The following is a 72,089-nucleotide window of genomic DNA, read 5'->3' as shown; positions in this document are numbered from 1 at the left end:
CTACAACATGTAACTTGTGTTTTTTTTTTTTTTTTTCTATTTTCTTCCTGTTCTTTCTTAAGAAACTCTAGTCATCAAAACAAAGCCTCACCATGAAGAGCTACCACATGCAACTTGTGTTATTTTGTTCTATTTTCTTCCTGTTCTTTCTTATTCCTTTAAGTATTTTTTTCATGCTTGATTTGTCTGTCTTTCTTTCAGTACCTTTGAATAGAAATTGAGTTCCTTTCTTTTTAGAGGACGGTATGCGACTTTTCTGATGTTGATTGATATCTGAATTTGCCCTTTCATGCTTCATTTCTTCTAGTTGCCATGTCAAAGTTCAACGAAATTTCCTATTGAAAATTCGTTGCACTTGCTCTGCTCGTGTGTTTAGTCAGGCTTCCTAGTAATTGCAGAGTGCAAATTTCTTGGTATGCTTTTTCTGAATAGCAATAGTTCTAATGTCTATAATGATGTTATAACGGCCATTCTACTTTGTGACATCTTTGTCAAAAAAAAAAAAAAAAAAAAAAAAAAAAACTTTGTGACACAGACATATAGCATGAGGAGTTTTGGAGCTATAGTGGTCAAACAATTACTATAAAGTTTACAGATTTTGAGATATATCAACAATGTATTATTTCAATAAAAATTGTGGTAGTTCAATATGAAACATCCTGAAAATAAAGTTTGAAGACATAATGTTATTATTATTATTTTTTTAATGAATACTTTGATCCGGGCAATTTTATCCGAGAATTTAAAAAAGAAAGAAAGAAAGAAGAACCTGAGGGAGTGAAACAGATAAATTAACATGATGACAGCAAATAGCATCCAGTGAAATGCAACAACTGAATACTAGTGTAATTCTTTTTTTTTTTTTTTTTTAAAGGTCAAACAACTGCCCATTATAATAGCTCAAAGCAGCAAACCGGTTTTAGGACATGACTACACTGGAGGTTGTAAAAGTCATGTTTTGATGTCAGAAAACATGCAACAAAGGAAGCACTTTTAGCTGTTTTCTTAATATCATTACAAATTTTGTGTCAATGTTTATTGTAGTCTCTAGCTCAAATTTTATTTGAACACTTACATTTTAACCTATTATTTTTTTTCCTGTCGTCGTCAATGACTTTGAATTCTCTCGCTCCAAAAAAAGAAGTCAATTTGACTTTACAAATGGAAATTGCTTATCATGCTTAAATTGTAAGGAAATAGTTTCTCAAGATGTTTGATGTTTTTGCTAATCTTCCACAGGATGCAAGGAAGAAATATGTTATGAATTAATCTTGTTCTGACTATGAACATGCTATAGTTTACCTCTCCTTGTGAGCTTATCATCTACAAGTACTAGAAAACAAACCCTTCTCAGGCATGCCACAATTTTTTTTATGATTGAAGATCGGCGCTCTTATTTTTATTACTTCTTTGTGCCTCCTTTTAGCCATCGCCACTATTCTCCTTAATATTTTATAAAAAGTTCCTAAAAAAGGGGAAAAAAATCTGAAATGACAAACATATTGTGTCCCAAAAGATATGGAGATTACAGGACATATGTAAAGTTGTAAAGTGGGAACAAAAGAGTGTGCAGTAATTTCTTCAAAGCAGGCTGCAAGAGTTATCAAATTCTTACTGGAAAAACTTGTTGATGGCCTCTTTGCTTCTCTTCATTGGAACCCCACGGTTGGCCCAAGTGAATCACATGCTCCTCTCCTTTTTGTGGTGCTCCTATGATGACCCTGTTTTGTTCCACCACTTTGCTTCCTGTTTGGTGCTCCATTTCCCCTGAGTTGGACCCCTTTGTTCCAGTTTGGCCTACAAGGGCTGGAACCTTCTGGCTTGATATGTACTCCCAAGGTCTGGAAGTCATTTATTGGATGGATAGCTAGCTTAGTTAATATATAAAGAGAGAGGAGAGAGAGCATGGTCTCTAGACTAGGAACTACTTCATGTATCTATATATATACATATATATATATATATATATATATATAGAGAGAGAGAGAGAGAGAGAGAGAGAGAGGAAGGGATGGCTGAAATACCTCGGAAAGAACTCATGGAGTCAATGCACTATACCAATGAAAGTGACTAAATGCTCCTCATAAGCTATCCGAGTCATTTTAGATGGGAGACAATATTGTAGACTTACAAAGTTTCAACATATTTTTGGGCACTTATCCATCGTTGGTTCAAAGATTCTGGCCACAGTCTGCAAGAATCCGCGTGGTGGTTACATGGGAAGTGGTTGTACAACTAGTCAATTACGTGAGACTGAACTTTTATAAATTTGTGATGGTGGAACATTGCGTGATTTGACCGAGTTTCCACACTATTAGAGTTGGCTCAGCCTGTGGTTGGTTCAATTTCTCTAAGCATGTTTGTTCCAATTGTGACATTACCTATCTCTCTAACACATAATGCGAAAGGATTGCAGTGGAGGCTTTATCTTGGATGTGTTCCATAATAGTATTTTATTTGTAGATGGCTCCAATTTTATGCCATTGTTTATGGATTGTAAAGTTTCTGTGTGAAAGAGAAGCTCCCATAAGTCAAGCGTTTCATGAAGGAGTCCATTTAGCCTGGTCATTGATTATGTAGGAAAATACTGGAGAAGCATCCGTGTAATGGACTACTGGTAGAAATAGTCCACCATCTCATCTCATTTCCTCGCTTTTATCCGATGCAACTCATTGCGTCCTTATTGGGTCACTACAATACCTCATTTATTGAGGAAATGATATTTATATCCAGCATTATGACCTACCTCTGGAACAACTTCTGTTGTCAAAATTTAAGGCATGATGGAGCTAGGCAGCCTGAATATAGATTCTCAAACATATTATTTTGAATGAAAGGATGAACCGTGTTAATATTTTCTATTTTGTTTTGATTTTATCATATGTCTCCAAAAAAATTTATATTATTTTGTTTATTGCGGTCAATCCTCTATTGCGCTTGATGTGGTTAAGAGCATCTGCAAAAAAAAGTCTACACTGATCGAAATTGTGTCCGACGGAGATCCTTCGATGTTTAAATCAGTGGGGAGTGGTGAATAACAGAGAAGAATATTTGAAATGACAGTCTCGGCTCAGGATTATCTTATCAAAGCTGTTCATTTATCTCTCTTTTATAGGTGATTCAAATGTAACCGTCGAGTACGCGATCTCGCTTTTTATGACACTAAATTATCGGACCATAATCATGAAGTTAATAGGCTGTTTATACCCACTAATGACTGTGACATATAGTTGATAACTATTTATAACAGTTAGATGTGTAGATTCCGACCTTATGTGATCATGGTAAGATAAACTGACTATATATCGATAGATCCGAATGAGCATCGATCGATAACTCTGATATGCCAATGAATATCAGTCGGATATTAACTAAGTCATCGTGGTTGTCTGTTGATGGTTGAGAATAGCCGACTGTCGGTCGGTCAACTGATTGTGGGTCAGCGTACTGTATTCATAAGACCGATGTAGAGTCAGAGTCGGGGTCGATTGAATTATCCCAACAGTTGCCCCCCACTCTCAAGTCCAAGGTGGTCTGACGTGTATATTGTCACGTAGTCTATCACGTTGGACGAAGGGAGTTGTCACATGCTGCCTCGAGCCCCGACTCGGTTGCTGGTATTAATGATTTTTTGGAATACGAGAGATCTTCAGTTATTTTATTGTTTCGATAGTTATGAAATCATTATTGGGCTGTCATTTTGGGAAGACAATTCGACGCTCAGAAAATTCGGACGATTTGATTCTGACTAATAGATCTTGACCACGTGTCCAAATACTATTGGCTCTGAGCTGTTCATGCAGATAACGGTGAGGTGGCATGATCTGAGAGTAGGTATGTCGAACCATCCGATCAATGATCGATCTTGATGTTGCCACATGTCGACATCTGAAGAGATCCTGATTTCATCCGGACCATCAGGGGGTCCTATATGTATAAAGTTGCTTTCATCTGAATTTCACTTTTGCATTTGTCGCTTCTCTGCAATAAAAGGTTATGCTGGAAGATTGTCTCAGTACTAGGAGTTCTCGGATCTTGTTTCTCGCACCATCCTTAGCTTCAGGTCGAGTCCTTCTTCCTTCTCTTAGGGTTTTCTCTCCTCTTTTTTAGTTTTTCATTTTTGATGGCCAGTAAAAAGGCTTCTTCTTCTCGAGATAGTTAGTCGGGAAATCCGACCGACGAAGCTCCCTCCGATCTGAAAATGGAAGCTTCTTCCTCATCCGAACCCAATATTGAACGGTTTCGGAAACAATATCGTATTCCGAAGCAGTATCAGTTTTTCGCTCCTGGTCTGGATGGTCGGATGAATTTTTCTTCTCCGAATCAGGTTGCATTTTATGTCAAATACCTTCGGGCCGATCTTCGATTTTCGATTTTGGAGTTTATCCAAAATCTTCTTGATTACTATGGCCTCTGTCTTGCTCAGCTGACTTCGAACTCTGTCCGACTGATCATCAATTTCACCTTATTGTGTCGGTTTATCTTGACTGAATCTCGTCCTTCTCTCTTTCGATCTTTCTTCGTCCTTCGTCCTCATCCGAAGGCCAAGGATTGATGGTTCTTCAACCCGAGAAAGGTCTTTCTTTTATCACCAGTCTTCCATCATCCATTTATGGATGGAACAACTAAATTTTTTTTGTCTCTTCTTCTTTTCTCTGGGGCTTTCCTTCGTGCTAAGATAATCTAAGAACTGACTCCAACGAGAATAGTCGGATGGAGGCCGATGATCAGGAAGATTTTCTCCAACTGAAAGACATGGCAGTTCCACTGCAACGAAAGCTGATGACCGAACCAGCTCTCTACGATGCTGGACTTAGTTCGATCACTTCTTTAGGTATAAATAGTCGGTCACTTTATTTTTTTATCTATTTCTGAACTTTATGCTGATATCTTTATTCTGATTGTAGCTATGCAGCCAAGGATACGAGTGTCGATTGGCGATATCCGCTCGCACGCTGACGACGGAATCCGACATTCCGTCGAAGATAGTTATTGAGCCAGTCTTGGTGTTGCCAGCCACGACAATGCTTCTTGAGGTACCGTCTGCTGAAGATGGGATGGCAGGAGACAACGGAGCTACAGTAATACCATCGATGGCTCCATTAGTAGAGGTTCGGATCGGGGTGGGAGTCGCGGCCGAACCAAAGCAGTCTGCGGCTACACCAGTCGTTCCTCCAGCAAAATATTTTTGAGCGCAGTCGAGCACCGACTTTCCGACGATCTCGATCGCTTGACCATTGACCGGGGATCGAGGGAAGGCACCGATGACGGGTCGTCTGCGGGCCTTCCAATACTTTTCGACATCAGGATCTCTAAGGGTGAGTTGGCCTTGGTTAATTTGGCATTGGCCAGATGGCTCATCGAAGCTATCCTTCTCTCGACTGATCAGGAGAACAGAAAGAATCAGACTGTTGTCGAAATATTTTCTTCTTTCTATCTGATGATACTCGAGGTAAGTTTTCTGACATCTCTTCTTTTTTTATTTTTTAATCTGATCTAACTTGATCTATCTTCTGCTTTCAGTGGGTGCACGATATGCACACTCTAGAGAGCGGCTATCGGAAGATCTCCGACTTTCGTAGGTCTTGGATGGATAAGGTAGCGGCCATCACCGTTGAAAAGAATACTGTCATCGAACAACTTCAGACGACAATCGAATAGGAGAAGGAACTTTAGGAGCAGATCTCCTGAATGACAGCCAACCTACAGTCCTCCAGAGCCGAACTTGATTAGGCTTGCCAAAATATCTCATCCCTTGAGTCGCGGATCAAGAGTAAGAAGCACTCCATCCATCGGCTATGGAGAGAGAGGGATGGCTGCATTAAAGAATTGAAAGTGGAGCGTGGAAGGCATCGGGCCACCTGAAAAGGCTGGCACTAGCTGATGCTGAGCCAGCCTCTGCGAGAACTGAAGCAGAGTCGGCGAAGGAAGCCCTGAGTCTGGCCGTCGAGAACTTCAAAAATTTTGAATAAATTAAGGAAGAAATTTTGGAAGGTGGATATACTTCCTACTGCATCGGGTATGAGGACGGTCCAGATGCGGTCGAAAAATTATACCCAGACTTGGACTTGAGCAGCATTATTCCTCCTGGTTCGAAAGATGAAGCTGCTGAAGAGGGCGCTGTGCTGATCGAAGATGATGCGTCGATTGCACTAGAACCTACTCCAACTGTCGATGCTGCGTTGGAGCAAGATGAAGACAATGACTGGTGATCGGTGTAGCATTTTTTTTTTGTAATCAGATAAATTTTGTAATCGGACCTTGGGTCCAATTTTGTAACTTTTCCTTCAACGAATGAAAAGAAAAATTTTCTAAGTATAAACTCTCTTTTTGTGTACTTTCAATGTTGTAGAATTATAGTCGGACAATCGAATACCGATCGGTGAGTCAAATGTTCAGTAATAATTGTAGCATTTATTCGTTAGTCAAATGTCAATCGACATACCTTATCTTTTAGGTATTTGGATGGACGGTGATAAGCTGAACATCCTTCAACTAATCATAGTCAAGTCGGTATGTCTAGTTATTTTGATAAATGATGGTAAGCCGAATATCCTTCGACTGATCGTACTCAAATCGATGTATTTTCAATTCAACCAGGATCGTATTGGCATAGTATTCCACTTAGTTAAAACTAAGTCGGCATAAGTAATTGTTTGACTAAAGTCAGTTTTTACAGTAAAAATCGAAATATAGTTGGTGTGTCAGTTTTTACAGTAAAAAATTGAGATATAGTCGATAAGAATTGACTGCTCATTTATCGGTCTACTGTCATTTTGTAGTTGGCTGAAGCTTTCATGATTCTAAAATTCAATGCTTTATTCTGAACATTGTACATATGAACAATTTTATTGATAATACATCTTCAAATTATTAGCATTTCAGATTTGAGAAATAGTTATTCCATCAAGAGTTTCTAGCCGATATACGTTCGATCGAAGTGTCTCGATTATTCTGTAGGGTCTTTTCCAATTTAGAGATAATTTTTTCTGGACCAAAGGCTTTGAAACTTTCAGGTTTGAAGGTCTTCCATCTCCTGGACGGAAGACCTTCGGCTTGACTTTCACATTATAATATTGGGCTCTTTGTCGATATACTGTTATTCGAACTTGAGCTTGCTATCGGACTTTCAGAAGTAGGTCTAGATCGACTCTCCGACATTCTGAATTGCTCGACTCATTGTATTGTTCCATCTTTACTGATGGTAATCCGATCTCAAGTGGGATCATCGCTTATGTTCCATAAGCTAGATTGAATGATGATTCTCCCATTGGTATGCGAGGAGTTATTTGATATGTCCATAGGATCGGATACAGTTCTTGCACCCAGAGACCTTTAGCTTCATTTAGTCTAATTTTGAGTCCATGCAAGATTGTTTGGTTTGTCATTTTCACTTCACCGTTGGATTGTGGATGGCCGACTGATGTGAATTTGTGTGTAATATAAAATTTTGTACAAAACTCTTTGAAGTTTTGATTATCAAATTGTCGACTATTGTCAGTGATGATTGTATGTGGTAGACCGAATTTGTATATGATTGACTTTTGAATGAAGTCTTTCATTTTACTTTCAATAATCTATGTCAGAGGTTCAGTTTCTATTCATTAGATGAAATAATCACTGGCAACCACTATGAATTTTCTCTGATCAGATGTTGGAGGAAAAAGATCAAGTATGTCAATTCTCCACTGTGTGAAGGGCCATGGTGCAATAATTGATGTTAATTTATTGATCGATTGGTATTGTATATTTACATATTTTTGATATAGTTCACACTTTCGGACAAGTTCAGCTGTATTTTTCTTCACGGTTGGTCAATAATATTCTTGTTGTAAGACTTTGTAAGTCAAAGATTGCCCTCCAAGTGATTTTCACAAATTCTTTCATGAACTTCTCTGAGTGTGATCGCTGTTGTAGGTAGTCAAAGATAAAAACTAATTCAAACTATATAGATAAGGTGAGTCCGGATCGTTTCTATAGAGATTTAGGATGATTATCTTTTTTTTTTTTAAGAAAAAATAAAAGAGAATTGATTGTAGAAGGATTAAAAAAATAGAATGATAAAAATTAAATTAAAAATATAAATTAATTTATGAAAAAAAATAAGTCAGAGAAATAACTCAAAAATTTTGAATCCACTATGCAAATTAGATTTATTTTTTTATTACAATATTAATTCTTATGATTAGAGTATTAGTATAGCTTATCTCTAAAGGGTACGGATTGCATCGATAGATTATGGCTCATCCTATCAGAGTATAAACTATTTAAATTTAATTACAAGATATAAGATTTAATTGAACATACTATGATTTATCTTTACTAGACACGTATCGTATCCAGGGATCACGACACGTTAGTGAAGGATATAGACCGTGTAGGTTAGATCAATACCTTAGAAGAATAAAAAGATATGAAATAAAAGCATAATTTTATTGTATAAAAATTAAACATATAAAAAAAATAAAAATTTATTTACAGGTTTTATCATATTCCTGGATTAAATGATTTAACCACGCATCAAGATCTCTAGCTCCAAATTCATCCTTTCTCTTAGATCCTTAAACCTTCCTTATTTTTTTTTCTAATTTTTTTTTACTTTTTCATTGATTTTTTCTCCTCTCTACTCTTATTCTCGGATTTCTTATTTATAAGTGAATTTTTTACCTTTTTCTGGTAGCAAAAAGAGTCCTAAAACCTTCAAAATCGTAATATATCCATAACATTTAATTCTGACCGTCGGATCTTCATTGGACCGTCGAGATCTGATAAAAAATCCATGTTATACTCCTTATCACAGTCAAAAATGTTCTCAGCCATTGGATCGAGCTTCGGCTAAAATTCTGGCTATTAGATTGTGCAGTTTTCTTCCTATTCTCAGTCAGATACAATAACAGCCATTGGATCGATTGATGGATCGAGTTTCAACCATCCGATAGCATCCAAAAATCCTTCTTTTTAACTGGCTATGAATGTAAACCATCCGATCTCCCTCAGAATCATTTTAAGCCATCAGATCATGCAAAAAACCTTCCATCCGCTTGTGAGCCACGTCATGCACCGCGAAACTGTTCCCATGGACCGCACCCTTGAATCTGTGGACTGAGCGATCAGTCCACCGTGCATCGAAAGTAATTTTCAATATTTTTTAGGATATTTTGCTTGATTTTTCACTTCAATTTTTATCTGAAAAATAAAAAAAATATACATTAAATTTTTTAATAATTTTTCATTATTTTGGTGCTTAAATTGCTCAATTAAATCAATATCTATTTTTCATAAATATGCTCTAATTTTATATTTTTTTAAAATTATTTATTTTTATAAAAATTTAATTTATTTAGAATATTAAATTTTTTTAGAAGATGTTAGCACCATAAATTATAAAAAATTTTAAAATAAATATAAAAATATATCCCTTATCACATCCTCCAATTTGAACTTTACTCGTCATTGAGTAAAAAAAAAATTTAGAATTAAGTACCGTTTAACTTAAAATTTTAAATTTTACCAATCAATTTTCAAAAGGACCACTGATATTCAGTAGAACATGAGTGAGGTATGTCATTGGGGGTTTTTAATACTAAATTTTTGGATTTTAATTTTGGATTTTAATACTAATCAATGTAGGAGCTAAGCTAAGAACACTAAATTTTTTCTGAACTTTTTTAAATTATTCTTATCTTTATCTCTAAATCATTAATCTTCATATGGACAAGTATATTGTTACTTTCATCCTTTATTTATTAATTTTTTTTAATATTATATCGCTATTGAGTGTCTTAACCCCTTAAGCTTTCTATTTGACCCATGTAGCGAGTTTTCAGCCAATGACTCCCAAACCAAATGGATTTAGGGCACTAGGTATAGAATACCTCTCAGACCTACTTATTCAAATCAAACAGACTACGAGTTAAAACTAACTTTACAACAAAGCTTCTTTGTCCTTCATATCTTTTGACGTAAAACTCAATACTTGCTTAGACAAAGAGGTCCGGTTACTCAGCATGAAGTACTTAAATTTTTCTTTTTTAAATATGAAAAAATATATAGTTATCCTACATAAGTCCATAGGAAGTAAACTCTTCTTTGATGTTGATAAAAAAATTTAAAAATATTCAAAGAGAACTGTTTAAGTTCTAAACTTAACTCTTTATTGAGTTTTCTTAATACTTGATCCCTCGATATCTTCACAAACTCTCTAGTCTGTACATCAATTTTTTTTTAAAAAAAATTTGATTTAACTTGATTCTAAAAGTATAATCAGATGCTTAAATGTTAAATACTAACTTACTTGAAGACTTAAAAAAAAATTTAATTTTTTTTTATTCTCTCTCTCCTAACTTAATCGATATTGTCTTCAATGGAGTAGAAAAAATGAAGGATACATAAAAAGAGAAAGAAAAAAGAGAGATGTCACCTGATCTAGAAGTCTTTTCAAAATTGGTTCTCCTCCTAACTTAGCCAATATTATGCTCAAATTTCTTCAAAAGATACGAAGCAAGACTCGATTAAAATATAAAAGAAAGCAAAAGCAAAAGCTAGAATTGAGTTATCTTTCAAAAAGTGTTAAGTTTCAAGTCTTCAACCAAATCATACTTATTGATAGGTGCTTCCATACAGAGCGATCCATTATTTCTAAAAAAAATAAAGATCAGTTAAAATAAAAGAAAAATTTGGGTTGCCTCCAAAAAAGTGCTAAGTTTACCGTCTTCAACTAGACCATGTTAATTCTATCTCATTTATCCTGTATCAAATATTGAATTGACAAATTCAAGTGGATAAGATGGGTGAGGTGAATCAAGTAGGGCATTAACCTCCTGGACTTAAATTTCTTCAATTGGTTCATTCAGAAAATTCATCCTTACAAGTGATTCGACAGGTGGTTGCCATTATAGATGAACTCTCTGATCACTAGATGAAAAAATTTTATAAGCTATTTCAAATTCTTGATCTGATCAGAGATTACAGTCAAAACCTTCTTCTCCTAGGTCAATGATCTCAAAGATTTCATCCTGGATCAGGTTTACATCAACGAATTGGTCTCTTTTGTTTTCAAGGTTGAAAATATTAAGATCAATGATCATGTTTCTAAATGAGAGCTTCATGAGTTCATTGCAGTAATTGATTAAGGTGTTGGTGGTTGCTAAGAATGGTCTTCCTAAGATTACTGGGATGTGATCTTTTGGATTAATCACTGGTTCAGTCTCGAGGATCATAAAATTCATAGGATAAATAAAATTACCGACTTTGATTAACACATCCTCTACAACTCCTTTGGGGATCCTCACTAATCGATTTGCCAATTATAATGTGATTTTTGTAGGCTTTAATTCTTCTATCCCCAGTTTTTCACAGACCGAATAAGATAAGATGTTCACACTAGTCCCTAAGTCTAATAAGGCCCTATCCATGATGATTTCTCCAATGACACAAGTGATTGTTGGAGATCCTGGATCTTTGTATTTAATAAGCATGTGGCTTGACAGATATGAGCTCACGCTGGCCGCCAAGAAGGTTTTTTTGAGAATATTGATGGTCTTCTTCTTTGTGCATAGGTCTTTGAGGAATTTGGCGTATGTGAGAACTTATTAGATCATATCTAGTAGAGGGATATTTACTTTCACTTGTTTAAACATCTCTAAGATTTGATCCATATGGGCTGAATGTCTGTTGGACCTAAGTCTATTTAGAAAGGAGCTACAGGATCGGTGGGTGATGTCTCGAATTGCTTAAACCCTGAGATGGATTCTATAAGTAGCTTGGATGGTTTGTTAATCTCTGTTGACTCCTTAGATTTATCTGGCTCCTTAGACTCGGTCTAATCGATCACTTACTCATGAGGTGGTTTAGACAATGGGTCATCTTGATCTTCAGGTGCACCGACATGGTTGTCTACTTATTTTTCAGATCTTAAGGTATGAATTATGTTTAATTGGTTGATCTAAGCTCCTTATTATGATCTTTAATTATTTTAAGTTCTAGGATTAGTCTCGAATTGACTCGGTAGTTTATCTTTTTCTCTTTCACTCATAGCCATGGCTAATTGACCTAATTGCATCTTTAAACGGATAATAGCCTGAGTGTTGGAAGTTAAAAGCTAGTTTGTGGTCTGCATGAAGTTGTTTAGTATCGTGTTGGTGTTAGCAGTCGATTTTGCTAGGATTTATAGACTCTTTTCTAGCAAGTTAAGCCTTTGATCATTACTGAAACCTGATGGGTTATTTGATGATTGAGTGGATCTGGGATTGGGCTGAGTGAAGACAGATCTATTTGAGTTTGACCTTTGTGACAAAAAAAAATTGAGGTGGTTTCTCCATCCTGAATTGTACGTTGGTGCGTAGGGGTCATTTGTGGATCTTTGATAGGCTGCGCTCATCTGTGCTACTTCGTTCTCGATTGGATCCATCAAGAAAGGACATCCTTCCATTGTGTGGTCTGTGGCATTATACCCATTGCAAGTAGATGTTGCAACTTGGTTCACTTGGGTGTATTCTTTGAGTTCTAGTGCCTATATCCTATAGATCAAAGATGCAAATCTAGTTTTTTCAGCTAGAGAAGGTTGAACTTGATATACACCCCTTTTGAAGGTGTGAGTATATCGGGTTCTCTAGTAATCTCTCATTGTAGATTTTTTTTTGCTAGATCCTCTAGAAATTATCAGGCTTCTATAGGCTCTTTGTTCATGAATTGACCCTGACACGTTGATTCTAACATGGTTCTAGAGTTTGGATCTAGTCTTTTATAAATGATTTGGCATAGCTTCCAAGTTTCTATTCCATGGTGTGGGCATTGACTCAAAAGATTCTTAAAATAATCAAAGTACTTCCAAAAAGACTCACCGGGTAATTGAAAAAATTGATTAATTTCATTCCTAAATTTGGCAGTCTTATGGTGTGGAAATTTTTTTTTCAGGAATACTTTAACAAAACCCTCCCATGATGCTATGGATTGGTTAGGAAGATTGTATAACCATTTTTTGATACTAACCTTGAGGGCAAAGTTGATCAACCTAAGTTTTACAGCATCCTCAGTGAACTGTTGGAGCCGCATCGTAGCGCATACCTTAAATTTTTTCATAAAAATATATGCATCCTCGATTTCAGTAAATTTGGGAAGCATATTTATGATCTGAGGTTTAATTTCAAAATTGGCATCAGTTTGTGACAGTTGGATACATGAGGGTTGGACTGACCCAACTGGATAGCAAAGGTCTTTCAGTACCTGAGGTTTATGTCCGGGTTCACCTATGGTAGGCTTAAGGTCCACTGGACTCGATGTAAAGTTTGGATCTGTTCTCACTAATCGATCAGATATCCTCGTTCAAAAAAAAATTTAAAAAATTTTAATTATTTTTATAATATTTTTTTTAAAGAGAAGAGGAAAGAGAGATAGATGAAAAGAGAATTCTAAAGATGAGAGCTTAAGGAGTCTTAAATCTAGAGATGATAGAGAAGAGTGTTTTAATTAGAGTTCATGTTTGTATGTTAGTAATCAAGTTATGCAGTCAATCATAGCTAAGGATAACTCTAGATCTAGACAGCTCCTAACTATCAAGGTTGTCTTAGAGCACTCCAAGTAAAAGACTAACTACTCAACTAGCCAGGTAAATGAAAGGTTGGTGAGGGTCCTCCTGTTGCTTTTCTTAGACACCAACTGAGTTGGTCAGATAAGCGAACGAAACTAATTAAATAACTATTTTTTTTTCAGAACGTAGTCTCTGAACCATTTTTCTAGACACCAGTCAAACTGACTAACTCTAACCTGATCCAACTCTTAGGATCTCTTGTCCTATTGAGTTCGAAAGTCCTTAGGGGCCAACGTCTAATTAATTTTAGGTTAAGATTTAGGTCAATGTAATATGTAGGATGGTGGTTTGTGGGCCAAAGAAGGGTGATGAAATTTCTATCTTATCTTATTTAGGGTTTGTGCCCTTAAGATATTTTATGAAATTGTGTAATGCAAGAAGAAAAAGTGGTCAAATTTGGTAGTTAGTCAAGAGTAAATTGATTTGTTTCACTTTTTAGGTTTTATGATTAAGTATCTAATTTTCTAAGTAGATTATGAGGTGTCAATATAGAGATTTTTTTTTTTTGAAAGAAAGTAAGTTTGACTAAGGAACTAACCAAGTTAGAAAACAAATAAAAAGAAACTAAGAATAAGACTAATTTTTTTTTCTTTTAAAAAAATAATCGTGCCTAGATCCTCGGCAACAGCATCAAAATTTGATCACTGTCATAGGCGATCAAAAATAAAAACCAACTCAAACTATATAAATAGGATGAGTCGGGATCATTTTCATAGGAATTTAGAGTGATTATCTTTTTTTTTTAAGAAAAAATAAAAAAAAATTGATTGTAGAAGGATTAAAAAAAAATAAAATAGTAAAAATTAAATTTAAAATATAAATTAATTTATGAAAAAAAATAAATCAGAAAAATAATCCAAAAATTTTGAATCCACCATGCAAATTAGATTTTTTTTTATTGCAATATTAATTCTTGTGATTAGAGTCTTAGTATAGTTTATCTCTAAGGGGTACGGACTGTATCAGTAGATTAAAACTCATCTTATCAGAGTATAAACTATCTAAATATAATTATAAGATATAAAATTTAATCTAACAACTATGATCTATCTCTCCTAGGTATGTACCGTATCCAAAGATCATGACACGTCGTGAAGGATATAAGCTGTGTAGGTTAAATCAATACCTCAGAAAAATAAAAAGATATGAAATAAAAGTATAATTTTATTGCATAAAAATTAAATATATAAAAAAAATAAAAATTTCTTTACAGGCTTCATCGTATTCCTAGATTGAAGGGATTTAGCCACGTATCAAGATCTCTAGCTCCATATTCATCATTTCTCTTGGATCCTTAAACCTCTTTTATTTTTTTCTCTAATTTTTCTTTACTTTTCCACTGATATTTTTTTCTCTCTACTCTTATTTCTAGATCCTCTATGGTAAATTTTTTATCTTTTTTTGATAGCAAAAGGAGTCCTAAAACCCTTAGAAATCGTAATATACCCGTAACATTTAATTCTGACCGTTGGATCTTTGTTGGACTGTCCAGATCTGATAAAAAATCCACGTTATACTCCTTATCACAGTCAAGAATGTTCTCAACCGTTGGATCAAGCTTCGGATGGAATTCTGGCTGTTGGATTGCATAATTTTCTTTCTATTCTCAGTCGATACGATAACAGCCATTGGATCGAGAAATGGATCGAGTTTTGGCCATCTGATTGTACTAAAAAATCTTTCTTTTCAATCGGCAATGAATGTGGACCGTTCGATCTCCCTCAGAATCATTTTAAGCCATCAGATCGTGCAAAAAACCTTCCACCCACCTGTGACCACGTCGTGCACCGTGAAACTATTCCCATGGACCGCGCCCTTGAATCTATGGATCGAGCGGTCGGTCTACCATGCACCGAAGGTAATTTTTGATATTTTTTAGGATATTTTACTTGATTTTTCACTCTAATTTTTATCTAAAAAATAAGAAAAAATATATATTAAATTTTTTAATAATTTTTTATTATTTTGATACTTAAATTGCTTAATTAAATCCACATCTATTTTTCATAAATATGCTCTAATTTTATATTTTTTTAAAATTATTTATTTTTATAAAAAAATTTAATTTATTTATGAAATTAGGTTTTTTTAGAAGATGTTAGCATCATAAATTATCAAAAAATTTAAAATAAATATAAAAATATATACTTATCAGAGTATATAGTCGACATCTGCTGGTCTCAAATACTTCAGTAATGGAAGAGAAAATGATCTTTTATAAAGTTGGCCATTTATCAAAATATATTGTGAGGCCGTCCATCTGAGTCATTTGGCTTCTGAAGGATCTGTTGGTAGAGTTCTATCAGTCAAGTACTGGATGATCGGATCCATCCAGCTTGGCTCATCATTGACTTGCAGTATTTTTTCGACTTTATCAATACTTGACTGTTTAAGACATTCAATGAATGTTCGATCCAGCGAGTTGAATGATGTAGTTGCAAGTCGAAAAAGTACATCGGCTCGAGCATTTTCTGCTCTTAGGATATGAGAAATCTCAAAATATTTTAGAGTTGACACTAGATCTTTCATCTTCTGAAGATACTTCATCATAACGGGGTCTTAGGCTTCAAACTCGCTCTTGACTTATCCGATAATCAACTGTGAGTCGGTGAAGATCTTCAAGTTGTCAATATCAAGCTCCTTAGCAATCTTTAATCCGACTGGGAGTGCTTCATACTCAGCTTAGTTATTTGAAGCTTTAAAATTAAATTGAAGGGCATATTCAATTACAATTCTTCAGAATTGGTGAGAATGAGACCAGCTCTAAGTCCTATGCATTGGATTCTCCATCAATATGCAACACCCATGCCGATGCTAAGTCAGGCTCAGGAGTTGCGACTTGCTTTATTTTATCGTTGGATTCATCCTCAGGATTGTCTGGTATAGTACATTCGATGATGAAGTCGGTCAATATTTGTACCTTCATCGATGGACGTGGGTGATATTGGATGTCAAACTCACTGAGTTTTCTTGTTCACTTTGTCGTTCGACTTGAAGTATTAGATCAGTATAAAATCATCTTCAATGGTCGGTCTGTTAAGACGACAATAGGATGTGCTTGAAAGTATAGGCGAAGTTGCTGCGATGATATGATTAGAGCATAGACCATCTTCTCCGTCTTTGAATATCTTATTTCGGCATTGTGAAGTACTTTGCTAGTGTAGTAGATCGATCGTTGAATTCAATTTTCATCCTCTTAGATGAGTACCGAACTAATTGCTTCAGTTGAAGTCACCAAATAGAGATACAAAATTTCTTTGACCTTTGATTTTGTAAGTAATGGTGGAGATGCCAAATATTTTTTTAGGTCTTCGAAGGACTGTTCGACACTCGTCTGACCATGTGAAATCTTTTGATTGTCTCAAAGTCTTGAAAAAGGACAAACATCATTCTGTCGATCTTGAGATGAATCGACTGAGTGTGACAATCTTTTCGTTAAGTTACTGTATCTCTTTTTTGGAACTTGGATGCTTCATATTGACAATAGCTTTTATCTTCTCGGGATTAGCTTCAATTTTTTGTTGTGACACAAAAAATCTGAAAAATTTTTCAGAAGTTACTCCGAATGCACACTTAATCGGATTTAACTTTATCTGATATCGTCGAAGTGTGCTGAAGGCTTCTTCCAGATCTCAAACATGATCAAAAGTTTGAGAGCTTTTTACTAGCATATCATCCACATAGACTTTCATATTTTATTCAATTTATGTCTTAAATATTTTGTTGACTAGCCGTTGATAAGTAGCTCTGATATTTTTTAAATCGAAAGGTATTACTTTATAACAGTAGATGTTTTTATCGGTTACAAAGGCTGTGTGCTCCTCGTCTTCAGGTGCTATCTAAATCTGATTATATCTAGCAAATACGTCCATGAAGCTTAAGAGTCGGTGTTCCGAAGTCATATCAACTAGTTGATCAATTTTTGACAAAAAAAAACTATCCTTCGGACATGCTTCATTTAGATTTGTATAGTCAATGTAGATTCTTCATTTTTTATTGGCTTTTCTCTCGATCACTACATTGACAAGCTAAGCGGGATAATTAGCTTTTCTGATGAAGCAAGCCACGAGGAGCTTGTCGACTTCTTTGTCGATGATCTTCTGCCTTTCAGAAGCAAAAGATCTTTTCTTTTATCTCATCGGTCTAATCTTTGGATCAATATTTAATCGATGGGTTATTATCTTTGGAGGAATGCCTGGCACGTCAGTAGTCGATCAAGCAAAAATATCGATGTTTACTCTGAGTAGATTTAATAGTTGTTGCCACTTTGGATTAGACAACTGCGATCCAATTTGGACCATCTTCTTATGATCTTCTTCTTTTAGTGGGATGGAAACTAGTTGCTCGACTAATTCATCCTTTTCTTCATTTCCTCTTTGGTCTAATTTATCAACAGACAAAGAGTCTTCAGGTTGATTATTCTATGTGGAGACTAGAAAGCAACATCGGACTAGTTGTTGATCTCTACGTATCTCTCCGACTTCATTTTTTGTTGAAAATCGGATCAATAGATGATATGTTGAGACTACTGCTCTCAGGATATTAAGTTCAAATCGTCCGAGTATGCATTATAAGTCAAAAAAACTCGAACAACTGTGAATGTTAATAGAACAATACTTTGTTGTGGATCCATTTTTGCGATTAATGAGAGAGTAATTTTTCCTTTCACAGTAACTGCATCTCCAGTGAAACGACTAATGGTATCGAGACTCTTCTAAGTCGATCAGTCGATAGTCGTATTTGGAAGAAAGTCGAGTAAAAAAAAATATCTGTTGAGCTTTCATTATTAACTAATTTTTTTTTACATCATAATTTGCTATCATCATCGAGACAATGACAGCATCATTATGGAGAGTTTGTATTCTCTAAACATTATCTTCCAAAAAAGTAATTACATTATCGAGTCGTTGTTTCTTCGCCGACTCTTCTCCGAAAGTTGCCCCTCAGTTCTTCGATCGTCCGAAGATCATGTTGATTATTCCTGCCATTGGTCGATTGTTGACTGTCTTCTCAGCTTGCGGCTGAGGTTGTTCTTCGGTGGGAGGTTGAGTCAGACGATCGCATCAGAATTTTTTGAAGTAGCCTCATCGAATCAGAGCCTCTATCTCATCTCTGAGCTGGATACACTATTCGGTATCGTAACCATGATCATGATGAAACTGACAGTACTTCTTTCTATCACGACTCCTCGATGGTACTTTCATTGACAGGGGGTGTCGTAAATACTCTTTTTCTTCGATTTCCATCAATATCTATATATGGAGAGCAAAAGAGGATTATAGAAGTTATACCTGCCATAACTGTTCGGCTTTGGACTCCATTATCGAGGTGAATCTCGCTTATTGGTAATTGGCCGACTTGATTCGCTTGGAGCTCTACTTTTCTTCTGTTTCTTCTGTTGATCTTTTCTTTCTGTTTGACGTCGGTCAGAAGCAGCTTCATCCGTACGAATATACATATACGCGTGCTCTAAGAGTTCAGCATAGGTTTGAGGAAGAGTTTTGTCTAAAGAATAGGTGAATCTGGATCTCCTCAGACCCCTCTTTATGGTCGATATAGCCATATCTTAATTGAGGTCCCTGACCTCAAGTGTGGCCATATTAAATCGAGCCACAAAATCTCTCAACATCTCTGTCTCACCTTGCTTAATAGAGAAGAGACTGTCCGATGTCCGTGGCGGCCTTCAGCTAGTACTGAAGTGGGCCACGAAAGATTGTTCGAGCTGCTTAAAGGAGTTAATGCTCTCCAATTGAAGTCCAGAATATCATGCTCGAGCAGTCTTCTGAATAGTTGCCAGGAAGCCGATGCATAAGAGGACGTCGGTTGCCTTTTGAATCATCATGAGAGCCTTATAGCTCTCCAAATGATCGATCAGGTTAGTGGAGCTGTCATATGGCTCTATCTACAGATTCTTGAATCGAGACGAAATCGATTCATCCAGAATGCACTGAGAGAGAGGCTGGACAATGTGGAAGTCATACTCGTTGCAGGACTTTCGACTTTCCATTTGAAATCGGGTAAGTCGGCAGTCGATCTTCTTGAACTTGCATTCATAGTCGTCAAGCCACCGTTGTTGGAAAACTCCAGGGGTAGAACCCCCTGAAAAGCTTGAAGATGGAGAATGCCACAAATAATGGATGGCATGATGGGATTGCCGAGAACATGACTGTCCATCTTGATGAGGATGTCGAGACGGTCGTCGCTCTGGAGAAGAGGAGGATGAACGTTGTGGTGGGCAGCGGCTGTGCCTAGATGGCACTGACTGAGTTATCGGATCCTCCACCAGCGTAGCTGCTGCTGTTGCTGCTTTGTTGCTGTTGGAGGCTTTGGACCGCCTCCGTTAATACTTTCATTTGCTGCATAAGTATAGCAATTTGCACGTCCTTAGTGACCACAGGATGCGAAGAACTGTATTCTGCTATTAGAGATGGGGGAGGAACATCTTTCCGATGGAAAGACTGCCTTGCTAATCCTGTCGAGTGTTGAGCTCTGATTTTTGACATAATTGTTTATATTTTTTTCCTTCTTGATGCATCAATCTGTTGTGGTCAATCTTCTGTTGCGTCTGACGTCGGTGAAGAGTACCTGCAAAAAGAAGTCCACACTGATCGAAATTGTATCCGACGGGAACCCTCCGACGCTTAAGCCAGTGAAAAGTGGTGAACAGCAAATGAAGAATATTTGAAATGACAGCATCTCAATCCAGGATTGTCTTATCAATGCTATTTATTTACCTCATTTTTATAGATGATTCAAATGTAACCATCAAGTACGTAATCTCACTTTTTATGGCACTAAATTATCAGGCCATAATCATGGAGTTAATAGGCTGTTTATGCCCACTAATGACCGTGACACGTAGTTGATAACCACTGATAACGGTTAGATATGTAGATTCCGCACATTCCGACCTTATGTGATTGTGGAAAGATAAGCTGACTATATGTCGGTAGATCCGAATCAGCATCGATCGGTAACTCTGAAATACCGATGGTCATCAGTCGGATATTAACTAAATCATCGTGATTGTCCATTGATGATTGAGAATAGCCGATTATCGGTTGATCAACTGATTGTGAGTCAGCATACTGTGTTCATAAGGCCGACGTAAAATCGGAGTCGGGGATTGGTTGAATTGTCCCAACATTGCTGATATCATAGATGCTACGTTATTGTATATTCAGCTACAACCTGATGGTTGTGGATTCAGAATCTTGTGATGTGTTCTCCGAGTATTTATCATAGTCCGACTAAGCCCTACCCTCCGAAAAAATAATAATAAAAGAAAAAAAAATAGAAAAAAAGGTATAGGGACATTAAGGATCCTAAGACAAATAACACAACCTTTTATTTTGTTAGCAGGTGACAATTAGTAAATCATAATGCAGAATTTTGGGATTCTCTTCCGTAGTTAGGACTTTGAGTTGGTTTTGTTTCAAAGCCATGAGTGATGTATGAAAACACGCAAATTCCTTCAGTGGTGGACACATGGAAACCAAGAGCAAGAGGAAAAGATTCCCAGTAGTTCCATTGTTGAAAGTGCTTAGTAGTTTAAATTAGCAAGATGTTTGTCCATCCTTGTGATCTTTCATCCTTTTTGTGTGGGTCCTTTGAAGGCTCTAAGAGGTCTTTTTATGAGCTTTTTGTACGTGTGTGTCCTCTTCTGGTTGTTAGTTTGCTTGTATATCAATCAAATACATCTCTTGGTCCTCAGGTTACATTGTTCAAAGTATCCTCCACAAAGAGCAGTTCTGACAAGGCTAAAGTTTGTTGCATCTGAATCTCATCAATGATCTTCACTGAAAATTTCGGCACCACAAGGATTAATCTTCATTGAAAATTTCTTATCCCAGTTTGCCTTCACTCCTATTCAAGTCCGCCAACATGTCAGCTTTCTGTAGGCGGCCAATTGATACAGGACCGAAGTTTCAGGCGTACAACCAAATCTGATTGGAGATAATCACCAAAATACAATGAAAAATATGACATGGTCACTCCAATACCTGAAAACTCATTTGGAAATCAATTAACCTTTGCATGAACTGCAAATTAATCTTTTTGCCCTTGTTCAGGCAAATTTATTCTTTACTTCTTCCAACTTGGTCCAAAGCAGGTTTAGTTGGTCCAAATCTTTGCCCTTATTCAGGTTTTATCTCGAGCCTGATAGAAACCTGGTTGAGAAACCCACAACAATAACACAGACATCATAAGATAAATCCACAGGGATCTATATCTTGCCAACATATAGCACCACCATTGACTTGGCCTGGCAGCCTAACATACAAAAATAACACACCACATCTTTTTGCCTAATTGGTCTTGTAACTTGAAACACACAGCAACCGTATTTTCTCCTGGTGTTCTGCTACGTTTGTGTGATAATTGTAACTGGTCTACAAAGGCTCTTGCTTCCCTGCTCCCGAACAATTGCACTTGATAAAACTGCTCCAGCTCTAATTTGATCATATGATCAAAATTTTTGCAAAAGAGTAAGATTTGGTATTACATCCACGATCTCCACTCTGGTTTAGCATTCACCTTGAGATGAAATGAGCTATGTTCCATACAAACATATCGCCAAGTACCAAAGATCTTCTAGAAGGAAATGTAACTAACCTGGAAGAAATTGCTCAACACCTCAAATTTGAATAGTCATTCTTTCACAGGTACATCTTATGGCGGGTAGCGAACAAAGTCCAACATATAAAACATGCACCTCCGAGTAAATAGATATGCTTCAAAATCTTGGCCAGCCAAGCTTGGACCATAATTTTGGCACAGCTCTCTGTGACCCAGTTGAAGACAAACATGAGGTTGTCATCTACTTGTTAGCATTGGAATCAAACATGGGAACTGCCAAAGGCACGAGCAAGAAAAATGAGCACATTGAAGTTTTTATTTCCAGTTATAATCTGATAAAAAGAATTTAAAAAAATAAAGCACCACTTCAAGAAAAATCTAAATCACTCCAATTGCCAAAGTCATGAAAGTTACACCTTGTAATTATAGGCAAGTCAGAGGAACTTATTTTCAGACATTCAAGCACACATGTCACATGCCTACCTTGTTGGATGAATCAGAGGTTCCATGAAGGTTAGGACTGCAATCTGTCACAATTAAACCAGACCATGGATTTTGATGGTGCCCAATATGGCTAAATTCTAGCCAAGATGCATGTTGTGAAATGCGCATGTAGATGGAAAGAATGGAAATAACCCCAGATAATGCATGTTATACCTTAAGTTTCGAAAGCGAGTGCATCAGAGCCCCTCGGGCGGTAGTACAGGCGGAACGGCCTATGCTTCCACGCAAACGACCGGAGTTCAATGCGTGGGTGTCGATTAAATGAGGGACCAGATGCCCAATGCGCTGGTCAGGTGCGTACGGAGCGATTTCTGGTCCGCCTGGATGCCTGATAGGACACTGGGGTGACGTACTCACCAGGAGCTAGGGGATTCCCCCTCCTAACCCTGTGGTGGGGAGCCGCGGTCACCTGACTTGTCAAGTGAGTCGCCCTAATTTAGCGCATTGGATATTCCCTGGTGGAAGAGGGCTCTCATGGTTCGCCCAAGAGGGTTGCTATGCTGGGTCCCCCCTCCCCTCCTTTTATATAACAAAAAAAAAAAAAGCGAGTGCATCAGACAATAGCTTTGAGAGATTTGAATGCAATATTTTGGCACCGAAAAAGTATTCATTCCATAAGTCTGATGTTGATATTTCAATTGCAACGAGACTCAGGGTGCACAAGGTAGTTTTAAGAAATCTGTACTTGCAGTCAAATATGATCAAAAGTTTTGCTCCATCTAACCATGCTCATGGTACCCAACAAATTTCAAAATTGAGTACACACACACACACACACACACACACCACACCCACACCTAGAAAGCTGGGATATGATAAGGAAATTATGAAGGCCACTATAACCAATTAAGTGAGAATTTTCTTCTAATTGTATTGTGGATGAGTTAAAAGGGAAAAGGTGCTCCCCACAGAGTTACCCCTAGGTCTGCTTATTTATAATCATTCACTAAAACCAAAACTCTTTTGCTACGAACTTCGCATCTAGTCATACACCATATAAAGTATTATCAATATGGAGTTTATCTTCATGTTTTAAAGATGTTTCCAGCACATATTTAGTTCATTCACTTTCAGCAAAGAATCATAAGAGCAAACACAACTGGCGGTTAAGCTGGTCAGTAGGACCGTAAGACCAAGTTGTACTATGACTTTCAAGAGGAACCAAGTCTATAAAAACTCTTTTAGCAGGCTGCATATTAGCAGTCTAATGGATGAATCAATATGGCATATAATGACTAAATCATGTGGTTTTCAGGAAAAAATAGCATATACTCTAACAATCTGAATGTGAAAAAGAAATAGCAACAAAGGTGTCAGTGCGGGCACTCAAAAGTCAATGATCAGAATTTATGAATCTAACACACAAATCAAGGTTATTAAACTTACAGTGGGGACTCAGATAGTTAGATCCTATGGTATTCATTATTCAAAGCACTGATTTCATCTTGAGCTACAACAAGGCGATTCAAACAGAACTTTCCTGAAACAGAATTCATTTAATAAGATCTTAGCATAAGGTTATGATAACAGAATGAAAAAGGATTAATCTTGCCAACAAGGTATTCACTCAGAACACAGACTGGAAATTAAAGGACAATATGACTACATGGAACTCAGATGGTTCCAGAACCAGGAAGCTTAATCCAAGTGTAGCTTGGTCCCTAGCTTTCTCAGACAGACAAAAGCAAAAATGTAAATCTTTCATATGCATATTTTATTTCTCACATGTAAAAGGGAAACAGGGAGCTTCGTAATTTACTATTCACTGGACAGATGTGATCTAGGCAAACAATATCTTTCTTGAAACATTGAGGAGAATGAAGAACAGAATTTGCTTGCAACTATGACTGATAGTGCATAAAAAACCTTTTCCCACAGTAACAATTCCAAAAATATTTTATAACATTCAAGAAAAATAGTTAGATAACCCATCCATCTACCTTACCTTATTTATTGATTAGATCTCCCTTACCATCACAAACAAACCAACAATGAGATATATTTCTGCTGATACATGTAAATATAGATTTTGACTGATATTGTTGAAAATGATTTTCCCCTTTCATTGTTCCAATTATCTTTCATTGAAAGAATGTCTGAGTGCACCAATAAATAAAGAATGAGCCCCTTCAACAAATTATACCCACGAAACCAACTCTAGTCATCTGTTTTTTTTTTTTTTTTTTTTCTGATGAAGTAGTCATCTGAAATTAAAAAATGGAAAATGTGCGCAGGAGCAACAGTCGTGCTGGGAGCAAGAGCACAACTAGCACTTGCACATGCTGAGATGCAAACAGCCTTCCAAATTGCTTCACTGTCTCCTTTCCCACATGGAGCACACCAGCAAAGCTGAAACGGTGTTCAGTCGAAGTGGATGATCCAGCATGTTGGCCTGTGATAATACTAGCATGGAGGTCATGTGCAGCTACAAGAGGCCACCACACTTGGCGACGTTGTTCCCTCTTCGCCTTCCTGATGAGTTGGAGCTCCTGATGGATGACTGCACGGAATGATCTCAAGTAGGAATTCATGTTATGGTCTCTATAAACAGTCCCTTGGGGACCATATGCAGAACGATGACTTAGGATTTCAAGCGGGTGTGGGATATTGATGAATGCAGACTGTGCAGCCTGCAACAATCTTGCTGAATCATCTGAATCCAGTAATGAGTCACCCAAGAGGTAGAGACCACTGCCTGGGGGAAGAAGATGGTGATGCGGTGAAAACTTTTCTTCAGGTTAAAGTATCAAAAGCTTCCCCATAGGGCATATAGCATTTTCTGTCGAGGGAACGCAGAAAAAACTTGTCATTTTATGTACATTTTTATAAGAAAAAGGAAGGCAAATAAGAAGTAAGAGTCACCCATAATGTTTTTTCAAGCAGATACAGGAATGCTTAACTTCATAAACAGACTGTCCAAAGCATGCAATATTTGGTAAAGAACACAGTAAATGATGATCTCTTGCTAACTAACATAATCAAAAGAGACAAACAGTGTAAACAAAGCTCTTATTTAATTAGCAGCAATTCTTTCCCCACCCCTACCCTCGAGAGACCAAAAAAATATTGGCAGCATCTCAAAACAGCACAAATGACAAACACAATAAAAGGTTTGACAGGGACAACCATAGCTTTTATGTTGATGGTTCCAGACCTCACAAACATGCAGTCAATGAAGTGGTGTAATGAAATTAAACAAATGCTGAATATTCAATGTTGCTTATTTTTTTTCTTTTTCCCCCTCTAAGTTTTGTAACAGACCATAACCCTCATCAAGGACCAAGCCCCAACCCATTTATACAATGTCTTTACATACCTTCTAGTGGTTATGCAATTTGAATATCAAATGTAAGTTCATCATTAAAATAAATAAATAAATAAATAATGCACTGGCAAAAAAAAAAAAAAAGACTACCTGGTTCTTCAGACATGGATGATTGCGGAAGTTTCCATTAACAGCCTTTAGAATTTTAGCAACATGATCTGGATAATTGCAAGAGAAGGCTCGAGGAACAATATCTCTATGCAATGTTATGGCTTGGACATGACTTTTAGGCAATCCCAATTTCTGAAGCAAGTAATCACCTCCACACATAATGGATGGTGCGCCAAATGTGATAACAGGCAGTAAGGATGAGGCAGGTGCTTCACCCCGTATCAATAACATAAGATTCACAAGCAGTGCAAGGCTTCCACCAAGAGAATGGCCAGTGAAGCGGAGATTTGCAGAGTTGCCACATGATCGAAAGTGAGCTTGAATTTCTGGTAGCATCTGTTGATAAATCCCCTGGCAGCCTCATAGATACCTCTGTGTACGAGGACATCCAGTCCCTAGATTACCAGAAAATAAAGCCCCACATGAATGAAGTGTGCCAGATGGAGAATGGTTTTGCTCATAACAAAGTGATTTAATAGTTACAAGATGTCACCCATGATCCCTGTCACCCTAAGGGCAGGACCATATGAAAAAACACAATTAACTTTAACATTATGACACATGTCTTCTGTCCAAGTAGAAGATAAAATGTTGAAAGAAAAAAAAAATTCAAGATTTTCTACATCCATATGCCGCCACCGCATCAAATTGGCAAGGACAACTGTGGCATACTGAAACAAATATATACTTCATGTTCTTTTCCCCTTTTCTCCCCTTTTCCTTCATTGTGCAAGGGAATAAGATAACGGCTTCTTAGCTTCCAACTGGGCCTATTCATCGTCAGAACTGAATCTCTATCCATTATGCTTCATAACTTTGTCAGATAACAGATCATGCCTGACCAAAACTTTCCCCCACAAAAACAAAGATGAGCACAGCCAAACAATGGGCCCAGACATTGGCGGACGTATGCATGTAAATGTGGGGTCAATTGACCCCACAAAAAATTTAAAGGATAAAAAATTGACCCGATATCTCATATATTAGTAGAAAATTTGAAATTGATCCCACTAAGTTTATGACTTGACTCCATATGTCATATAAAATTTTAAAAAAGTAAAGGATAAAAAAGACCACATAAAAAGAGAAATTATGACATGAATTCTCTTTTCTTAATGACTCATATGTCCAACCTCTCTCTCCTTCTATCTCTTTCTTTATTGATTACTTCTTTTTTATTTATCTTTTAATACCTCATCCCAACCCCATCCGTCCATATCTTATATTTAAACCCTACATAAATTTATTTTTCATATCCTAGAAGAACTGACCACATCAAAAGATGAAAAGAGTAATTATGACCTACATTCTCTCTCTTTGATGACTCACATATCACATCTCTCCCTCTCTCATGCCACTATGACCTCTCTCCCCCTCTCTCTCATTCTTTTTCATTATTTATTTATTACTTCTCTATTTATCTCTTAATATTCCATCCCAACCTATGGTCCCCATGTAATATTCAGTCCAAATAGACCAGCCCACCAGAGATTTGGTCCACTAAGCCCACATGAAAAAAAAAATCTAAAACGAAGATCCAACGGGAGTCTTCTTCTTCCTCGTGCCCGATTAGGATAGGATTTCCTAGGATAAATAAGAACCCTAGGAAGAGCCCTATAAAACCCCTCTTTCCTCCTCCATGGCCGGCCACGACGAACACCAACGAACACCGACAATTTTCCTCCCTCTTTTCTCCGTTGAAGCCGCGGCCTCTCGTTATTGTGTTCGCCAGAAAATAGAGGTCGGAGACACCACCGGAGCTCAGGTAAGGCTCCGACCCTTTTTCCTCTCCCTCTTCCCTTTCTCCTTTGGCCCCAGACCTCACTGTCGGCCGCCGACTTTGCCGAAAATCGAGAAGAAAAGGATGTCCTATTTTTCAAATGATTTTTTCCATAATTTCTCGCCGGTCAAACCTCGCCGCCGGCCATCTCTGGCTCCACCACCGTCGATTGCCACTGCCGGACCACCGGCCGTGCCGCCGCACCCCACCGGACCACGAGAAAACCTCCTTCAATTCCTCTCCTGTTCGGCCAAAGAAGAGAAAAGAAAGAAAAGAAGAAGAGAAGAAAAAGAAAAGAAAAAGAAAAAAGAAAAAAAGAGAGGATTTTCTCTCTCTCTTAATGTCCCTCTAATTCTCTCTCTTTCTCTCTCTAAAATTTCTCTCTCCTACTTTCTTTCTCTAAGAAAGACCTATAGATTTTATATCGGACCATCTTTTCCTCTTCTAGGGACCCATGTTGACCTCAGTGAGATGACCCCGAATCGATTTAGTGTCCAGATGATCTATCGGGCTGATCATCCAGTCAACTACTTTTTTGTATTATTTAATTTTATTGAATATATGGAATGAAAAATTGATCATGATTTAATACTTTAAATAGGGTTATCTGATTTATTTAAGGAAGACTAAAGATCAGGACGATCAAGATAAGTGGATCTTATACTCATTTATTTTTAAATCTTCATGATTATTATGCATATTATCTTTTATTAATGAAATCATATTTTTTCATAAAATAAGGATCAGCATATGTGATATGAAAAACATGTTTTATTATGAGCATTGATTTCGTGAATATATTTTATAAAAATAGCATAGTTATGAAGTATAAATTTTATGATTTTTTTCATCTATGTATATGTATGTTTTAAAAAAAAAGATATAAAGATTTTAAAGGCTCTCAGATATGTTTTAAAAAAAAAGATATAAAGATTTTAAAGACTCTTAGATAGCTATGAACGAATCTCTATGAGAAGGTCGACATTCGGAGCTAGCATCCATAAGAACACAGATCTTGCCAGCGGATATAAAGTTGGCATATGAAATATGAACTTGTCGATTAAGAACACTGGCCCTGTCACACGTATAAAATGATCATAGCACGAATATCTATGAGCAAGATTTAGAAACATGACATGAACACATGACAAGAATGATTTCCAAAACATGTTTATGAAATGTTCATAATTTATGCATGCATGATTGGTTTATGACTTGTTTTATTATATGCTCCATGAAATATTTTGAATTTTGTATTATCTGTTATTTTTTAAATATTGCATTATCATGAAAAACTTATGCTGGATCCGATAAAAAAGCATGGATTCTACTTACTGGGCTAGTGTAGCTCATATTCTTTTTATTTTTTTCTTTTACAGAGGAATAAAGTTAAGGCCGACGAAAGATTCCGATTTGCGGATCTACAATAGCAAGTTTGAAAATTTTATAGCTGAAGTTTAGTTATTTGATGATCACGAACTTATAGTAAATAATTATGAATTTTGAGATATGTGTTTGTATTTGATTTTGGATTTACATACTCTAGCTAGTTTTGGTTTAATTAAAAATTTGAATTGAATCTTTTTATTTTTTTATTTATGATACATTTATTACTGTAATTAAGAAAAAGAATGTGGCTTCGTGTTATCGAATGCTGCATCCTTGATAGCATGGCCGTGTTATATCCGAATTTGGGGCGTGATATTTTATGGTATTAGAGCAATAGGTTTGATCATTGATAGACTTAAAATCCAGTAATGGGTAGATAGATCTCGTTTAGCTAGATCATATTTAATTGAATAAGAATAGATAATTTTTTTTTAAAGTTCGATGCTCATTTAAGAAAGTTAATTAATGCTAGTATTTTTAGATGACAATGAGCAACAGAGCGAATGAAATCTCAATGAATCCTGCCAGTAGAAAGAGAGGAGCAAGAAAAACTACGAGGGAAGATGCCAACCAGTCGGCTGAGTATGCTCCTAATGCACCAGCCACTCAAGCAGATATTGCTGGAGTATATCAAGTGGTGGCTCAGCTATTCAATAACAACAGCAAACACGAACCGCTCCTCAACCTACACCATCATTAGAGTCATATATGGGAGGTTTAGAAGGCTTAGTCCACCACTGTTTAAGGGTGGACCTGATCCTCTAGTTGCAGAGATCTGGATTCGAAAGATAGAGAAGATGTTCGATGCCCTACAGTATCCCGAGAACGTGAAGGTCAAATTAGCCATACCTATGCTGAAAGAAAACGTCGAGTTTTGGTGGATTGAAATAAAAGCTGTCTATGAGAATATCGATGATCAGTTGACTTGAGAGAAGTTTAAAAAGATATTTTATGATCAATACTTTCTCAGACAATGAGATTAGTAAAAGAGAATGAGTTTTTGGCTTTGAGGTAAAAAGATAAAATTACAGTATTAGAGTATGCAAACAAATTCAATGAGTTAGACCGTTTCTGCCCCCAGCTTATGGAGTTTGAAAAGAGCAAAGCTAATAGATTTGAGCAAGGCTTAAGATATAAGATTCGGTCTCGATTGTCTTCTCACATTTTTAATGATTATAAAGATGTGTTAGAACGAGCTTTGAAAGTAGAATCCGAGATAAAAAGATTAGAACAGGAGAGGAGTAATACAAAGAGATCGAGACCAACAAAAAATTTAAATGATCAACAGAAAAATTCTACTAATATTGCAGAGAATAATATAGAAGCTATAATCTATGAATATTGTAGTCAAAATCATTATGGACTTTATCTCAAAAAGCTCGGAGCATGCTTTTCATGCGGCAGAATAGGACATATGGCACGAGATTATCTTATTAAAAAAAAAGATAGTTCAAAGACTTCCAAGCTAGCAAATCAGAAACAATAAAAAAATGCACGAGTGTTCGCTTGGACCCAACAAGGTACCATATAAGCAATCAAGTAGTTACAAGTACCATTCTAGTCACCCCATAAATGCTCATATGCTATTTGATTATAAATTTTCTCATTCTTTTATATTTTTCAAGTAATAACTATATATAATTGAATAAGCCACTATATGTTATATCTTCTTTTAGGAGAGTTATTTTCATCAATATCTTGTTAAAAACAAAATTTGCCTCATTTTAGATAAGGAAGTTAGGATTGATGGAACCTAATCTAAGAGTGTAGTGAAGATAGTATGAAGATTAAGATCCCTATTGGTAAAGAGTGAAGATATACCAAGTTTCGAGGATGAAATTTTTTTTCAGGAGGGTAGAATGTAATATTCAGTCTAAATAGACCAGCCCATCGGAGATTTGGCCCACTAAACCTATATGAAAAAAAAAATCTGGAACAAAGACTCCCGATGGGAGTCTTCTTCTTCTCTGTGCCCGATTAAGATAGGGTTTCCTAAGGCAAATAAGAATCCTAGGAAGAGCCCTATAAAACTCCTCTTTCCTAGTCCATGATCTTTTATTGATGAAATCATATTTTTTCATACAATAAGAATCAGCATATGTGATATGAAAAAGTATATTTTATTATGAGTATTGATTTTATAATATATCTTATGAAAATAGCATGGTTATAAAGTATAAATTTTATGATTTTTTTTCTACGCATTTTAAGAAAAAAATGTAAAGATTTCAAAGGCTCTCAAATAGCTATGAACGAATCCCTATGAAAAGATCGACATCCGGAGTTAGTATCTATAAGGACACAGGCCCTGCCAGCGGATATAAAGTTGGCATATGAAATATGAACTTGTCGATTAAGAATACTGATCTTGTTATGGGTATAAAGTGATTATAGTACGAATATCTGTGAGCAAAATTTAGAAATATGACATGGACACATAACAAAAATAATTTATGAAACATATTTATGAAATGTTCATAATTTATGTATGCATAATTGGTTTATGACTTGTTTTATTATATGTTTTATGAAATGCTTTAAATTTTATATTATTTGTTATTTTCTAAGAATTGCATTATCATAGAAAATTTATGCTGGATCCGATAAGGAGCGTAGGTTCTACTTACTAGATTAGTGTAGCTCATATTCTTTTTATTATTTTTTTTTATAGAAGAATAAAGTTAGGACCGATGAAAGATTCCGGCTTGGGGATCTACATAGCAAGTTTGAAAATTTTGTAGCTGAAGTTTAGTTATTTGATGATCACGAACTTGTAGTAAATAATTATGAATTTTAAGATATGGATTTGTATTTGATTTTGGATTTAGATACTCTAAACCAGTTTTGATATAATTAAGAATTTGAATTGAATCTTTTTATTTCTTTTATTTATGATACATTTGTTATTATAATTAAGAAAATGAATGTGGCTTTGTGTTATCGAGGGCTGCATCCCTTGATAGCATGGCATGTTATGTTCCGAATTTGGGACGTGACACCCCATCCGTCCACCCCTTACATTTAAATCCCACATCAATTTATTTTTTATACCCTAATCAATCCAAATGCAACGGAAAACCTTATATTCTTCTTGTCTCTTTTCTCAATATAAATTATGTATGTCCTTTTTAGCTTTTTTTTTTTAAACACTCTTTTAGTTTTTTTTTATCTTCTTTATTTTTTCACCCATATGAAATATATATATGATTAGAATAATTTTTGGCTAGTCATTATAATTTTAATATTTAATAATATCTAAGATTTTACTACGGTGCTCCTTTCTAATATTTTATTATAAAAAATATTTAAAATATTACATATTATTATTATTTATATTATTTATTATTTTTTAAAATAATATTTTATTATTTTTTCTTTCTTATTTCTCTCTTACGGCTCTTTCATTTTTTTTTATTATATTGATCGCACAAAGTAAAAGTTTTTGGATCCGTCGCTGGCCCAGATCTCTAACTTTCTCAAGATAAGAGACACAAAGAACTCAACATGCAATATAAAAATCTAGTAAAAAAGGGGAAATCAAATATTCTACAAAAAGATACTTAAAGTACTAACAAAAAGGATGATTCTGATTAGTATTACCTCAAACTGAATAGGTTCAAATAAAAGATTTGCTTGCCAAGAAGCCAGCGACTCAGAACCCTGCACATTGAAATATTTAAAATCAAATTACAAACGATCACCGGATGGCCTACCCGAACAGAAAGCATAATACTCCGCAGATCAGTATATCTAAAGGAAGGAATTTCACCTGAATGACAAAGTATCTTGTACTGCTGCTATCATCATCACATATAAACCACTCACAAGGCGAGGAATGCAATGAGTTCAAGTTTTTGGCAACAGCTTGTTTCATCTCCTCCTTCCCAGCAACCATGGCAGTGACTGAATTCGTAGTGGCCAAAAAGGAGGTCTCCTCAGAACTCACAAGACCACCTTCCACTTCATCTTCTCTGCCTTCTTCAGTTGAATCCTTTGCCCTCTCTGCCTTTGTAGACCCGAAGGGAAGAATGCCCTTAGTCCGCAATTGCAGATAAGACACAGCAGATGCTGCAATCTTATAGGCAGTAGATGCGCTTATCGGAGAACCATTTTCCTGCTGTTTCCCATTCTCCTCTCCTTCACCAGTCACCTCTTTTGGTCCTTGGTCTTGAGATGGCATGTGAATCTTATCAGAGCTTGAAGACTTGCCTTTTTTCTCCAATGATGAAGTCACGAATCGTAATCCATGGTATTTCAGGAGGTTTTTAGGCTGAAAGAGAAACACAACTCATGAAAACCAAACTTCTCAGAGATTTTCCCTTCAGAAATTAAAAAGATGATTAAGGTGCATAGAAGTTAAGATTTAGGTGGGAAATACTTATCCTGTCGAAACTAGATCTTCGGTCATGTGCCTTCTCATTCATGCAATTGAGATATCACAACAATTTTAACCACCCATTACAGAAATCAGGCAGACAAAAAAACTTCAAACCAAATTTAAAAAAAAAAAAAAAAGATCGACGAGCACCTACATGATGCCAAACCTGTCCTTCCGTCCACAAATTTTCCACCAGATCTTAAAACACACAAATGGATATATTGATCTCTATAAAAATACCCATAAACCCAATTTTCCACCAGATCTTAAAACACACAAATGGATATATTGATCTCTATAAAAATACCCATAAACCCTAAAATCCAAAAGGTCAAATGTTTTTTTCTCACAAAATTGCCACAATTTGATGAATTGATGAGAAATCCTCTAATCTAATTGGTACCTTAATCTTGGGAATGATATAGGCGAGGTTACCAAGGTACGACAACTTGGCATAGAGCTTCACCTCCGCCACCGAGAGCCTTCGGAGAAACCTCGAGAAGGACTCCCTATCGAACACAACCGGCTCCTCATCTCCTTCCCCGACGACGCACCCCTCCGAGCCATCGCCACCGTCGCACCCAACGCACAGATCTCCCTCCTCCATCGCCGCCACCGCCGGATCACCGCCGGCCCCATTTCCTCCTCGCCTCCAACCCTCCTCTCCGTCCCCCTCCTCCGCCGACAGCGACCGCACCCGCAATATATTCAGCACCCAATTCCACCTCCGCCGCTCCACCACAGCCGCCGCTGCCGCCGCCTCCTCGCCGCCACCCGTTTTCTCCTCTGCGACAACCTCCTCTACGCTTCCCGCCTCCAATGCTCCTCCTCCTCCTCCCGGCCACAGCCTCCGCAACTGCCGCGACGGCACCGCCGCCGTCTCCACCGCGATCCCGCCGCCGGGGTCTCGCGGCGCCACCGTGCTCACCTTCGCCGACGGCTGGCTATGGTGGCCGCGGACGTCAACCCCGACGGCGACTCCTGGCGGCGCGATTCCTCTGATCAACCTCAATCCGGCCATTCCGGACCGTCTGATCGCCAAGAATCCGAAAACTAAAGCAGCGCGCCAGAGTGCGGAAAAAGAAAGAGAATTAGTGTCCTACGCTCTAAAAGGTGCGCCCGAAATGGCAACAACGACTTGGCCTCCAGAAGTAAACAGAGACTATCTTTGGTCTCCTACGAATCTTCTGGATTATTTTAACAAGAGAGACGGAGGAAGCAAGTGAGGAAGAGAAGAAAAGGAAAGGAGGATCTTCCAGAAATGGAGAGTTTGGCCGCAGGCAGAAAAAACCAGTAGTTGGGATACCATAAAAGTTTTTATGCGATAATTTTGGAGTTGGGAGAGTTTTCTTCTTCAGAAGTTTGTATCCATACGGGATCGGCCGACTGGTCTTTGAGGTGACTCGTAAACGACCAGGATTCGGCTCATAAAGCTAGCGGAACACGGGAGGGTGAACTAAAGAACAACGTGTTGTAACAAAAAAAAAAAAAAAAACTACGAAATCATGAAAGACGTGACGTATTCTACTACGATTATACCTACGTATGGGATGCTACAAGAGAACATAAGCATGAAATATTTCTCTCGTAGTTGTTTTGATATGAAATACTTCTCTCGTAGTTTGGTATATATCTAGAACTCTTGACAGTTACAATGCAGTTACCATACGAAAAAGAGAGAGAGTCACGACTTGTTGGTCCAATATTAGACACTTAGATAAGATTGGTGGATTGGCTCAATTCATAAACTGTTGGAGTTTTAATTTTTAATTTAAAAATTTAAATTTATTTAAAAATAAAAGTCAATCTTCTCTTTCACTTTTTCAGTTTTACATCGGAGGTGTGAGAGTAAATCTTTTTGCGTGAATGAAAATTTCATCCTGTTAAGCCCAAGTGTGACAATGGTTTTCTAAAATAGAGATCCTGCTTCTACAATAAAGAAGGATAATTAATAGTTTAAAATATTATAATAGGGTAAATATCATAGAAAATTTGATCAATTTTTTTATTAACCAACGTATTCATGTTCTCACGATTTTTAAAATGAGTAAGTTATTTTTCCATGAATAGCGTTTGCCCATAAAATGAAGAAAAATCTTATCCACTTAAGGGATAGCTAAATCATTTTCTCATTAATTGAAAAAGTAATCTATTTAATTTATTCCTAACATACCCTTAACCATAATATAATATAATATAATATAATATTTATATAATAGTATAATATATTATACTATATCATTATATATAATAATATTATATAATATATTACATTATATGAATATAAGATATAAATATTATATTATATTAAATAATGTATAATAATAAAATAATATAATATTTTATATTATAATATAATAATATAACAATATAATATAATATGTTATAATAAAATAAAATAATATATAATAATAAAATATATTATATATTTATAAAATACTATAATAATATAATAATATAGTATAATATATTATAATATACTATATATTAATATTTATAATATATTATCCTATATTATTATATATAATAATATTATATAATATATAATTTATTATACTAATATAAGATATTAATATAATATATTATATATAATATATTAATATATTAATAATATAATATAATTTAATATATAATAAATTTATATAATAAAAAATATTATGAAAAATATAAATAGATCATAGTAATTTATCCAAAAAAATAGTAATACAAAAAAATATAAGCAACAATTTTTAAATTATTTTTAATATATAAAATAATATAGATAAATTTTTTTATTTAAATATTATTTAAAAATATTTATTTAAAAAAATATATTTTTTTATTTATTATCTATAAAAGAATGGATCCTAAAGCTTTTATGTGATACTTTTGGAGTTGAAGTTTTCCTCTTCAAAAGTAATTTGGTGTGGGATGCTGGAGAGACGGGCAAGAGTGTGAGATGGAGTTTTTATAACGGGGATCAGCTGATTGGGCTTTGAGGGGATCATAAATGACTAGATATGGCCTATATGGATGGCGGAACACATCATGTCACACCCCGATCTGAGATTGTGAGTTGAAGGTCATGGCAACCGCCGTATACTTATAGGAAGCTTTTTTTATAAGCATGCAAGGCATCTCATCATGACATCATACACATAAAATTAAATAAATTTCAATCTTAATGATCAAACCTTAGTTCAAATAACAAATCAAAATTCAGTATCAAAAAAAAAAATAATTATCTCACAAACTCAACACTTAAAATGAAAATCTTGTATCAATTCTGAGAAAAATCCTAAATCAAATAAACTAACTCCATCTCTAATCGCTCTCCCAACCGAATTCCGTATTACGCTAATTTTCTGGATCTGTAAAGAAAATGTAAACTCATCATTAGCTAAATAGCTCAGTAAGTAGTGTATACCTTTAACTGAATAAATCAGGCAATAATACTGTACATATCTGTTTACTGATAATAACATAAACAATATGTAAATTCATGAATTCATAATTTAATTCATCACACTATCAATTATATATAAACTTTTAATTCATCATAATTTCAAATTATGCTTATCATCTTGAATTCATCAAATTTTTAAGTTCTTCTTATCAACCATGAACTATAACCACATTTTTTCTGTGGCAGGGTCATAATACTGTGTATCTTCTTACGATAGGCTGCGAATCATCTGGCAGTAAAGTCCTTCGGAACCGCTGGTCTCGCTGGTGGTTTGTCGCTGGTCTCTCTGATGACATGTCGCTGGTCTCACTGACAACATAAATTCTCAGGACAAATCATTTGCCAACGTATATGCCTCCATTGGCGAGGTTCTTTACATAGTCAGATTGTCAATTCATATTATCTTTCAATTCATATATTATTTAATAATAATATAAATAAGTGATATTCGAGTAAATCAATCATATCATTCTTTATGATCATACATCATCATAAAAATTTTCAACAAATATCTTCAATCTTAAATAATTTTTCAATAATTATTTTCAATCACAATTAATTTCAACAAATATTTTCAATCACAAGCATGCTATAATTAATATAATTCAAATTTATAATTTACGAGATAAATTTAATAAAAGTAAAACACTACTTACTTCAAAAAAAATCCAAACTAGGGATTTTAAAATCTTAAAAATTCTTCTCCGAATCTGGTACGTTAAATATCATATTTTTAATCAAAATTTTATCAAATAAAAATAATAAAAAAATTTTAAAATCTAATATCCTCACATGGATCAACTAGATGACAGCATCCAAAATTTATTATTATTATTATTATTTATTTTTTTAAATCCATAAATTTAAAAAAATCAAGAGAGAGAGCAGAAAGAGAAAATAGGGAGAGAATCTAGAGAGAGAAAATAGAGAGAGAAGGTAGAGAGAGGAGAGAGAAAAGAGAGAGAAAAATTTTCTCTTTTTTTTTTTTATTTTTTTCTATTTTTTTTTTTTTTTTTTTTTTTTTTTTTCTTTTTCTTTTTCTTTTCCTTCTTCTTTCCACGGCCCTCTCTTGGCCAAAACAGGGGAAGACTGACGAGGTCCCCCCCAGTGACCCGGGCTCCGATGAGGTGGGTGGCATCTGATCGACGGCAATGGAGCAAGACCGACCGACAGCGAGGTTCGGTCGGTGAAGTTTTTTTTTTTTTTCGAAAAACAGGGGATCTGTCCCCTTTCTTCATGATTTTCGATCAGTGGCCGATCGTCGGTAACCAAACACTCAAGAAAGAGAGAGAGAGATGAGGGTCCAGTCTCGGGGATGAGACGTTGTAACCGGCGGTGTCGGTGGCCGAAAAAGAGAGGAAAGGTTCTGGCCAAACAGAGGTTTCATGTTTCATAGAATTTTCGATGATCTCGACGGTCGGTGAGGAGTCTAAAACCATAGGAAGAAAGAAAAGAGGGAGAGAAAGAAAGATTGAACCTTACCTAAACTCGGGGCCTCTTTGATCTTCGATTTCCGACGAACATAAGAAGATGGCGCCGCGGCTTCCAAGGGAAAAAGAGAGGAATTTGAGCTCAACGATCGCCGGTGGAGGCTCGAGAGGTAGAGGGAGGCTTATTTATAGAGGGTCCTAGAGTTTCAATAGTCCTAGAACTCTTCTCCAATCGGGATTCATTGGAGAAGAAGACTCCCTTCTGAAGTCTTCTTCCGTTCCCAGTTTTTTTTTTTTTTTGGTTTGGGCTTGGGTCTTCTCAATCGGGCTTGGGCTTGGGTCATCACATTCTTCACCCCTAAAAAAATTTCATCCTCGAAATTTTTCATACTGTGGTCTCGAAGAGCTAGGGATATTTTTGCTTCATTTCTTCCTCTAGTTTCCAAGTAGCTTCTCTTTCCGAATGTCGACTCTACTATACCTTGACATAAGGAATGTTGCGATGCCTCAGCACTTGTTCTTTATGGTCCATGATCCGTACGGATATTCTTCATATGATAGATCTTTTCTAGCTTGCAAGAGTTCAAGTTCACGATGTGACTTGGGTCTGATAAATATTTCTTTAATATAGAAACATGAAAAATATTATGTACTCCTGCAAGTGAAGGTGGTAAGGCAAGTCTATACGCCACCACATCAATTCTTTCCAAAATCTCAAACAGACCCACATATCTAGGATTCAATTTGCCACGAATGCCAAATCTTAAGATTCCTTTTGAAGGAGACACTTTGAGAAATATATGGTCACCAATTTGAAATTCTAATTTCCGTCTCCTGTTATCTACATAATTTTCTGTCTGCTTTGTGCTATCCGAAGTCGTTCTTTAATTAATTGAATCTTCTTTACTGCTTGTTGAATAAGTTCGGGGTCCAATATTCTTCGCTCACCAACATCATCTCAGTGAATCGGTGATCGACATCTTCTACCATATAATACTTCATAAGATGCCATACCAATGCTAGCCTGATAACTGTTATTATAAGCGAACTCAATCAAAGTAGATGCTCATCCCAAGAACTTTTCATATTTAAAATATAAGTTCTCAACATATCTTCTAAGATCTGAATAGTTCTCTCTGACTGGCCATCAGTCTGTGGATGAAAGACTGTACCAAATTTAATTTTGTTCCTAATGCCTTGTGTAAGCTCTTTCAAAACTGTGATACAAATCTGATATCTCGATCTGATACAATGGTCACTGAATTTCATGTAGCTTACAATTTTTTCATATATAATTTTGTTAGTCTTTCTAAAGTGAATCCAACTCTAATTGGTAGAAAGTGTGCAGACTTTGTCAATTGATCCACAATCACCCAGGCTGCATCATTTTTACTTGGAGTCTTAGATAGTCCAGTTACAAAATTCATAGTAATATGTTCCACTTCCATACTGGAATATCGAGAGGTTGAAGTAATCCTGCAGGATCTGATGTTCAGCTTTAACTTGTTGACACACCAAATATTGAGCCACAAATTGAGCGATCTCTTCTTTTCATATTATTTCACCAGTACATATTCTTCAAGTCTCTATACATCTTAGTACCTCCCGGATGAACTGTATAACCGGTCTGATATGTTTCCTGAAGTATTTCTGTTTGAGTACCGAATCATTGGATATGCAAATTCTATTTTCGAATCTCAACGAACCATCATCATGTATCTTGAATTCAGATTGAACACCAGCTTCCACTGAATCTCTTATTTTCGTTAATTGTGGATCACCATTCTGGACGACTATAATCCTTTCAATGAGTGTTGGCTGAACCCTCATGTTGGCTAATCGTACTGTTGAGTCATATACTCGAATATCTAATTTCAGATTTTTTATATCATTCAATAATTGACTTTGATATGTAATTAAAATAGCCAAATTTTTTATGGATTTTTATTAAGGGCATCAGCGACAACATTAGCTTTTTCAGGATGATAATGAATTGTTAAATCATAATCTTTCAACAGTTCTAACCACCTTCTTTGTCTCATGTTTAATTTCTTTTGCGTAAAAATATACTTCAAACTCTTATGATCAGTAAACACTTCACATTGCGCACCGTATAAATGATGTCTCCAAATTTTCAGGGCAAAAATCACTGCAGCTAACTCCAAATCATGTGTCGGATAATTTTGTTCATATGGTTTCAATTGTCTTGAGGTGTAGGCCACTACCTTACCCTGTTGCATCAATACACAGCCAAGTCTCTTTTTAGATGCATCACTATATATTGTGAAACCTTCATTTCTTGTTGGTATAGTAAGGATAGGGCTGAAACTAATCATTGTTTTAACTCTTAAAAACTCTATTCACAATCCTCGGTCCACTTGAATTTAACCTCTTTCTGAGTAAGATGAGTCAAAGGTGCAGCCATGCAGAAGAATCCTTCTACAAATCGTCTGTAATAACTTGCCATTCCTAGAAAGCTCCAATCTCAAAAATATTTGTAGGTCTGTTCCACTGTATCACAGCTTCCATTTTTGTTGGATCCACAAAAATTTATCTTTAGATACGATGTATCCTAAAAAGATTATTTTGTCCAACCAAAATTCACACTTCTTTAATTTGGCATAAAGCTTTTCTTTCCTCAATATTTATTGTACACACCGTAAATATTCTTCATGCTCCAATTTGCTTCTTGAATATATCAAGATATCATCAATAAATACGACAACAAACTTATCAAGATAGGATTTGAATATTCTATTCATTAAATCCATGAAGGCCGCTGGAACATTGTTTAACCCAAATGGCATCACTAAAAATTCATAATGTCCGTAATGAGTTCTAAATACAGTTTTTGGTATGTCCTCTACTTTGATTTTTAACTGATGATATCCTGAACGAAGATCAATTTTTGAAAAAACTTATGCACCTTGCAGCTGATCAAACAAATCATCAATTCAAGGTAAGAGATACTTATTTCTGATAGTGTTCTTATTCAACTCTCTATAGTTGATACAAAGCCTCATACTACCATCTTTTTTTTTCACAAACAAAACTGAAGCTCCCCAAGGAGCTTTAGAAATCGAAGTGGTATTGGATGCCAACTCAATGATAAATTCAATTTCTCTGTCTGGTGGTAGTCTAAGTAAATCTTCAATGAATACATCCAAAATTTATTTACAATAGAAATATCCTGTAACCTTAATTCATCATATTCTATATTTTTTATTGATACTAGATAATCTCTACATCCTTTCTTAGCATCTGTCTAGCTTGCACTAATGAAATAATACGTGGAGGGATGGTTTCTGTATTTCATCAAAACTAAATGTTAATTCTCTCGATATTTGAATGTTCACTCTCTTTCATGACAATCCACAGAGGCATGATAAGTAGCAAGCCAATCTATTCTAAATGATATCAAAATCATGCATATCTAGGACCACCAAATCTATCGGTAATTCTCTTTCTCCTATTCTGATACTACATGACTTGCACATACTTTCGATACTCAAAATAGTACATACTGGTATCTCAATATATAATTTAGTTTTCATAGGTTCACATACTATATCATGTTGTCTAATAAAAGTAGTGGATATAAAGAAGTGCGTAGCACCAGAATCAAACAAAACTGAACATAAATACCAGATACAGGAATGATACCTGTCACCACAGCATTAGAGGCTGAGCATCCTGTTGTGTGAGTGCATGATCCTTCTTGAGTTTTCACCTTTGACCTCCATCTTTATTTGTGTGGATCTATTCTCATTCTCTGGGGCAATCTAATTTTGTGTCTCTTCTGTCCATAGCTAAAATAAGAACCAGTATTTATGGGAATTGAAGACTCATGCTCTCTTCGCCACATTCGAATTATTTTTTTTTTTTTTTTTTTTTTTTTTTTTTTTTTTTTTTTTTTTTTTTTTTTTTTTTTTTTTTTTTTTTTTTTTTTTTTTTTTTTTTTTTTTTTTTTTTTTTTTTTTTTTTTCTCGAATGAATGAACTCCTACTCTTTCTATATTCTGACACTTCGAGGAAAGTACTTGTCAAAGAATTTACCTCGAAATCTCTCCCAAGTGAGTGGTATCCCATCGTGTTCATATTTTTGTTCAAGTATACACCACCAGTTGTATGCCTCATCTTGTAACGATATGCTGTGTAGCAGATCTTCTCATCATCATGATATTTTTGCACGGCGAATGCCTTCTCCATCTCTATAATCTAGTTGTCAGCTTTCAGTGGCTCGATGGTCCCTTTGAAGGCTGGAGGAGCTAGCTTTTTAAACTTGACGATATTGTTTCTCTATATCGGATGTTCTTCATGGCCAGGTGTCGGTGGAGGATGCTGACGCGGCTGCGCATGTTGTTGTTGAAGTAACTGTTGCTGTGTTTGTACTACTTCGATCAGAGTTTGCATTAATTGAGTCATATTCGGCTCTTCCTGCACTGTCGGAGTATTTTCAGTAGGGTCAATGATTCCTTCTTGCTGAGATGTGCCGCTATTCAATTGGGGAGTGTTATCACTAAGTGGATTTGATGTCCTCCTACCGCTCCTTGAGTATTCTTCATTCGTCGTGGAGGCATATTGACCTATGACAGATTTGAGATGATAACTTACCCTTAATAAAGTTATAAACTTACTTAAGACAGGTCAGATCATAATCATCATAACTAACCTTTTAAATTTTCTAATATCTACCCATCACTTGCTCATTCTATTCTACATGTCTTATCTATCTACTTATGCTCTGATACCATATAAATTGTCACGCTCTGACCGAGATTGTGAGTCGAAGGTCATGGCAATCACCGCATACTCATAGAAGCTTTTCTTATAAGATGCAAGGCATCTCATCATGACATCATACACATAAAGTTAAATAAATTTCAATCTTAATGATCAAACCTTAGTTCAAATAACAAATCAAAACTCAGTGTCAAAAAAAAAAATAATTGTCTGAAAAGTCAACACTTAAAATAAAAATCTTGCATCAATTCTGAAAAAATCCTAAATCAAATAAATCAACTCCATCTCTAATCGCTCTCCCAACCAAATTCCGTATCACGCTAATTTTCTGGATCTGTAAAGAAAATGTAAACTCATCATGAGCTAAATACTCAGTAAGTAGTGTATACCTTTAACTGAATAAATCAGGCAATAATACTATACATATTATTTACTGATAATAACATAAACAATATTAAATTCATGAATTATAATTTAATTCATCACACTATCAATCATATATAAATTTCAATTCATCATAATTTCAAATTATGCTTATCATCTTGAATTCATCAAATTTCTTAAGTTTTCTTATCAACCATCAACTATGACTATATTTTTTCTGTGGCAGGGTCATAATACTGCGTATCTTCTTGCGGTAGGCTGCGAATTATTGGTAGCAAAGTCCTTCAGAACCGCTGGTCTCGCTGTGGTTTGTCGCTGATCTCTCTGGCAGCATGTCGCTGGTCTCATGACGACATAAATCCTCAGGATAAATATTTGCCAACGTACATGCCCCATTGGCGGGGCATGTCGCTGATATTCGAGTAAATCAATCGTATCATTCTTTATGGTCATACATCATCATAAAAATTTTCAACAAATATCTTCAATCATAAATAATTTTTCAACAATTATTTTCAATCACAATTAATTTCAACAAATATTTTCAATCACAACATGCTATAAATTAATATAATTCAAATTTATAATTTATCAGATAAATTCAATAAAATAAAACACTACTTCAAAAGAAAATCTAAACTAGAAATCCTAGAAATTTGAAAATCTTTTTTCGAACCTGGTACGTCAAATATTATATTTTTGATCAAAATTTTATCAAATAAAAATAATAAAAAATTCTAAAATCTAATATCTCACACGATCGATTAGATGACAGCATCCAAATTTATTATTATTATTATTATTATTATTATTTTATTAATCCATAAATCCTAAAAAAATCAAGAGAGAGAGCAGAAAGAGAAAATAGGGAGAGAATCTAAAGAGAGAAATAGAGAGAGAAGATAGAGAGAGGAGAGAGGAAAGAGAGAGAAAATTTCTCTTTTTTTTCTCTTTTTTTTCTTTTTCTTTTCCTTCTTCTTTCCACGACCCTCTCTTGGGCCAAAACAGGGGAAGACCGACGAGGTCCCCCCAATGACCCGGGCTCCGACAAGGTGGGTGGCATCCGATCGACGGCAACGGAGCAAGGTCGGCCGACAGTGAGGTTCGATCGGCAAAATTTTTTTTTTAATTTCTCAAAAAATAGGGATCTGTCCCCTTTCTTCATGATTTTCGATCAGTGGCGATCGCCGGTAACCAGGCACTCAAGGGAAGAGAGAGAGATGAGGGTCCATCTTGGGGATGAGACATCGCAACCAGCGGTCCGGTGGCCGAAAAAAGAGGAAAAGATTCGGCCGAACAGGGGTTTCATGTTTCATGGAATTTTCGATAATCTCGACGGTCGGCGAGGAGTCTAAAATCATGGAAGAAAGAAAAGAGGGAGAGGAAGAAAGATTGAACCCTTACCTGAACTCTGGTGGCCTCTTCGACCTTCGATTTCCGACGAACACAAAAAGAAGGTGCCGTGGCTTCTAAGGAAAAAGAGAGGAATTTGAGCTCAACGATCGCCGATGGAGGCTCGAGAGGGAGAGGGAGGCTTATTTATAGAGGTCCTAGAGTTTCAAGATCCTAGAACCTTTTCCAATCGGGATTCATCGGAAAGAAGACTCCTTTGGGAGTCTTCTTCCGTTTTAATTTTTTTTTTTTTTTTTTTGGGGGTTTGGGCTTGGGCTTGGGTCATCACACATCATGTGTTGGATTTTTACAAGATGATACGGCTAAACTAAAGAAAGATGTGTTGCAACAAAAAAAAAAAATTAAAACTGTGAAAGATGTGACGTATATACCTACGTGTGGGGTGCTACAGATAACATGAGCCTGAAGTACTTCTCTCATAGTTTGGTATATATCTAGAAGTCTGATACGTATAAAGCCGTTATCACAAAAGAGAAAGAAAGAGTCACGACTTGTTGATCTACTATTAGATACTTAGACAAGATTGATGGATTGGCTCAATCCATGGCTGTTGGAGTTTTAATTTTTAATTTTAAAATTTTAAATTTGTTTAAAAATAAAAGCTAAACTTTTTTTTCATTTTTCAATCTCAAATTGGAGATGTGAAAGTGAATCTTCTTGCTTGAATGAAAATCCTATCCTATTAAACCTAAGTACGACTTTCATATGCTTAGCTAAACTAGCCATGCTATTTTTCCAAAATAGAGATCCTGCTTCTACCACGAAGAAAGATCCCCCAGAAATGGAGATTTTGGCCGTAGGTAGAAAAAACCAATAATTTAGGATACCATAAAAGCTTTTGCATGGTATTTTTGGAGTTGGGAGTTTTCTTCTTCAAAATAATTTGGCGTGGGATGTGGGAGAGGCAGATAGAAGTGTGGGATGGCGGCTCGGAGACGATCAGGACACGGCCCATATAGATGGTGGAATACGTCGTGAGTTGGACTTTTGCAGGACGGTACAGTTGAACTAAAGAAAGACATGTTGCAACTAAAAAAAATTGTAACTATGAAAGACCTGACGTGTCCTGATACGATTATACCTACGTGTAGAGCGCTACAAGAGAACATAAGCCTGAATTACTCTCGTAGTTTGGTATATATCTACAAGTCTGCCACGTACAAAGCCGTTACTATGAGAGAAAGAGAGAGAGAGAGAGTCCATTACTATGAGAGAAAGAGAGAGAGAGAGAGGAGAGAGAGAGTTATGACTTGTTAAGCCTGAATTACTCTCGTAGTTTGGTATATATCTATAAGTCTGCCACGTACAAAGCCGTTACTATGAAGAAAGAGAGAGAGAGAGAGTTATGACTTGTTGGTCTAATGTTAGATACTTCGATACAATTGATGGATAGCTCAATCCATAAACTGTTGGAGTTTTAATTTTAATAATTTTGAAATTTAAATTTGTGTATAAGTAAAAGTCCATCTTTTCTTTGATTTTTTCAATCTCACATTGGAGATGTAAAGTAAATCTTTTTGCTTGAATGACAATCCTATCCTGTTAAGTTCAAGTGCGACTTCCGTGTGCTCAGCTGAATTAACCTTGCTATTTTTCTAAAATGGAGATCCTGCTTCTATAATGAAGAAGGATCTCTCAAAAATAGAGATTTTGGTAGTAATAGAAAAAATTAATAGTTTGGGATACCATAAAAATTTTTATATGATATTTTTAGGTAAAATGAGAATAGAAATCGGAATGGCTTGGAATCAAAATCGAAATGGTCAAATCTTCCGAAACGTTTGATTCATGACCAGAATCGAAATTAGAATGAAAAATTGAATCCATAAAAGAGAATAGGGATTGAGTTTTATATAAATTGATCCATTTCTATTTCATCCTGGAATCGAAATCAGAATAAGATTTCTCCCAATTAAACGGCCGAAATGAAAATCACTCATTTCGATTTTGATTCTAGATCCTCACTTTATCCAATCAAACATTTTTTTTAGAGTTAGAAATTTTTTTCTTCAAAATAATTTAAGGTGGGATGCTGGAGAGGCAGGCAGGAGTGTGGGATGGAGTCTTTATAACGGGGATCGGCTGATTGGATTTCGAGGTGACTCGTAAACGATTGGGATACGGCTCATATGGATGGCAGAACATGTCATGAGCTAGTCTTTTGCAGGATAATATAGGTGAACTAAAGAAAAATGTGTTTCAACCAAAAAAGTTTGAACTGTGAAAAATGTGACATGCCCTGCTACAATTATACCTACGTGTGGGGCGCTACAAAAGAATATGCGCCTGAAGCACTTCTCTCATAGTTTGGTATATATCTAAAAGTCTGGCACATATAAAGCCGTTAACATACGAGAGAGAGAGAGAGAGAGAGAGAGAGAGAGAGTAATGACGGTCTAGTATTAGATATTTAGATAAGGTTAATGGATTGGCTAAAGCCATAAGCTGTTGGAGTTTTAATTTTTAATTTTAAAATTTTAAATTTGTTTAAAAATAAAAGTCAAATTTTCTTTTCAATTGTTCAATCTCACATTAGAGATATGAAAGTAAATCTTCTTGCTTGAATGAAAATTCCATCCTGCTAAACCCAAGCGCGACTTTATGTGCTCAACTGAACTTGCCGTGCTATATTTCTAAAGTAGAGATCCTGCTTCTACAATGAGCTCATCTATCTTCTTATATTTTTTTCTTTCTTTTCAAATTTTTTTTTTACATAAATGAAAAAATCTTTTGGATCAAGCCTCTCAAGGATCATGCTTATTAAAAGAGGATTAGATTAAACAGGATGCTGCATGTAGAGAACAAATAATGTTGTTAGGAGAGTATTCATCATATGACTTGATTTAAATAAAATTTTTTAATTTATTAATTTTTTTATAATATTATTTTGAAAATAATAAAAATAATGATATATCAATTTCTATGTCCCACTCTGACAACATAAGCATGGAAATATGAGTGTGATAATGGTTGATTTGGAGGTATTGGTTAGGAGAGGGCATAAAGTTTATGGCCATCTATAACGGGAATAATAGTTATTATTTATGATTTTTGTGGTCTAATCTGATTTAAAGTAGTTTTAATTTTAAATTATCATGCCGCTTGAATAGTTAATGCTTATTTCGTAAATACTTATATAAGTAATCATGTCTTTGCTTTGCTATTATATAATAATAAAAATTATAGCAACTATTATTTTATCTTAAAAAATCTAGCTTCAAGGTAAGTTAATTTATTGGGTGGATGTCTGGTCAGAACACCACCTCTCAAGATCTTTTCGGTACTGCACAATGCAGCAGGAAGAAAGAAAAAATAAAATAGAAACAATCAAAATACGTGGATCAACCACAAAAGAGTTCGCCTCTATGGGGCATGCAAACTTCACTATGAAAAAGAAATTTTACAAGAAGAGATCTCATCCTTAACCCTCGTACATCCAATTTATTTCTCACAGAAAGTTTTTCCTCACAAAAGCTCTCTCTCTTGGAAGACCCCCCTGAACCCCTAAAGCGATCGCTGTCCGTTGTCCAAAAGCCCCCCTGAAGCTCCTTCTCTCACGATCACGTGGCTCTCTCTCTTCTCTCGGGTCTCTGATCTTCACGCCATACGAAAAACTCAAGTCACGGGTTCTGTTCCCATGAGAAACCAAGCCAAAAAGACCACCACCCTTTTTGTTCACCGATCAGCCCTTTTAAAGGGCTTAAACTTGAATTAGATTAAGTTTAGGAGTCTTAAACCAACCAAAATCAAGCCTCAAGTCGTTGGATCAAAATCAAGATCAACCAACGCCGTTGGATCGTGCTTCGGTCCACAGAATAGTGCTGTGGATCACGAGAAACGACTAAGAAATGCCTATACGGTCCACGCGCTGGGCCATGGACCACCCAGTCCATGGTGGATCGGGGTACAGGCCTCAGGCATAGTGCCTGGGCCTGGACTGGCCCGCACGCGCGGGCCTCGGCCGTGCCCGCGCTGAGCGCCTGGGCTTGGGCTGCGCCCCACACGCGTGCTCGCGCCCCACGCCGGGCCGCGCCCTGCAAGCTTGGCCTGCGTGCTGTTGCACACTGGCTGTGTCCCACCATCTGCAGCCGCGCCGCAGCCGCTCCATCGGCCCACCGCCAGCCACCGGCGGTCCTCCGCCATCTCAGATTGCATGCCGACTTCAAAAGCACGTATCTTCTCCATCCGAGCTCCGTTTTGGATGTTCTTGATCTTGTTGGACTTCATTTTTCATCGCGAACCTCGCTGTGGGTTAGTATGGACTAAATCTTGAAGTTTCAAATCCTAACAATCTCTATCTCGACTCGATATTTGGCCTCCTTCTAACTCCGAGAGCTTCTGGATCTCTTCGCCCCCATGCTCCCTGCTGATCATGGATGGACAAATATGGGAGTCAAGCCAGGTCGCTCGATTCCATCTCCGTTGTAAGCTGTGCTCCTCCTGACCTAAGATCTACTCGGGACATCGTCCTATGGCAATAGGAATCTCACCTTGCGACGTCACCTTTCCTCCTCCCGAGTCTCTTGTCTCGTGCCCGATCCACCTCCACTTGAAGCTCCACCTTGCTCCCGAAGCTCCACCTCGCACTGGGCTCTCTATCAGGTAATAATGTCCTCTGCTCTCCTTCTTCCCCTCCAGCATAATCCTATCGCCGCATAGCACCCTCAGGATTCCTCCACCAGCTACCATCCTGTAGCCTCTCGAATCCAGTCTACTAAGTGAGATAGACTCCGTCTGAAATCGGATATGTATTGGATCTCCCTCAATCTCCTCACTGCACCATTATGTGTCCTCCAACTGATCATCTCGATGCCTCTGATCGCACAGCTCGATCCATCCGACAGATATACAGTGCCCTCACTGTTCTTCAGAGAGTCAAACCGCTCCTCTTTGTAACATACATGATGGGTGCATGCAGAATCTAATATCCACTGCTGGGAAAAAGTAGTACCTCGTTAGATATCTCCAGGACATCTCCATTTGAATCACTGCCGGCCGTCGCTACAGCAGCCACCGTCCTATTTTTGAGTTGAGGGCAATCTCTGGATAGATGCCCCAACTCCTCACACCGATAACATTTGGTTTTGCTCAAGTCCTTTCTGAACTTGGACTGCCCTCGTCGCGATCTTCTGTTATTTCATCTACTGCCTCCTGCTACTCCAGAAACCACCAAAGCTGAGCTACCACCATCTGAGCTCGAAGTCGATTCTCCCTCCTGAGAACCTCATTCTGGAGTATCATCGTGGTGACCTCATCCGTCTTGATGGTGCTCTTCTCCACTAGAAGAGCAATCACCAAGGACTCATACGAAGGTAGAAGCGATGCTAGCAAAACCAACGTTCTGGTCTTCTCCTCAACATTCTCACCAACCAATCTAAAAGAGATAAGTTGAACAAGTATGGTCGTCCTCTATTGGGATGTACTATTAAATTAGCTGAGGAGGTTGGTGAGGATCTTCTGGAAGTGACTTAGATGCTCCTGCACGCTCTGTCCCTCAGCCATTCGCAGTTGGTAAAACTGCCTCTAGAGGAAAAGAGTGTTGGTGAGAGACTTCGCCATGTATAACTCCTCGAGCTTCGACCACAGCAATGTTGGGGAAGTCTCGCTTAGTACATGGATCACCACCTCATCTGCTAGGTACATGCGGATGGTATTTACTACCTGCATCTGTAGCCGTTTCTAATCCCGCACCTCCATGCTGGTCAGCTTCTCCTCACACAAGAGAGAATCGATCAACCCTTGTTGGATAAGCACGTCCTTCACCCTTGCCTGCCACAAGGAGAAATTGCTCTTACCATCAAATTTGTTGATCTCCATCTTGATTGTTTCTGTCTTCTCCATCTTTAGTCTTGCTCATCACCACTGCAATTTGCGTCCTTGTATCACCTCGCTCTGATATCACTTGTTGGGTGGATGTCTGGCCAGGACACCACCTCTCAAGACCTTTTCGGTACTGCACGATGCAGCAGGAAGAAAGAAGAAATAAAATAGAAACAATCAAAATATGTGGATCGGCCACAAAAGGGCTCGTCTCCATGGGGCATGCAAACTTCACTATGAAAAAAAAATTTATAAGAGGAGATCTCACCCTCAACCCTCGTACATCTAATTTCTCTCTCACAGAAAGTTTTTCCTCACAAAAGCTCTCTCTTAAAAAATCCTCTTGAACCCCTGAAGCGATCGCTGTCCGTTGTCCAAAAGCCTCTCTGAAGCTCCTTCTCTCACGATCATGTGGCTCTCTCTCTCCTCTCGGGTCTCTGATCTTCATGCCGTATGAAAAACTCAAGTCATGGGTTCTGTTTCCGTGAGAAACCAAGCCAAAAAGACCACCACCCCTTCTGCTCATCGATCAGCCCTTTTAAAGGGCTTAAACCTGAATTAGATTTGGTTCAGGAGTCCTAAATCAACCCAAATTAAACTTCAAGCTACTGGATCAAGATTGGGATCAACCCACACTGTTGGATCATGCTCCGATCTACAGAATAGTGTCATGGACTATGAGAAACGGTTGGAAAATGCCCACACGATCCACGCGCTGGGCCGTGGACCACCTGGTCCATGGTGGACCAGGGTACAGGTCCCAAGCGCGGCGCTTGGGCCTGGGCCGGCCTGCGTGCGTGGGCCTGGGTCGTGCCTGCACCGGGCGCTTGGGCCCGGGCCATGCCCTGCGTGCATGCCTGGGCCGGGTCGCGTCCTGCGCGCCAGGCCCGCATGCTGGCTGCATCCCGTCGCCAGCCCGCCATCGGCCACCGACGGTCCTTCACCATCTCGGATTGCGTGCCGACTTCAAAAGTATGTATCTTCTCCATCCGAGATCTGTTTGGGGTGTTCTTGGTCTCGTTGGACTCCATTTTTCATCGCGAACCATGCTGTAGGCTCAATATGGACCAAATCTTGAGGCGTCAAATCCTAACATAATTAAATTTTAGTTTTATAATCAACAATGTCATTATTTTATCATTATTACACTTCATTTTATTATTATGGTCGGTAACTTTAACATACCGCCATAAAAATTCTAGCAAGGAAAAGAATCTAATCTAAGGCTTAGCTATGTATATTATAAATGATCATTATAACTTATGAGTTTGGATAAGGGCAGCAAAATCTAGACTTCACCCACCAACCCATACATACTTATAAGAAAACAAGGATTTGCATGGATTTCTTTCAGAGTTAGATTGGTCGGGAGTCAGTCCAAAATCAATTCAATTATAAATAGGTGGATTTGGATTTAACCCCTTACCTAACAAGTCACATGATGATCTAGTCAAGACCAACCAGCCCCGCCCCCCCCCACCCCCCAACACACACACAAGTAGGGATGATGGACAAGAAATGTCACAACATTTTACAATCTGAAGTTATATTTTAGTTAGTTTTAATCTTAATTAGTTTACGATTGTCATATATCCTAATTTTTTAAAACTTATTTTAAGAACAAAAGGGATTCTAATCCCTCCCACTACTCTATACCCACTCTCCTAACTTAGATTGAAGTTTAGGACCCCAAGTAGATTGAGACCGGTACTTGCAGAACTAGAGCACAAAATTAATAGGGGATGAAGCGAGGGAATATGCCCTACAAAATCACGGAACTATCCAACAACAAACATAGTGAGAAATTTCTAAATTTAACGAATTTGTGCATGATAAATTAAAATTTAAATAAAGTAATAGATGGATATAGATACAGGTAAAATAAATAAATCGAAATAGGAGTTGTTAAAACCCAACTAGGCGTGACCCGATCGAATCTAACCGAAGCGGGCACCTTGCCATAAATTTGAGAGAAGGTTGTGATCTCTCTCTCCCAACAAGTTCTAGCTCCGCGAATATGGGGGGCTTTGCGTTGTTAAGTCAGTCAGAGATGTTGGTAGGTGCACCACCCCTAGGAGATTTTAAGACTTACGTACAGACCACTTAAAATACCTAAACTAAGGACTAGTCTAACATTCATACTAGATTGGCCACCCATGTAATTGTCACGTGAAACCTTCCTATATCTCATGTTGAACTATTTGGAACTTCTAGCTTAAAAGCAATCTTTGTCCATCCAAGGAACTATTATTATCTAAATTCATTACTTTTTCTTGGCTGGGTAAGATATCAAATTAGTTAGTTAACATGGTTTGCTCATATAAAAAGAACTCGAGTTTGAATTATGCCTTAAGGTCGATATTTTCAATGAACCAAATCCAAACAATAGTTTGATCTGCACAAATAATTAGAGGCTCGAGATTGGCTCAGACTTTAGCTTGTTCAAGTTCCCTAGTGAAACAATCTTAGCTAATTAGCCAGTTAGCTCTATAATATATCTTGAGTTAGGCTTTTTCTAACTCAATTTTATCAAAAAAAAAAAAAATCCAGTTAGCATCTTTTCCCATGGGAGAAGGTTATCTTCACCATATTTCTCAAGAAAAGTAATTGGCTTAGCTCAATCATTTGAGTTCAATGTGAAATCAAATCAAGCTTAATCAACCTTCTAGCTAACCCTGCTCAGCTCAAACAGTGCAAAGGTTGGCTTGGCTCAATTTGCTGTTGTTAGAAAGATCTGTGTCTCATTGGATTCATTGGTTTGGTGAGACTCTTTTTCATTTATTATTTCTTGAAAAATAATTGGTGTGGTGACTGAGACATATGGAGAACATAAGGGTCAGGTTACTTGACCGCATACACACATTCTGGGTTACTTGATCTTTTTGTGGGAGATATGGCTATGTGCTATATGATTTCACAGAAACTACTATATACTCTTGCTTTCTCTCCAACCGTGCTATTTCTTTGAAAAAATTATTGATTGGACCAGGTCACCAGCTCAGCAATAGATCCATCCAATCATAAACCAAAACACATAAAGATGAACAAAAAAAGAAACAAGATGGAAATGGAGCAATACATATATGTGTGCATGTGTTGGTTTATTGTTGAATTGGTCCGCCAGCTCAATTATGGATTGGGTCTAACTAAAAATTTCATGTTTGTTTGGCCCAAATAAATTTCTTCTACTTAGCATGGTTGAATCCTCCAGCAGATCCACCGATATTAAAACCCATCAAATATATACAATTTCATTGTAGGTATCCACGATTTTCCTCATTTTAGACTTTTAAGGATGGTTAATAGGCGGTCGATCTTTTTGATGCAAGCAGAGAAACCACTAAAATGCTCCACCTTAGTTCTCGATGCTAATCGTGCAGAGATTAATTCAAGCATGGGTCTACTCTTCACAATGATAAGGGGGCAGCATTGGGTGAGCGGAGATTCGAGCATCCATTAATGCTTTTTCTTCTCTGATTAGGGAAAGAAACTAAAAAGTGCAAATCTTCTTTCAATTATTTTTTATCCTCCTCCTCCTCTTCTTCTTCTTCTTCTTGAAGGCTGCTAGCGTGACATTAGCTAAATGACATGATTATGGGCACTACAAAGGGCCAAAGACCCAACTTCGATGACAAGTAATCACCTTTTGATTTCTTAAAGAGTTACAAAGCGTTCAAATGCAGTATTTATGGAGCTGCAGGTGACTCTATTCTGATGGACCCTTCTCTGTGAAGAAACATGGGCAAGAATGGGGTAAGCAAGCTTTGGAATCAATTTAACCATTGTGAATTTGTAGGTCCTACGCACTTGTCGTCAACGGGGATGTAGCTCAGATGGTAGAGCGCTCGCTTAGCATGCGAGAGGTACGGGGATCGATACCCCGCATCTCCAACTAAACGTTATTTTGTCTACCTTACTTCTTTAACTTTTTATTTACTTTCTTCCAGAAAGTGGTAGGAAAGAACTAAACGTTATTTTGTCTGCCTTACTTCTTTAACTATTTATTTACTTTCTTCCAGAGCTACCTTACTTCTTTAACTATTTATTTACTTTCTTCCAGAAAGTGGTAGGAAAGAACTAAACGTTATTTTGTCTACCTTAGTTCTTTAACTTTTTATTTACTTTCTTCCAGAAAGTGGTAGGAAAGAAGGAAAGAGGATTAGGGAAAAGTGGAAGTGGAAAAAAAGGAGGATTAGATCAATTAGATATTTAGATAGCTGACGGCTTCTAGCTTTTTTTGATTCCAGTGAGGATATATCCATTCTCGAACCAACTTCAATTTTCTTTTATTTACTTTCCAAAGTTAAAGCCCTGGATACTAAAAAAAAAAAAAGAATACTATTTGACATTGCTTTTATTCTGGTTTCCTATTTCTAAAATAAAATAATATAAATCAAGATAAAAAAAATGCTTGGTATTATTTTTTTCAAAAACCACCTTCTAGAAAAATAGAAAAAAAATCTTCATTTTCAATAGTTATAAAATAAAAAATATATATTTTTTAGTCATTCCCACCAAGGGCTTCTCCACCATCACCGAATTTCCACTGGAATGGGCTGCAATAGATGGTGTCATGGTGAAAAAAAATCATTATGAAAAAAAAAAAAAAACATTGGTGAAGGGAGTCAGGCGCCTTAATTAACATCAGAAGATTTTTTCTTTTTTTTTCTGAAGGAAATTAATATTAGAAACAGATAAGGCACTGTGATATCAATCTATAGCATAATCTGATGCTGAATTCGAGGACATTGAAAGATAAACAAGGATGCCTCCAAGAACAGTGACTCCTATTTGGCTAGCCTTTCAAGTGAACCATAAACTATGACAAATGCTGAAATTGCCATTAAAAATGGTTGTGATGAAAGGCAATTACATACGTAACGTCTCAAGGATAATTAGTGAAGGACTGGCTTCCAATAACCAAAATTCTCATGCATAGCCACATAGTAACTATTAATTCACCAGACTGGGTTGCTGAGCGAACCAGCCCGACCAGGGCTACACGCATCACCACTCAACTACGTCATATTTTGTGTCGCCTAGGTAAATTTTTACGCATATGATGACCTTAGAACGAGGGAGAGATAGAGATTAGAGACAGCATAGATGAGCCAAAAGTTCTAACCTGGGCCTTTGGGTCCCTGCACCTTGAGCAACATTTAAGCATGCATGGCTGTTATGTACGTTATCTAGTGAGTCAAGGAGAGCCCGACAACCAGAAAAACTCCAAACCTTAGATTCCATTTTATATGTTGCTAGTACAAAATAATATAGCTGACTTGGTTGTGCAGCCTTCTGGAACCACTTGGAAGTTTATAAAGAAGAATATAGTGGGACGTCTATCAAATTTAAATGGCATGATTCTCTGAATTATAATTTATTATAAAAAATAATGTTGCGAAAGATTTTCTGATGCATACGGATAAAGATAGGATAGATTGAAGGCCATTGGAGTGGTGCTTCTGTAAAATAAATTTCGATCGAAATTGATTTCAATGAAAATCTTTCGTTAATTAAGTCAGAAATCTAACGCAACAGATCAGGAGAAAGAGAGAAAATTAAGTTAGGACCTTCTCTTGATCGGCGCTCTCCGTCTAATAGTAAGGACCTCTGTTGGTCTCTAGATTTCGGTGTCAGAGGAGGGATTAGATTTCGGACAATAGAATATACCCAACTATTAATTATGATTCTTGTCCAAACATATTAAGTTAGGATATATTACCATTATTTCACTCATCGCTCACACGCCTATTAAGCCTGCGTCACGTCATCTTCTTTGCCAGCTGTGCGCCGGCTAAAGATCTACTTGCTAACTAACAAGATCTGTACAGTACATCACATCATCCATCACTCTATAAATAAAGATAAAGAGGAGATCCTGAAATATATACGTGTGTGTCCATCATACTTATGTTCTCTTGTGATTTTCTTTCCTTCTTCTTTGTAGTGCTAGATTTCTGACTTGATCGTCGAAGGATTTTCACTGGAGTCAGTTTCGATTGAAACTTATTTTGTAAAAATATTGCTCTGATGGTCTCCAGTCTGCTGCAGCCGTATCCATATGTGGTTGAAAATATTTCATAATAAATAGTATTATCAAAATGATCTTTTAATATTCTAACTCGATTGAACGAAGATCTTAAATAAAAAAAATTGACAATGTGATTTGATGTTTTTTTTTTTTTTTACTTATTGATCCATTGAAACATCAAAATCTGGTAAATCTCAGCAAATATTTTGAATATATATTTTTTTTAAATATATAAAATTATATGAACATCCTCGTCAAGTTAATGTTTATATGTTTATTCTTATATATATATATATATATATATATATATATATATATATATATATATATAAAAGAAATAGTGAAGTGTAAAAGATAAATATATAATAAGCTACATTTGTAAGAATGAATATTAAAAGAATCTAAAAAACTTACCCAAACCGTGCATGGGCGCAGGCTTGGAAAAGGCTGTCTGCTGTTCATCCCCCAAGGTTAACTCGGGTCACCGTGGACGGTAGAAAGTCCAGAGGAAAGGCATGGGACAGGCCATGGTTGGTCACTTTTCCCACCAAATCTCACCATCCCCTTCTACTAGGAACAAAGCAACTACCAAATCCAAAACATCACTCCAAGCCATCTCAAATTACCAAACCATCCCCATCCCCTTAAACTTATTCCATTTATTTGTTCCAAATTCCTCTCCTTTGTGATCCAACCATCCATCAAGACCCTCTGTCTGATTGCGGATTCCAGCTGAGATCACACAAGGCTTGAGAGCACTTTCAAGTATCATTGGCCAACTCTCTATATATCTTGGCTCACTTAATGTGATCTAATGGATCAAAAATTTAGCATAGATATCAAGAAAAATATCAAAACAATGATATGAGGGGTGTTTTTGTCATATTGGGATCAATTGGTGGGCCTATGTACTAGAAAGGAGGAAAAATAGATACAGATCAGAAAATCATATAGGCTAATGTGATTATATCAAAGTCTTCTCCATTTGACTAACATTAGATGGCAATATGATTATAAATCCAAGAACCATCTCTCCATTTCTCCCTTAACATGATCTGGAATGCTTAAAGACCCTTCTCCAATGGCTTCCCCTCTAACCCTCAGATGCTGGAGCTTCTTCTTAGCTCTGCTTTGCTTGTCTACAAAATGTTGCAAGTCAGGTATGGCATGTTCCTTTCCAAATCACAATCTTGCTTCCTCTCTCCTCCTCTTTTGTTGCATGTAATTAAAAATATGTTCATATTTTGTCACCATGCCAAGATTTTATGTCTTCATTCTAAATAAAGAACATTTAGGATAATAATTTCCAGTCAGGGGGCATTGTCTTACCACTCAGTGTGCTACACCAGTTAATGTTGTTGTAGACTAAAAACATGCTACCAATTTTTTCATCTTTTGAAGAAATTTCTTTTAGTTAGCTGATTGCTATGTGGATTCATGCAGAGCAGAATGCAGTGGACATTGTTGCGAAAGCATTAATATGCTTCAACAATCACTATGTAAGTACAAAATATAATCATACACATATGGTTTAAGACGGTATCCAACTGCTAATGAACATGCCAGTTATGAGCAACATCTGATCACTTAATTACAAATACTAGAAGTGAATCCTTAATGATTTAAAGTTTCAGATGATTTTTTGATACCTCTTACTTATGTGTATATACCTCTTTTCATATTTAATTTTGCATGGAGTTTAAAGGTCTATAGCAGCTGCCAAGAATCATATAGACTAAGTGCAGAAGGGACCATCCATTGTCCTCTAGAGGCAACCGATGAGTACTGCAATGGTCCATGTCTTGTTGAGACCAAGCTTGTGCTTGACTGCGTGGATAACATATTGTACAATTTCCAATTTTACAATGGTGCAACCATTCAAGATGTGAAGTATACTCTCAACAGTGGATGTGGTCAGACCAGCAAGAGAGGTATAAGAAATGATCCCATCATCACCTCCTTTATAAGTTTTTGGCATGAAGTCCAAGAGTTTTGCATGGTTATGGGCCAAATCTTTAATCATTTTTTTTTTTTTTTTGGATATCCTCATTCAATTTTATTCTTTCTTGTTCTCAACAAGGGGACTTCAATGTTTTGGAACGCATGAAAGGTGATGAAGAAGAGCATGGTTACCATGGCCATGGGAACAAGCTGGGCATTCCTATGCACCTGATGCTAATTTTAGGCTGTGTTCTGCTTCTATGGGGCTTGTGATACTATGCTGAACTTAGAAGACTAGTCTTGTATGTAATGTGGGTATTTTTGTGAACTTGAACAAGTATGCAATTCTCTTTATTCAAGTCTCTTGTAATCAATTAGTGCCCCAGAAGTAAAAGTTATGTGGGGGAAAGCTATTTGATATATGCAAACCCTTCTTGCAAAATAGATATGACTCAGTTTATGTATGAAATGAAAGTCGAACCTATACCAATATGCATGATTATGATACAGGCCTTTAAAGATTATGTAATTTAATTAGCTTGCCCTTTGAATATGGATTATGTATAACTTGTGACAATTAGAGAAAAATGCAGGCTTCTTCTTTCAATTCTAGGTTCACTATATGCGGCTTAGGGCAAACTGCATTCATCCTGTTCAAGTTAATATTCTCTATCAGTTGCATAGGTGTCTTTGGGGTTCCTTGTCAGCATTGTCTCATTGGGAAATTCTTTGTGCACTGCAAGCGATGTAGAAATCAGATATGGAGTGCACCACTTTATGCGATTGATCTACGTAGCCACCGCTTCTAACACGTATTTAATGGATGCATTTTTATTTTTTTATTTGAAAATTTTGAATGATGAAATTTTCTTACTCTTTGAAAAAAAATTATGACATCTTATGTCCATATTATGACATTCTATATGCAGGAAGTCATAATTTTGATGCAGAATGTCATAATTTTTTTCAGAGAACAGAGATATTTTCATCATTTAAAATTTTCAAACGAAAAAGCAGAACTGGAGACATTAAATGTATATTGAAAAGTGGTTGGATAAAAATGCTCCTTCTGTATTATGACATCCTGGGTCATATTATGATATCCTCCATATCATAATTTCATGCAGGATGTCATAATTTCGCGTAGGATGTCATAATATGCCACAGAATGTCATAGTTTTCTGAGCTATATTATGATATTATGTATGTAGAAAGTCATAATATGCCACAAGATGTCATAATTTTTTTCAAAGAGCAGGATATTTTTATTATATAAATTTTTAAATAAAAAAATAAAACTGCAGGTATTAAATGCGTATTAGAAAGTGGTGGCTATGTAAACCAATCATATAACGTGGTGCGCTCCACGTCGGATTTTCTACACCATCCACGATCCATAAAGATTTTTCTTGTCTCATTTTGTTGAAAATGTAGGTCGGCCCTGAGCTCTAGATCTTAAATTTTGTTCGAGCCTATCCCTCCTCTTTTACATATCATAAAATCTCTAATTCTTTTAAGAAATAGGGAAAAGTGTCTCACTTCCTCCATTTACACTCAATAAAAAGAAAATATATATTTCTGAGTTGAATCAGGTTCCAACAGGAATAAATTTGGCAAGAACTATATTTAATGCAAATAAGCTACATAACCTATTTTGGACCAAACATCGTTACTAGAGTGTGATTTTTGCCAATTGAACACATTATTTTTTTGACTCAAATTGTATGAATCTAGGGTTGATTAACCGCTTGTAAGACATAAACTAGTATACAGAAAATTGCAAAGCTACCAAGGAATACACATGGGTTTTTGTTTTGGTAAAGAGGAATATACATGGTTTTGATAATAATACTAAGCACGTAATTTGTAGTCCTGGGATCTCCATGTATACAAACTTAAGAGCTAAATCCAAAACCTCTAACATACATCTTCACTAACTTAAATGATCTATATGAATGAATGTATGCTTCACCAAATACGCTAAACACTGGAGGATTGGCATGCTTCCTGATTGATGAACACGTTATGGATATTGGCAACCATTGCTTTGCTTGTAGAAAGATGAAAAAAATGGGCAACGAAAAATGGATGGTTGTCACTTCTTTAAGGGCAAAGGTAGAGATATCCCTCACATCATATGGGTGGAGGTTGATTTCATCAGTTGCTTTTTATCCATCAATTTTAATTAAATCGGAACTCCAAAGATCCTGTGGAGAAAGAGGTGTAGAGTTGATCATGGACCATATTTGGATATAGAAAATATCAAATTTTAAAAAAATCTAATTCAAAATTTGATCGAACAAATAAATATAGTTTAGATCCAAAGCCTAACTTATGATCAACTCTAGTATCGATCGATGGCCAAACTAAATTAATTGAATGAGTACTATTTGGATTGAAACAAAGCTTGATAACAAATTTACAAAATATTGTTTAACATACACCATTTTTGAATATCAAAATATGGTGCAAATGAAACTCAGCGTTCGTTCTTTTATGGATAAATATCATAAAAAAATTAACCAATTTTTTCATTAACCAACTTATCCATATTTTCATACTTTTCAAGATGGATAAGTTACTTTCTCATGAATAGCATTTATCTATTGAATAGGAGAAATTTTATCCACCTAGAGATGACTAAATTATTTTCTCATCCGCCAGTAAAATATGTATTTAATTTTATTCCTAAAATATCCCATCTTCATTTTCAATGCCTTCATCATTCGATGTCCAATAACTCAATCATGCACTTTCTCTAAATTTAAAAAGTATAAAAGATATTATAAAAAATATGAATAAATTTTAGTAATTTATTCAGAAAAATAATAATGCAAAAGAATACGAGTAACAGATTTTTGAAGCTATTTTTTCATGTATAAAAGAATATGAATAAATTATTTTTTTATCGAAATAATATTTAAAAAATATTTATTTAAAAAAATATAAATTTATAGATAATTTTTTTATCCATGAAAAATATTGATCCTAAAGTAGAATTAGCGTGGACAACATCTACGAGCAAAGCTATGGGGCTTTCATTGCGTGCACATAAGTGACGTTTTTTTTCACCATGTGGCAAGGGAGATTTGGTGCAACTTGTGGCACAAACGCATCAGTTTTCCTTTTTGTTATCGAACCAGCGTTGGCCATTTTCTAGACGGTAACAACACTGCTCGGAAAAAGAGGGGGTCCTCCATGCCCCTATTTAAAGCTTGGGAGACAACGTTGGCACCGTGGTTTCATCTCATTTAAACCCAAATGGGTTATAGTCCTTGGGATGGAACAACCCATTAACAATACCAACAAGAGCCTTGATGGCAGCATGGGGACCATGAAATGACTAGAGACGAGTTCATGAAACTAAACGAGGGTCTGACAAGTGGACTTACACTTTGGGGTCCATGACATGAACCTGGAGACCGAATAGGTGGACGTGCCATTAGCGGCTTCCCACGTATTTTTTCCCCTTAATCATAGATGTGCATCATGGGGCATCGGCTTCCTTGGCGGGCCCGGACAGCAAGGCTACGAGTATATTCCACAACGAGGAACATTATTCGGAATAAGACTGCAGTATCTCACGCCTATAAACAGTTGTTGAGTGTGATTTGGATTTTGGAGTTATCCGATTTATCATTTAATTAAATTATTTTAAGAAGATGACTTGAGATACGACCTATTTTGGGATTTTAGTCGGTATGTTTGGACATTTTGATATTTTTTATTATTTTAAGATTTTAATTATTTGAGCAGCTATATATTATAAAGATAATTATTTACTCTCTTTACACTCCATCTTCTTCTGATAAAATCTATCTCTATTTTTGTTCATAAATATAGACTAAAAAATAAATTAGATAAATTATTATATTTTATTTTCTATATGTGATTGCTTATTAAATTTTATACTAACGAATAGATAATCATACAATAATATTAATGAACGTACTGATGGGCACAACATAAACAATAGAAATAATGAGAAATATAGGAAGATGCTTTCATCTTGGGAAGAGATCGTTTGAGATTTGATTGGGTGTATTCAAGATTTTAAATTTCAGGAGATGAGAAATGTTCTAATTTTTTCATGGAATAGAATGTGTTGCTATCCCGTCTCGTTGGATTATTCTGACACTTAGGACAGAAGATGTCTCAAATATCTCGATCGAGAGATACTGATATGTTAGTGAGACTATTTTATCTCAATACATGAAATAGTATCTCATTCTGATATGCTATGGATAGAATTGATCATGGATTAGATTTTGGATTTAAATTTTATTTATTTTTTAATTAAATTTCTGAGCGGATCTATATAAAATTTGATATTCTCCTGGACCAAGCCGACCCGCGAGCAAGTCTACCCGTGGGACGTCCCATCAAAATTTGAATCCTTGGTTGTATCTAGTTTTGCGATTCTCAAAGCGTAGTGGAGGTGGTGAAACAATTAAGTTTTTGGTCCAGCGGAACGTGGTCATAGCGAGCTGAGTGTCTCGATGGTCGCATCGGCCCAATTTTTTTTAAAAAACAAAGACAAATTATGACGGCACTTGAGTTGAATGACTTCTAGTGGCACCGCCGTCATTTGAAGAGAACAATGGCTGTATTTTCTTAAGGGAGGAAATTTTTATCATTCTTTGTTTGCATTGGAACATGTTTCACTTCTAGTGTGCCACGAACTAACAAATTATACATGCATGGTCACCTGAAATCCATATATGAAGGAAAATTTACGTGGCTCTCAATACAATTCCCAAATTTTCTACCGAAGCTAACTTGGTGCTTACGTTGGAGCGAGCACCATGAATGGGCCAAATGCCAATATTAAACTGGCTTGTGAATTGCACCGACCTCTTCATGCCACATCCCTTGGTGTAATTACAAGGTACTTAAAGTTAATCACTTTTGAGGGATCTGCTCTTTTGGTGGGATCTATCACCGTAGTGAAACAAAGTAACTAAGGTTAATTATCTGTGCATGGATTACTGGTCATCTCCATTCACAATCCTCATGTACCACCGATGATGACAACCGATCAGATGGCTAATATACCTCACAACACACCCACACACACACACCAAACATATGTATGGACTACCATCAACAAGATTATCTCCGGCAACCTTCCTTCTCACAATACCAACAAGTTTTATCTTACCAATATTTTGCTAGCTTTATTAGTGTGAAAAAAATTAATATAAAAGTTAACAGGTCACCTAATGTCACTCTATAGGTCTCCTTTGCATTGTCTAATCTACTTATTCTCCAAACCGGAGACGTTAGCATTATATATAGTATGAGGAGTAATTTTTGTGCACCGCATATGGTGCAGTAAAAATATACTGTCCATCTTATCGGATCACGTAGCCACTACTTTCCAATACGCATTTAATACATTCAGTTCTATTTTTTTTGTTTAAAATTTTGAATGTTGAAAAAATCTTTCATCTTTTGAAAATATTGATTACGATATTCTGCTGCACAGAAAACCACAATTTTCTTCCAAAAATGATAAATAACAAAAGATATTTTCATCATTAAAATTTTATGAACTTTTTAAATGATAAAAATATCCTTTTCTTTCTTATGATATTCCGTGGTCAACTTATAACTTGCTGTCATGCAGAAAGTCATAATTTGACCGTAGAATGTCATAATATAATGACAGGATGTCATAATTTTTTTAAAAAAAAATAATATTTTCATCATTTAAAATTTTAAAAGAAAAAATAAAACTACAGGTATTAAATGTATCTTCAAAAACGATGGCAACATGATTCATTCAGATAGGATGGTATATTTTTGCTGCACCGCATGTGGTGCACAAAGATTTTCTTGAAATGTGAGATAATGATGGATGTTTGACATTGAAGACTAAAAGATGGGAGTTCACGAGCATCATTGTCCCCGATCGATCTCACATGGACAGGGATGCAAACAGCTGATGGTAAAACAAATGCCATGATGTGAGCATTGCCCATTGGCGTGTGCCCTTTGTTCCACCACGCTCACTATAGACACTCCATGGCTGCCTCTTGGGTGCTGGAGGAGTAGCCCACTTCATGGGCTTTAAATGGTGATAGAATTGTGTCCGAGGAAAGAACAAAAGGGTTGAGTGCGCCACTCAGCTTCAGAAGGAAAAAAGGACATAAAAAAAAAAAAAAAAAAAAAAAAAAAAAAAAAAAAAAAAAAAAAAAAAAAAAAATCATAAATTTCTAATTAAGAAATATCATCTTCTGATAAGACATCTATACGTCGTGCATGTGCACTGCAGAATCCTGGTTGCATATGACGAAACAATGACAACTAAAATCAATGTTCAGAACTAACACACTATATATCTATTATTTGCGTTAACCCCACAAGTAGATGATAGGAAAATTTACTAGCTCCCAAGTACGATTTCCAAAGTTTCGACCCAAGCTAACTTGGTGCTCGCGATGGAACAAAAATTATTTGAGGCAGGCACTATAGAATAGTATATGAGGTGGGCTTCATAGTTTGCTATATTTTTTTTTATATCAATTTTAAAGAATAAATTTGAAATTTAAAAAATCTTTTATTAATGAAGTCATCAGTTTCGTGACTAAAAAAAATATATCATTCTCTTTCTTCCTCATTTTCAGCATATATTTTTATCAATACATACTGTATAGCTATATAATATACACTAAACAAATTAATCATTAAGTAAATCAATGCACACCTCCAAATAAATCAATACATAATTTTTAAAATATGAAGTTCAATCGCAATACATAGTATACGGTCATGTGATACACGCTTAACAAATTAGTTCTCTAGTAAATCAATATGTACCTCCAAATAAATTAATACATAATTTTTGGAGTTCATCAATATGCACTATATGGCATGGTGATGCACATTCATCGACTTCCTCATATATACTGCAAGCTTTTTTTATACACATCCAACTTGACCTTGTCACGCCCCTGACTCAAGATTGCGAGTTTAGGGGTCATTTAGGATGTAAGCGATGATAAATCTCATGATGCTCGATCCGATCAAGATGGAGACTGGCAAATTATTCTACAGTTAATGGTTAATATTCCTTCACCATGATTTATTAAGACTATTAGAGGTCTTTCTAAGATCCAAAAAATTTAAAAGAGAGACATTTTTAAAGAGAGAAATTATAGAGAGAGAAAGTAAAATATGCAAAAAAATATTGCAAAGAGAAAGTGAAATTTTTAAAGAGAGAAAATATTGTAAAGAGAAAAAATAAAATTTTTAAAAAGAAAAAATATTGCAAAGAGAGAAAGTAGAGAGAGAAAGTGGAGACAGAAAGTAGAAAGAGAGAGGAAGGTGACAGGAAGAGGAAAGAGAGAGAAACTCTCTCTTTTTCTTTCTCCTTTTTCTTTTTCTTTTTTTTGCTTTTCCTCTCTTTTTTTTGTTTGGGCGAACAGGAGATTCTTAAATCCCCTTCTTCCCCAAGCCAAAATGGTCTTGTCGGAAGATGGTGGCCGAGGGTGCAGTCCACGGTGATGCAGCTATGGGTCCTCGATTTGACGATCAACAATGATGTGCCAAAATTAAAGAAAAGATGGAGAAAAAACAAGGGATCTTGGATTGATCAGATGCTAGCCCACTCACCAGCGGCTCAGCTCCGACTACTGTCGAAGCTTACTGCAAAGGAGAGATCAAGGCATTCAAGGATGAATGCCGATGGTGGAAAAGATGGCCGAAAATAAAGGAGGGCTGGCTTTTCTAATCAGACAAAATAGGGCATCATCCTTCTTAGCAAATATCTAACAATAATAGGCCAGAATCCTATCTTTGAGGACCATAGAGAAGAGAGAGAAGGATAAGTCAAAGGATGTTAGGTTCTTACCATGCTTCCTGGCAATGCTTAGGTCATGATTCGATGGAAACTATCGAGCAAAAAGCTTGGCAATCTCGATAAACTTCTATCTAATTTAGGCTCTTCTGGTATGAAATCAAAGGAAGAAGTTGGGGGGGGGGTCTTTAAATAGGATGGGAGGGCACATCAGAAATCCTTCTCAAACTTGTCTTCTTCTATCGAAGAAGAAGATGAGTCTTGTTCGGACTTGCCTCCCCCCCTTTCCACCGTATTTCCAGCACATGCAATGCACATGTTGGCTATTCCTTAGTTTTTTATGCTTTAAGATTTGTGCAGTTGCTAGGTTGATGGATTGGGGTACACATTCTTTCTTCCTAAAAAAAAGTTCATTTTGAAATTTTTCTTACATGTACTTTCAAAAGATAGGGATTCACGATTCTGATTTATCTTCAACCTTTCGATATTCAAATCATTTTATAAAAAAAAAGGTCAAAACCATAAGAGTTGATCTAAATTAGAACTATTCATTTCTTATAATCGAAATAGTATCTCAGTTCTAAATAAGGATATCAAATTTTCACTAAAAATATCAACTACTCTTGACTTAATTGATCCATCACAAGATCATTAACAAACTTTAATATACTTTCAGTAGATGAATATTTGAGGATAGAAATTAAGTTCGATAAATAATCTCATATTCTTTCTAATAAAGAGAGAAGTATAAGCTTTAAATCTAGGAGAAAAAAAATCTATCGTTAAATATTTCAAATCTGAGATTAAGAATCGATGATCCATTCATCTTAGACTAAAGAAGCTGAAAATTTTTTTTAGCATAGTATATAGAGGGACTACTAGTGAAAAAACTTATGGACATCCAACATAACCCAAAATAAAAAATATTATCCTTTTCATTATCAATGAAATCTTCTACAAAAAAAAAATCAAATCAAATCATCTATTATAAACTTTCTAATTCAAAGAGAAAATATTATTGACCAACTCAAAATAATCTAGATCACTATACTTTTGCTACGTATTCTGATTTAAATCTTAAAATTTCTTTGAATGCACTAAATAGCTTTCAATCAAATATACTATTGTGTATTGATAATATTTAAAATTTAAATTCTAATAAATTCAAAAAAATTTCTAATTCTTGTTTCCAATATGCATCGAACACAGTCAATTCCAAATTAACCCTTGAGTCCATTAACGCATTCTATAGATCAATATGAATTGAATCTTATTTCTCTTATCAATTCATTAGATAATTCCAAAACAAAGTCTCATAAGTAAATCTATAAAAAAAATCTTTTGATGCTCTATTAAGTTAAGACTTAAATCAAAATATATAAGTAAAATTGACTCAATCATCTTTCTAGAGTTCTTCCATCGAGATCTTTAACATCCATCAAAGACTTTCTATAGTAATTATGTAAACTTTCAAAATCAAATTCTCCATACCTTACTAGATTTTAATATCGACCTCGATAAGAAACTCTAGATCAGTTTCTAAATCTAAAATTTTAAATTATAATTTCATATACATCCCAAAATCTTGAATAGATATAAACAGAATCTTTTATTTTGATTCAAAGATAGCAATCTAGGATTTTATTAATAACCTCAACAATAGTAGCAAAAAATTCTTGATCAACTTAGATACATAATCTTTGAATTGAAGTCTTACATATATATATATATTATATATATATATATATATATATATATATATATCATATAGTCCTGATAGATATAAATAAGATCTATTACTTAGATCTAAAGTGTAATTAAAAAATAAATATTCTATAATCATATAATCAATTTTTTCAATAAAAAATAGACTTCTTTACAATGTTCTTAACTATATTATCATTTCTATATGCAAGCTTCATACATGACCCACATTCCAGTATGAACCTCAAAGGATATTCCAATTAAATATCATAAAAATCTTTCTTAGATCAAATTTATACAACTTCTTACTAATTTATTCTAATTTTCATTCATTAATTAACTTCAAAACTAGAAATATTATCATAGTATTACGTTTATATCAAATTTGAGCTCCCAAATTCATTTAAATAATTGATGATCAAATTAATAATCATTACGTTCAGTAAATTTTCATGATCAATCCTCTTGTCATTACTTTAGATTAAAATCTAACTAATCATATCATGATCCATAGATTGCTACATCATATATGAAACCCTATGAATTATAATTTTTTAAAATCTTTTCATACATATTCAAAAGGTTTAACCAAAAATCATAAGTAACTTATACTGCAATCATTATAGATCTACAATCCAATGTTCTTAGTGTTTATCCACTTAGATTCATCTGTGGTTATTTCTATGTATCATAATTTATCCATTTATGTTTTGATACCATATTAATTGTCATAATCTCTAGACTCGCCTCTCGAATCGGAGTGTGATAAATTTAACACATCTTCAGATAAAAAGTATATTTAGAAACTATATATAGATTTATCTAGACGTGTGTATTAGATCATTGTTAGATGTATATCAAAGATACTTATGGAATATATCAGAAAATTAATGAGTATGCATCACCAGACCATATAGTATATGTTAGTGAATTTATTTTCTGAAAATAATGTATCAATTTGCTTGAAAGTATTTATTGGGTTGCTACATGATTAATTTACTGTGATATATCATTTAGCTATGTACTATATAATGATGAACTTTATATTCTAAAAATTATATATCGATTTACTTAGAATGTGATTAGATCACTGTTAGATATGTATGAAAGAAGTTTATAATATGTATCAGAGGTACGTAGTATATACTGATGAATATAATATTCTAAAAATTATGTATCAATTTTTTGGAGATGTATATTAGATTTACTAGATGATTAATTTGCTAAGTATGTATTATCTGGCCATATACTATATATTGATAAATTTTATATTTTAAAAATTATGTATCAATTTATTTAGAAGTGTGTATTGATTTGCTTGATAGTTAATTTATTTAATATTATCATATGGTCATATAATATATATTAATAAAAAGTATCGTTGAAAATGAGAAAGAAAGAGAATGACATATTTTTTTTAGTCACAGGACCGATGACTCCATTGGTAGAAAAAGTCTTTGATTTTTTATTCTTTGAGATTGATGTTAAAGAAATATGGCAAACTATGAAGCTCACCCCATATGGTGCCCACCCCATATGATTTTTGTTCTCATGGTGGATCAAGCATCATAAATAGCCCAAATCCAATATTAAACTAGCTTGTGAATTGCACCAACCTCTTCATGCCACATTTCCTGATGGAACCATCACTATAAATGAAAATAGTAATTAGAAGGTATTAAACGAATAATTGATAATGGTAACTAAATGAGATGTCTAATGTCTCTCACACATGCACACACACACAAACATATGTATTAAATAAGTGTTTTCTCTATTGTATACTTGAGGCTTGTCACATGATAAATTATTGCCAAATGTCTAAATTTATGTATATGCTTGCTATCGTGATTTTGTAATCACCAAATGCTTATACATCAAGAATGAGAAGATGTTGGGTTTTGAGTTTTTTCAATGTAAAGATGAAAAGCACAATCCTTACTCCACCGAGATAAAGTTGATAGAATTTGCTCTTATTCAAATATCCCTGTATATATATAAGTTTAGGTTGATTCGACTTTGTGAGAGAGAGAAAAAAAATACATAGTATGTGAGGAAGCATGCAGATGTGTGTTTAATCCTACATTGACTATATATTTGATAAATCTTGTATATTTACATAGAACTAAGAAATTTAAATCTTGCGCAAATCTACTTATAACATAAGCTATCATTGTCGATATTAAATGCTAGTGAGAGCGAAGAGTATTTTACTAGAGACATAGAAAGTTACGTTCTTTATTCTCATTAAATACAAATACGTATTTTATGCAAATGGAATCTAAGATGACATACCCTAGTTGTTTTAATATATCTGTAACAATCTAGGATCTTATCTAAAAAGACTCGTCGGAAGATATTATTTGACTTAGAAACATCCAAGATATCGTCAGCAAATAATTGAAATAGAAATAAATACACGGTCATACGAGTCCTTTACATACTTTTTCATTTAAAATCTAGTGTTCTTATCGGGCTAAAAGTCCAAAGCCATTTAAATCTAGTTATAAATACCACAAATCCAATCTAAACCCATGTTACAGTGTTTCCTGGTCTATATAAGTTACGAGTTGAGTCTGTACTTCATTCAAAAAAAATTAGCAAGAGAGCATCATATGACTTTCCTAATTCTGTATAATTAAGTACCCAAATCCTTTTCAGCAACTAATCTCGTTACAATATCCTCAAGCTTTATCTTGCCAATATTTTGCCAGCTTTACTAGAGAGAAAAAAACTCATATAAAAGTTAACAGGTCACCTAATTTCACTATGTAGCTCTCCTTTGAATTGTCTAATCAAACTTATTCTCCGAATCGGAGATGCCAGCGATATATATAGTATGAAACAACCATATGTGGATGTTTGACATTGAAGACTAAAAGCTTCCTTGTTTGGGACTTTACAAGCATCATCGCATCCGGTCGATCTCACGTGGACAGGGATGCGAAACAGCCGATGGTAAAACAAATGTCATGATGTGGCCATTGGCGTGTGCCCTTTTTCTTTCTTTCTTTTTTTTTTTTTGGTAAAAAGTGTGCCCATTGTTTCGCCACGATCGGTGCGGACACTCCATGACTGCATCTTAGGTGTTCGGAGGAAAGAACATAATTGAGGTTACGAAGTCTTGCCCACTAGCTCCTGCCTTCGAAGGAAAAAGTGACATCTCCACGAGAAATGTTGGGCAAAAAGTGTATATTTTATTCAGATAAAAAAGAGTAGAAAAATATATAAAAAAGTGAGGGGGGAAAAAAAATACTCCACTCCCGTCTATTAAATTTTCTTAGATTCAGAAAGTAGAATTTCTATTCATCTTGTCCGTAATAGTCTAGAATCTTATCTAAATAGACTAGTGGAAAAATATTATTTGATATAAAAATATAAAGATAAATACATGATCATACGAGTCCTCACGTATTTTTATTTTTAAAGTAGTGTCCTCATTCAAACCTAATCATAAGTACTACAAAAATTCAATCCATATTTATTCTACAGTATTTTCTAATCTATGTAGGTCACAGATTGAATTTGCAGTAACATCATTTATAACAATTCAGAATTTCATCTAAAAGATTTTGTTAGAAGATCTTATATGACTTTTTTAATTTTATATAAATATCTTTTCAGTAAGTAATCTCCTCCTGATATCCTACAGCGGATGGTAAAACAAACGTGAGCATTGCCCGTTGACGTGTGCCCTTTGTTCCGCCACGATCACTGCACACA

The 72,089-nt window shown here is 35.7% G+C and overlaps 1 protein-coding gene, 1 long non-coding RNA gene and 2 other non-coding genes across 6 annotated transcripts in view; 3 read left to right on the top strand and 1 right to left on the bottom strand.

The window, feature by feature from the left end:
- Positions 1-236, top strand: part of LOC105057405 (uncharacterized) — a 3,576-nt gene extending 3,340 nt beyond the window's left edge. For all 3 annotated transcript variants that reach the window (XR_012136856.1, XR_012136855.1, XR_003802566.2), the window contains exon 2: positions 1-236. This exon is cut by the window's left edge. This is a non-coding gene — a long non-coding RNA (uncharacterized lncRNA).
- A 24,193-nt stretch (positions 237-24,429) lies between these two features.
- Positions 24,430-35,012, bottom strand: LOC105057406 (phospholipase A1 PLIP2, chloroplastic). Its single transcript, XR_012136904.1, has 5 exons — positions 34,059-35,012; positions 33,047-33,547; positions 32,878-32,937; positions 26,088-26,503; positions 24,430-25,451 (listed from the first exon to the last, which is right to left on the bottom strand). It is a non-coding gene; the product is annotated as a phospholipase A1 PLIP2, chloroplastic (transcript).
- A 19,695-nt stretch (positions 35,013-54,707) lies between these two features.
- TRNAA-AGC (transfer RNA alanine (anticodon AGC)) lies at positions 54,708-54,780 on the top strand. The gene has a single exon. It is a non-coding gene; the product is annotated as a tRNA-Ala (tRNA).
- A 3,132-nt stretch (positions 54,781-57,912) lies between these two features.
- LOC105057535 (uncharacterized) lies at positions 57,913-59,220 on the top strand. The gene is made up of 4 exons (XM_010940184.4): positions 57,913-58,080; positions 58,364-58,419; positions 58,626-58,851; positions 59,001-59,220. Exons 1-4 carry the CDS (start codon positions 57,981-57,983, stop codon positions 59,132-59,134), a joined length of 516 nt encoding a protein of 171 aa, XP_010938486.2. The 5' UTR covers positions 57,913-57,980; the 3' UTR covers positions 59,135-59,220.
- Positions 59,221-72,089: the final 12,869 nt, after the last annotated feature.

Source organism: Elaeis guineensis, chromosome 14 (genome assembly GCF_000442705.2).
Source record: "Elaeis guineensis isolate ETL-2024a chromosome 14, EG11, whole genome shotgun sequence".
Classification (NCBI taxonomy): domain Eukaryota; kingdom Viridiplantae; phylum Streptophyta; class Magnoliopsida; order Arecales; family Arecaceae; genus Elaeis; species Elaeis guineensis.
This window is presented reverse-complemented; position numbering and strand designations above follow the sequence as displayed.

Coding starts and splice junctions, on each gene's coding strand:
- LOC105057535 (XM_010940184.4), top strand. CDS start 57,981: ATGCTTAAAGACCCTTCTCCAATGGCTTCCCCTCTAACCCTCAGATGC. Junction 58,420..58,625: donor TATGCTTCAACAATCACTAT/GTAAGTACAAAA, acceptor TGGAGTTTAAAG/GTCTATAGCAGCTGCCAAGA. Junction 58,852..59,000: donor TGGTCAGACCAGCAAGAGAG/GTATAAGAAATG, acceptor GTTCTCAACAAG/GGGACTTCAATGTTTTGGAA.